The 60,948-nt window shown below is 44.1% G+C and overlaps 2 protein-coding genes and 3 pseudogenes across 2 annotated transcripts; 2 read left to right on the forward strand and 3 right to left on the reverse strand.

Moving 5' to 3' along the window:
* Window positions 1–19,140: 19,140 nt before the first annotated feature.
* On the reverse strand, window positions 19,141–26,706 carry LOC136329831 (small ribosomal subunit protein eS8 pseudogene; annotated as a pseudogene).
* A 3,734-nt stretch (window positions 26,707–30,440) lies between these two features.
* Window positions 30,441–32,076, reverse strand: LOC136329832 (methyl-CpG-binding domain protein 3-like 2B). Its single transcript, XM_066266459.1, has 3 exons — window positions 31,866–32,076; window positions 30,624–31,010; window positions 30,441–30,577 (listed from the first exon to the last, which is right to left on the reverse strand). Exons 1-3 carry the CDS (start codon window positions 32,074–32,076, stop codon window positions 30,441–30,443), a joined length of 735 nt encoding a protein of 244 aa, XP_066122556.1.
* A 985-nt stretch (window positions 32,077–33,061) lies between these two features.
* LOC136329833 (translation machinery-associated protein 7-like) lies at window positions 33,062–33,292 on the forward strand (annotated as a pseudogene).
* Window positions 33,293–41,557: 8,265 nt separating this feature from the next.
* On the forward strand, window positions 41,558–60,503 carry EPCAM (epithelial cell adhesion molecule). The gene is made up of 9 exons (XM_066267071.1): window positions 41,558–41,818; window positions 46,668–46,775; window positions 47,054–47,294; window positions 48,130–48,195; window positions 49,862–49,925; window positions 51,741–51,842; window positions 54,618–54,818; window positions 58,050–58,094; window positions 60,035–60,503. The coding sequence occupies exons 1-9, from the start codon at window positions 41,743–41,745 to the stop codon at window positions 60,065–60,067; spliced, it is 936 nt and encodes a 311-aa protein (XP_066123168.1). The 5' UTR covers window positions 41,558–41,742; the 3' UTR covers window positions 60,068–60,503.
* Window positions 44,654–45,985, reverse strand: LOC136328678 (large ribosomal subunit protein uL30m-like; annotated as a pseudogene).
* Window positions 60,504–60,948: the final 445 nt, after the last annotated feature.

Here is a 60,948-nt window from a genome sequence, read left to right on the forward strand (position 1 = left end):
TGCTTCCAGAAAAAAAAAGGGGGGTTCGATATCAGCAGAAAAACATCTTTTTCTTTTTTTTTTACAGAGAGAGAGAGAGAGTCAGAGAGAGGGATAAAGGGATATATAGGGACAGACAGATGGGAATGGAGAGAGATGAGAAGCATCAGTCATCAGTTTTTTGTTGTGACACCTTAGTTGTTCATTGATTGCTTTCTCATATGTGCCTTGACCATGGTCCTTCAGCAGACCGAGTAACTCCTTGCTGGAGCCAGTGACCTAGAGAGGGATAGATAGGGACAGAGAGGAATGGAGATGAGAAGCATCAATCATCAGTTTTTTTTGCCTGACCAGGCGGTGGCGCAGTGGATAAAGCATCAGACTGGGATGCAGAGGACTCAGGTTTGAGACCCCAAGGTCGCCAGCTTGAGCGCGGGCTCATCTGGTTTGAGCAGAAGCCCACCAGCTTGAACCCAAGGTCACTGGCTCCAGCAAGGGGCTGCTCGGTCTGCTGAAGGCTTGCGGTCAGGGCACATATGAGAAAGCAATCATTGAACAACTAAGGTGTCACAACGCGCAATGAAAAACTAGTGATTGATGCTTCTCATCTCTCTCTGTTCCTGTCTGTCTGTCCTTGTCTATCTCCCTCTCTGACTCACTCTCTGTCTCTGTAAAAAATAAAAAATTAAAAAAAAATAAATAGAAATCATCAATTTTTTGTTGCAACACCTTAGTTTTGCAACACCTTAGTTATTCATCGATTGCTTTCTCATACGTGCCTTGACCGCGGGCCTTCAGCAGACCGAGTAACCCCTTGCTCGAGCCAGCTACCTTGGGTCCAAGCTGGTGAGTTTTTTTTTGTTGTTCAAGCCAGATGAGCCCGTGCTCAAGCTGGCGACCTCGGGTCTCGAACCTGGGTTCTCTGCATCCCAGTCCGATGCTCTATCCACTGCACCAACACCTGGTCAGGCAAGCTGGTGAGCTTTGCTCAAATCAGATGAGCCTGCGCTCAATCTGGCAACCTCGGGGTCTTGAACCTGGGTCCTCCGCATCTCAGTCCGACGCTCTATCTACTGCGCCTCCACCTGGTCAGGCCAGAAAAACATCTTGATGATGAACTTGGAACTGTACTCTCTGCCTCAACAAATGGACTTGGGGCTTAGCAAATGGCCATGCCAAACTCCCCCAAGACCAATCAGTCCTGAACTTCCATCTCCTTCCCTTGTACAACTTTCCCACCCACCACCCCCACCAACCCCATGTCATTAGTCTTCACAGGGTCAGCTCTCCATTCAGTGAAATTTTCAATGCTTAAACTCATTGAGTTTCTTTACAACTGAATACCGGGGCTCACAGTGACTGCTTTATTTTTTTCAGGCTACACTCCTCAGGACACAGACAGAATTTGGACTTATCTGTATGGGCAACTGAGCAACCAGTACCATCTCTCCAGAGCAGCCAGGTTCTGGGAGGGATGCTTTGGGCAACATTTTACCAAATATTTCTGGCCCTCCTCCAGAGCAGCAAGCGGTGGTCAGGGTGTTCTACACACCAAACTCCCTCAACCCCTCCCCCAGGTTCATGACAACTTTTTTTTTTTTTTATAAATGTCTGGGTTCTTACACTCCAGGCTGTGACATCAGCCTTCTTTTATTTATTTATTTATTTTTCAAATTCATTTTAGAGAAGAGAGAGCGAAAGAGAGAGAAAGAGAAAGAGAAAGAGAGGAGGAGCAGGAAGCATCAACTCCCATATGTGCCTTGACCAGGCAAGCCCAGGGTTTTGAACTGGCGACATCAGCATCCCAGGTCGATGCTTTATCCACTGCGCTACCACAGGTCAGGCCATGACAACTTTTTAAGCTGAGCAATCACTTAATTCTTCTAAATATAGGACAACCAGTAGTTGTGCCCACTCTGAGCCTGTGAGTGAGAAGAGCTATTTACTGGTATTTACCCAGACTGACTCCAAGATTTAACATCTCAGTCAGGAAAGGGAGAAAAGTGTTAATGAAATATTTATTATTCAATTACCCAAAGTAAAAACAATGTCCCAGGAAATAATTCCTTATACTTCAATTATTTGGGGGGTATGTGAAGGATCCTTTAAGAAGGTGCTATCCTCAGAAAAAGGGAAGGGAAGGATTCTGAGTGACTGGTTGTTTTTAAAAGCCAGGTGGGAGGGGGCTGAGGGGAGCAGGTGAAAAAGGTGAAGGGATTAAGAAATACAGATTGGTAGTTACAGAACAGTCACAGGGATGTAAAGTACAGCACACAGAGTATAGTCAGTAGTATCTTAACAGCCTGACTGGTGGTGGTGAAGTGGATAAAGCATTGACTCAGATACTGAGGTTGCTGGTTCAAAACCCCAAGGTTGCTGGCTCTGAGTGTGGGCTTGTCAGCGCAAGGTCACTGGCTTGAGGGGCTAGGGTGGAGGGGGTTGTCCACACAATCCCAAAGCTCACCCAAGGTCACTGGCTTGAGCAAGGGGACACTGGCCTGGCTTTGGTGAAGGCACATATGAGAAGCAATCAATGCACAACTAAAGTGAAAGCAACTACAAGTTGATGCTTCTCACCCTCTCTCTCTCTTCCTGTCTCTCTCTCTCAAAAAATGTTTTTTTATTCTAACTTAAAAAATAATGTTGTCGCCTGACCAGGTGGTGGCGCAGTGGATAGAACATCGGACTGGGATGCGGAAGGACCCAGGTTCAAGACCCCAGGGTCGCCAGCTTGAGTGCGGGCTCATCTGGCTTGAGCAAAGAGCTCACCAGCTTGGACCCAAGGTCGCTGGCTCCAGCAGGGGGTTACTTGGTCTGCTGAAGGCCCACGGTCAAGGCACATGTGAGAAAGCAATCAATGAACAACTAAGAAGTCGCAACGCGCAACGAGAAACTGATGATTGATGCTTCTCATCTCTCTCCATTCCTGTCTGTCTGTCCCTGTCTATCTCTGCCTCTGTAAAAAAAAAAAAAAAAATAATAATAATAATAATAATGTTGTAATAACTATGTATGGTTTAAGATGGGTATTAGGTTTATCGGGGTGATCCCTTAGTTACATAATGTCTAATCACTGCATTGTATTGTGGTAAAGTGTTGAAGAATTGCAAAAATTAATAATATTTTGGAAGGAAGAGTCAGGTTTCTTGTCCCCCCCTTTCTGTGGAAAATGGAGGGAGAAGAATGTGGGAGCTTCCAGGCTTACAAGGACATACTATGTACTGAGATAAGAAACCCCTTTTTACTAAGAGGCTTAAAAGGCATTTTATGATTTAGGCCAAGCATTCAGAGAGATTTTGTAAATATGATTTTTATACCTGTGTGTGATTTACACCAGCTCAAGATGGCTGATCACATTCATGCTTAGGAGGGGCTATTATATTGTATTTTGTTTTTGTTTTTGTCTTTTTTGTATTTTTCTGAAGCTGGAAACAGGGAGAGACAGTCAGACAGACTCCCGCATGCGCCTGACAGGGATCCACCCGGCACGCCCACCAGGGGCAACGCTCTGCCCACCAGGGGGCGATGCTCTGCCCCTCCGGGGCATCGCTCTGCCACAACCAGAGCCACTCTAGCACCTGGGGCAGAGGCCAAGGAGCCATCCCCAGCGCCCAGGCCATCTTTGCTCCAATGGAGCCTTGGCTGTGGGAGGGGAAGAGAGAGACAGAGAGGAAGGAGGGGGGGTGTGGAGAAGCAAATGGGCGCTTCTCCTACATGCCCTGGCCGGGAATCGAACCCGGGTCCCCCGCACACCAGGCCGACGCTCTACCGCTGAGCCAACCGGCCAGGGCCTTTTTTTTTTTTTTTAATATTTTATTTATTGATTTTTTTGTGAGAGAGAGGAGTGTGAGAGAGAGACAGAGAGAGAGAGAGAGAAGGGGAAGGAGCAGGAAGCATCAACTCCCATATGTGCCTTGACCAGGCAAGCCCAAGGTTTCGAACCGGCGACCTCAGTGTTCCAGGTCGACGCTTTATCCCACTGCGCCACCTCAGGTCAGGCCTATATTGTAAATAGAGAGGTTTTCGTACTAGGTTTTGAATGGAAAGAGACTTGGACTCCCTCTCTTCCCACACCTGTGAGGAAGAAGGTAAACAACTAGCCAGGAATGTGGGAGAGGGAAGAAAGATTTAAGTAGCCCTTTCCTCTCCCCTTTCTTTCTCCTTAATGGGCTTATCCTCTGACATCAGGTAAGCCCCCTCCCATCCTGAAATCCTGTGATTGATGTATATACCTCGACAAAGGAGTCACAAGACCACTCCCTTTCCCCCCAACCTGTATGTGATTAACTGTATATAACTAGCCTCAAAGCTATATTTGAGACTACACAACTTGAGTCAACTATACCCCGTGTAAGTCATATGCAGCTGGCTTATTAATAAATCTCCTCTTGCCTGACCAAGCAGTGGCGCAGTGGATAGAGCGTCAAACTGGGATGCTGAGGACCCAGGTTCAAGACCCCGAGGTCACCAGTTTGAGCACGGGCTCATCTGGTTTGAGCAAAAAGCTCACCAGCTTGAGCCCAAGGTCGCTGGCTCAAGCAAGGGGTTACTCGGTCTGCTGAAGGCCCGTGGTCAAAGCACATATGAGAAAGCAATCAATGAACAACTAAGGTGTTGCAACGCGCAATGAAAAACTAATGATTGATGCTTCTCATCTCTCTCTGTTCCTGTCTGTCTGTCGCTGTCTATCCCTCTCTCTGACTCACTTTCTGTCTCTGTAAAAAAAAACAAAAAAAACTCCTCTTAAAGATTCTTTTGTATCCTGTCTTGGTGTCTCTACATAACCCATGGAATTAAGGTATGCTACTTTACAACAGTATGCATGAAACTAATATATTGTATGTCAACTATAATGGAAAAATAAATTATTTAAAGTAAAAAAAAATTGTATCTTTCAAGATCTGAGAAGCACTAGTGAGCATCAATTTTAGAAAAAAATAGACTAGCCTGACCAGGCAGTGGCGCAGTGGATAGAGCATCAGACTAGGATGCAGAGGACCCAGGTTTGAGACCCCAAGGTCGCCAGCTTGAGCACAGGATCATCTGGTCTGAGCAAGGTTCACCAGCTTGGACCCAAGGTCGCTGGCTCGAGTAAGGGGTTACTCGGTCTGCTGAAGACCCACTGTCAAGGCACATGAGAAAGCAATCAATGAACTAAAGTGTCACAACAAAAAACTAATGATTGATGCTTCGCATCTCTCTCCGTTCCTGTCTGTCTGTCCCTATCTATCCCTCTCTCTGACTCTCTCTCTGTCTCTGTAAAAAGAAAAAAAAAAAAAAAAAGACTAAAGCTTGCTTACTGCAGTAAGAGTATATTAGCTTAGCCCTGGACAGGTAGTTTAGTTGGTTAGTGTCAGCCAGATAGGCCAATGTAGTGGGTTCCATCCCCAGTCAGGGCACATACAAGATTCAACCAATGAATGCATAAAAAAAGTGAAACGACAAATTGATAGGGTTTTTTTTCCTCTCTCTCTTCCTCTCCCCCTCTCCTCTATCCCCTCCCTTCTCTCTTTAAAATCAATTTTTAAATATATTGAACACTAAGAAAATGGATTCTAAAGTTTGATGTTGGGAGAATCCTAGGGTTTTGGACACAGAGCCACTTTCACAACAAAACAAAGGGGGAAGGAAAAATGGGGCAGCTGCCTGAAATACTGGGAACCCAGGGGCAGAGCCCAGGGGACTGCCAGAGCACAGCCCCATTGGTGCCACGTGATCATTCGCTCAGCTTTCCCTGGGACCTGGAGACAAAGGAGAGGGGAGGAGACTTGGGGACAAAGAACGAGAGCTTTAGAAATTAGCCCTGGGGTGAGGATGCACTGTTACTGGTTCTGAGTTTCCGCCTTTGTTTTTTATTTCACCCCAGGGAAGTTAAAAATTAACCCGAGCTTGTAAAAGGACTCCTAAGTAATGGGACCTGTGAGGACCTTTAAGGGAACCTGTTCGTCCAGTCTTCTTGCCATAGTGAGACCAGAGAGCAGAGGAAAAGGCTTTTGTTACAGGTACAAGGTTCATGTACACGATGTTTTAAAAGAAAGGCCAATACTCAATAGATCAGAGTTTTGAAATAAGGAACTGTTTACTGATTGAGAAGGCCTGGCTCGAGAAAATGGGAGAACTATTTCTCAAATCCATCTTAAGAGAGCTAAAAATTCAGGAATCTTATGTATAATATATAAAGGGAAGGGAGGATGAGCCAAAGAGGTGGGTGGGGACTGTAGATGGCCAAATGACAGAAAAGGGGTCCAAGTGACAGAAAGGGGTCCAAGGAGTAGTGCGAAATTGATTCTTGGTCACCCCCATGGACCTGGGTCGGGTTCTGGAGTTCTTGCTTTGTGTGTATCTCCCACCTCTTCACTGACAAAGGGGCATTTCTAGCCTCTAGCAGGATTCCTCTGGTTAATTACATATAGAGCAAGAGCTGTTAGCCTGAAGGCCACCAGAGTACGGAGGCATTTCACTGTGTGACACTTTCACCACAAGCCCCTCGAGCCTCCAGCCCCTCCTTTCAGGTCTCCTTCCTCTCAGGGTCTCTACCCCACCGCTCCCCAACCCCGGAGATCAGGTCCCTGCACAACCGTGGAATCCATTTCCTCTGAATGCAATGAAACTCTGTTCTCTAGCTTCACATTTGTGCTAATTTCCATTATTTGAAATGCTTGTGAGTCTGTGTATGTGTGTGTGAGAGAGAATGAACACTGGATGCAGTTTAGAAATCAAATGTGTTGAACAGGCTGAATTTAAATTTCAGAAGAAAGGAATAATAATCCTTTTTTTTTTTTTTCCTGAAGCTGGAAACGGGGAGAGACAGTCAGACAGACTCCCGCATGCGCCTGACAGGGATCCACCCGGCACGCCCACCAGGGGCGAGGCTCTGCCCACCAGGGGGTGATGCTCTGCCCCTCTGGGGCATCGCTCTGCCGCGACCAGAGCCACTCCAGCGCCTGGGGCAGAGGCCAAGAAGCCATCCCCAGCGCCGGGGCCATCTTTGCTCCAATGGAGCCTTGGCTGCGGGAGGGGAAGAGAGAGACAGAGAGGGAGGAGGGGGGGGGAGGGGGGAGAAGCAAATGGACGCTTCTCCTATGTGCCCTGGCCGGGAATCGAACCCGGGTCCCCCGCACGCCAGGCCGACGCTCTACCGCTGAGCCAACCGGCCAGGGCCTAATAATCCCTTTTGTAGTATAGTTCAACCTTGAGTTCATCTGCCCAGTCTTTTTATTAGTCGTTTTTTTGTTTGTTTGTTTTCTTTTTAGCAAGAGGACAGAGACTGACAGGGACAAACAGGAAGGGAGAGAGATGAGAAGCATCAACTTGTTGTGACCCTTTAGTTGTTCATCAATTGCTTTCTCATAAGTGGCTTGATGGGGGAGGAGAGGATGTTCCTCCAGCTGAGCCAGCGACCTTGGGCTTCAAGCCAGCAACCTCTGGGCTCATGTCTGTCTATCCTTCTCTCTCTCTGACTCTGTAAAAAAATAAAATAAAATAAAATAAATAAACATTAAAAAAAAAAGTGGTGGCCCTGTAGGCAGATATAAGGAAACACATAGTATGTGTTTCTTTTTTTTTTTTTTAAGGAGGCAGAGATAGACAGGGACAGAGAGAGATGAGAAGCATCAATCATTAGTTTTTCGTTGCGCGTTGCGACTTCTTAGTTGTTCATTGATTGCTTTCTCATACGGGGCCTTCAGCAGACCGAGCAACCCCTTGCTGGAGCCAGCGACCTTGGATCCAAGCTGGTGAGCTTTTTGCTCAACCAGATGAGCCTGTGCTCAAGCTTGAGAGCTCAGGGTCTCCAACCTGGGTCCTTCCGCATCCCAGTCTGACACTCCATCCACTGCACCACCGCCTGGTCAGGCTAGTATGTGTTTCTTGATTGTTCATTAGTCTGTCATTAGCTCTCAGGGCACCATTTCCCTTCCTTCTTTCTTTTTTTTAATTGCAAAGTCATATGACAAAAAAAAAATCTGATAAAAGGGTCCAAATCTGCTATTTATTAGGGGGGGAAAAAAAAGACTCAGAAAGAACCTTTGACCTTCTCCCCTTTCCTGCCCAAGAGATTCAGACAGAGAAACCTGCTTTAGGAAGGGGATTTTAGGATATTTCCCTGAGCCTAATTTTTTTTTTTAATTTTATTTATTCATTTTAGAAAGAAGAGAGAGAGGGAGGGAGAGAGAGAGAGAGAGAGAGAGAGAGAGAGGAGAGAGACAGAGAGAGAAGGGGTGGAGGAGCAGGAAGCATCAACTCCCATATGTGCCTTGACCAGGCAAGCCCAGGGTTTCGAACCGGCTACCTCAGCATTTCCAGGTCGACGTTTTATCTACTGCGCCACCACAGGTCAGGCCCTCCCTGAGCCTAATTTGAATTAAGTATGCTAAATAAGAGGGCTTCAGGCCGGGCCCTGTTGGCAAGATACCCACTGTGCCCCATTGTTTCTGAGTCACCTAGCAAGCGTTTGCCTGTCTTGTGTGTTCAGCTTTTCCTCAACTACCTAAACACGCCCATTTGCACTTCGGAAATCTAATACCCCATTTCCCTCTTTTCTCCTTTGTCCAAAATGTCTAATATACCCAATGTTGCCTGGGCATATTTGTAATTTTTATGAATTAATTGTTTGTATTAATTCCTCGTGCAGATGTATTAAACTTTGATTTTTTTTTTTTTTTTTGCATTTTTCTGAAGCTGGAAACAGGGAGAGACAGTCAGACAGACTCCCGCATGCGCCCGACCGGGATCCACCCGGCACGCCCACCAGGGGTGAAGCTCTGCCCACCAGGGGGCGATGCTCTGCCCATCCTGGGCGTCGCCATGTTGCGACCAGAGCCACTCTAGCGCCTGAGGCAGAGGCCACAGAGCCATCCCCAGCGCCCGGGCCATCTTTGCTCCAATGGAGCCTTGGCTGCGGGAGGGGAAGAGAGAGACAGAGAGGAAGGCGCGGCGGAGGGGTGGAGAAGCAAATGGGCGCTTCTCCTGTGTGCCCTGGCCGGGAATCGAACCCAGGTCCTCCGCACGCTAGGCCGACGCTCTACCGCTGAGCCAACCGGCCAGGGCCTGATTTTTGTTTTTAATTTTTTTTCTTTGTTTATTGATTTTAGAGAGGGAGGAAGAAAGTGAGAGGCAGGACCATAGACCTGTTCTTTTATGTGCCTTGACTGGGAATCAAACTGGCAACCTCTGCGCTTGAGGATGATGTTCTAACCAACTGAGCTGTCTGACCAGAGCTAAACTTTGATTTTTCTCCAGTTAATCTGTCTGTGAATTTCATTTTTAGCCCAGCCAGAAGACTTAGATGTGCTGTTGGTGGTGAGAATGAAAACACCACCAGATGTTAGACCGGTGGGGTCAAACCAGACCTTGATTCGGCAACCTTTTTATACTTGAGTTCTGGCTAGGAAAGAATTCAGAGCCAAGACTCAAAATAGTAAAGAAAGTTTATTTACAAAGTCACAGAGGTAGCCTGACCAGGCAGTGGCACAATGGAAAGGGTGTTGGACTGGGACACAGAGAACCCACTTTTGAAACCCCAAGGTCTCTGGCTTGAGCCCAAGGTCACTGGCTTGAGCAAGGGGTCACTCACTTTGCTGTAGTCCCCGGGTCAAGGCACATATGAGAAAGCAATCAATAAACAACTAAGGTGCTGCAGTGAAGAATTGATGCTTCTCATCTCACTCCCTTCCTGTCTGTCTGTCCCTATCTGTTCTTCTCTCTGTCTCTGTCATACACACACACAAAAAGTCACAGAGAAGAAGAAATAGGCTTTAGGAAACAAGTTACACAGGCAAAAGTAGGAGAGTTTAAGGGAGCTTAGGCAAGAGAAGGGCACCTGGGGGAGGGAGACAGGGGAGGACAAAAGTGCAGGCATGCTCCCTGGAGGGAGAGAGCACCCTATTATTTATTTATTTATTTATTTATAGCAAAAGAGAGAGAGAGAGGTTGAAAGACAGGAAGGTAGAGAGAGATGAGAAGCATCAACTCATCATTGTGGCACTTTAGTTGTTTATTAATTGCTTTCTCATATGTGCCTTGATCAGGGGGCTCCAGCCAAGCCAGTGACCCTTTGCTCAAGCCAGCAACCTTTGGGCTCAAGCCAGTGACCTTGGGCTTCAAGCAAGCGACTATGAGTCATGTCTATAATCCCATGTTCAAGCCGGTGACCCCGCACTCAAACCAGATGGGCCTATACTCAAGCTGGTGACCTCAGGGTTTTAAGCCTGGCTCCTCAGAGTCGCAGGCCAATGTTCTTTCCACTGCGCCACCACCTGGTCAGGCTTTACTTTTTTTTTAATGAGATATAATTTATATACAATAAAATTTATAGATCTTAAGCGTAAAATTCAGAGGGTTTTGTTTTGTTTTGTTTTTGTATTTAACTTAAGTTGGAAATGGGGAGGCAGTCAGACAGACTCCCGCATGCGCCCGACCGGGATCCACCCGGCACGCCCACCAGGGGGTGATGCTCTGCCCATCTTGGGGCGTCGCTCTGCCGCAATCAGAGCCATTCTAGCGCCTGAGGCAGAGGCCACAGAGCCATCCTCAGCGCCCGGGCAAACTTTGCTCCAATGGAGCTTCAGCTGCGGGAGGGGAAGAGAGAGAGAGAGGAAGAAGAGGGGGAGGGGTGGAGAAGCAGGCGCTTCTCCTGTGTGCCCTGGCCAGGAATCGAACCCGGGACTCCTGCACGCCAGGCCGACGCTCTACCACTGAGCCAACCAGCCAGGGTCAAAAATTCAGAGTTTTGACAAAAGCGTGTACTTATGTAACTCATCTCTATCAAAATAAAGGCCACTTCCATTACAGCTCCCTTCCTCAATTTTCTTATATCTTTTCCCAGTCACCCTACCCCCAACCCCATCCTTGTCCCAGGCAACTTTGTTCTGATTTTTATCCCTTTAGCCTAGCTTTGCCTGTTCTAGAATTTCAAATCCTAAAACAGGAGTTCTAGAACAGGCAAAGCTTTTCATCTGCCTTTTATTGCTGAGCATAATGTTCATGAGATTCATCTGGGTCCTTGCAGGAATCCATGGTTCGTTTTAAGGGTACTTTTGATAACAAAACCCCACAATTATTTTTTTTTTTTTGTATTTTTCTGAAATGATAAGTGGGAAGACAGACAGACTCCCGCATGCGCCCAACTAGGATCCACCCGGCATACCCACAGAGGGTGATGCTCTGCCCATCTGGGGCGTTGCTCCACTGCAACTGGAGCCATTGTAGCGCCTGAGGCGGAGGCCATAAAGCGCCTGGCAAACCCTGCTCCAATGGAGCCTTGGTTGCGGGAGGGGAACAGAGAGATAGAGAGAAAGGAGAGGGGGAAGGGTAAAGAAGCAAATGGGTGCTTCTCCTGTGTGCTCTGGCTGGGAATCAAACCCAGGACTTCTACACAGTGGGACAGTGCTCCACCACTGAGCCAATCAGCCAGGGCCTGAAACCCCATAATTTATTGGGTACTGTGCTTGGTGTTGAGTGCTTGTGGTAGCTTTGTTCTGGATCAGCTTAGTTGAGCTGGATCTATGTTTCCCAAAATTCCTTTCCCTGTATATTTCAGGTAAGTGTTGACTCCAAGGGAAATTTGTGTGCCATTTGGAAGCTGTAAGTGGAGCAGCAGCATTGATTTTCATGCTCTGGAGGTAGGTGTAGAGCACCAGGCACTGAGACAGCTCAGTACTCTGCTAGTTCACGGGCTGAGGCAGCACAGACCTGCAGATCTTCTGGCCCCCACTGGAACTCCTTCAGCTTCTCCAGTCTGGGTCAAGAGCATGTGGCTCCACGTAAAGGGTGCCAGCACCTCCTGCAGGGCACCCATAACATCAAGGATGTTAGTGGTGAGAATCAGACCTGGGTTTTAGTTTGTCCTTACAAGTTCCGTTTGTCCTCCCTCTCATCCAAGCCCAGCTTTCTTTTCTGATTGTCAGTATGGAGGCCTCTGGTGATTGAAGTTTAAACACTAGATACAGAGGCAACAGCCTTGCTGCCTCCTATCAGGTCCCACAATTGTGTAATTCTATATAATTCCTGTGATAAATCCTTTATTCTATGTTCTTCATAAAATTCTGCTTCTCTGTTCAAATCCTGACTAAGTCAGGAAGGACTAGAAGTCAAAAATCCATGTGGAAAATACACCCCACGTGAAGCCAAGCCTCCTAGCTCCTTAGATTTGGAACCCGACAGGTCTCTTCTGTGTAACTGTGGCTGCACCCTGGACTCGGAGCATGGCTGAAACGCTCCTCCTCTACCTCCCAGCGCCAATTCTTGTTCTTCAGATATTCTTACTCCCTTCCTCTCACTACAGCTGCTCCTGGACCACATCAAACTGCCTGCCCTTGATGCTCCCTTTTATCTTAGTTCATCAGTTCTCTGACTTCCTTTATCTCTTCACCAGTCTGCACCTCCTAGAGTATCACTTGCTAGCAGTTTCAGTGCTGTTAAGAAAAGTTATCCAAACTTGAAAACAAAGCAGGAGAATAAATTCCTGTCAGTTCAATGTTTAACATGGTTTAAGAGGCTCACTAAAGATTATTTCCTTATCTAGAAGAAGGAATTCAAGTTTGACTTTGCTATTTACTATTGATTATAGCCCAGATATTCTGTTAGCTTCCAGATTTTGTCCAATAGGGATGCAAATGATTTCTATCCACTGGGAAAGATAACTTTTGGTTTTGTTGCCCTATAGAACATCATCCAGTTTTGTATCTAATTTAATAAATATATTCTAACACTCATTTTTTTAAAATAATTATCTAGTTTCTTGATGCTCTTAGAACAAGCTTTACCATCTTACTGGTACACTTATTAATTGATGAATTGATGAATCTTTTACACATGTTCATTTTACATTTGTATCAGAATAATTTTTATATTTTTGAAAATTATACTTGGATAATACCTTCACTTCCCAGTCCATTTGGAGCATCAGCTCTACAAACCATCAACCCTTTATGCATCTAGGCATTTGCAACAAACTGTTATGTGATGCCGTTTTCCTCCAACAGTATCCAGCAGGGCCAGAAATGGAGAAGACTAGTTATGTTTGCTCTACAGAAGTTTAATCCACCATCTCTCTTTCCTATATCCTCATCTTCTTCCTTGACTCCTTCCCCTCAACCACCAAGTATGATCAAATTTTGTCCACCTTGAAAATATATCACTTTTGACCTGAGAATATCCGAGCATAGGGGCAAACGATGTGATTGTTGTTTGGGTTATCACACTCTTGAGTCGCTGTCCATTACTCATTGGAGTAGAAAGAACCAAGATTTAGGTAAGAAATTAGGGGAGCCTGACCAGGCAGTGGCACAGTGGATAAAGCATTGGACTGGGATGCCGAGGACCCAGGTTCAAGACCCCGAGGTCGCCAGCTTGAGTGCAGGCTCATCTGGTTTGAGCAAAAGCTCACCAGCTTGGACCCAAGGTCGCTGGCTCCAGCAAGGGGTTACTCAGTCTGCTGAAGGCCTACAGTCACAGCACATATGAGAAAGCAATCAATGAACGACTAAGGTGTCACAATGAAAAACTGATGATTGATGCTTCTCAACTCTCTCCATTCCTGTCTGTCTGTCCCTGCCTATCCCTCTCTCTGACTCTCTCTCTGTCTCTGTAAAAAAAAAAAAAAAAAAAAAAAAAAAGAAAGAAATTAGGAGAGAAGAGGGAAAGGCAGGTTCTTGATTTTAGGTCACCCCTACTCCAAGCAAAAGTAATTCTTCATATTTTCTGTCTTTGCTTACTGTGTCCTCCTAGAACCTGAGTTTTGAGGCCAAAGCCTCATTTATAACATTATATTTCTTTGCTAGCTATATACCTCTGTTTGGTATTTCTTTTTAAGGTTTTATTTATTGATTTTGGAGAGAGGTGAAAAAGAGAAAGGCAGGAAGGAGGGAGGAGCGGGAAGTATCAACTCACAGTTGCTTCTCATTTGTGCCTTGACCGGGCAAGCCCGGGATCTGGAACTGGCAACTTCAGCATTCCGGGGCTGCCATGAACCAGTGTGGCTAGTAATTCCAGGTCCTGAGTGGGAACAGCTTGGAATGAAGAAAATAGACTTAAAAAGAGAAAAGGATGGGGTCAGGAGGACTGCCTGCAACACAAAAGATAGCTTGCAAAAAACGAGTCTCCACCCCCCCACCTGCTTTATTTATTAGGGCAAAGTGAGGTTATTAGCAAATTAAAGAGATCATTAAAACAAAGTCACATTTCCAAGGCAACCCAAGAATTCTTCCAAGTGCAGAAAACCCCCATCATACATAACATCTTAACTTCACAGAACAAAGGATAAAAAGGAAACTGCCTCCAGTCTATCCGAGGGACATGGAGGACAGGACAAGTACAAACAATCCAGCACCACAGCTAACATGGAGGTGTGGAGAAAAACAGCCTTTAGAAACTTCACTAAGCAAGTGAGGTGGGGTTTGGGCAGACTGTCAGCTTATTGCCAGTTCCCCACACCTCTGTCCCCCCAAAATCTAAACCGCACAGACCCTGTCGGCTTGTGGTCCCTAACACAAGGCGATGCTTTACTCACTGTACCACCACAGGTCAGGCTGTTATGTATTTTTTATCATGGCCTTCATTCATTCCATCATTTATTCATGCATAATGTATTTATTGTCTCATAAATAATGCATTGTGCCTGATCAGGCAGTGATGCAGTGGGTAGAGTGTTGGACTGGGACACGGAGAACCCAGGTTTGAAAACCCGAGGTCCCTGGCTTGAGTGCAGGCTCACCAGCTTGAGTGTGGTGTCACTGGTTTGAGCGTGGGATCATAGACATGACCCCATGGTCACTGTCTTGAGCCCAAGGTCGCTGGCTTGAGCAAGGTGTCACTTACTCTGCTGTAGCCACCTGATCAAGGCACATATGAGAAAGCAGTCAATGAACAACTAAGGTGCCGCAACGAAGAACTGATGCTTGTCATTTCTTTCCCTTTCTGTCTGTCTGTCCCTATCTCTCTCTCTCTCTGTTAACAAACAAACAAACAATACATTGCATTGCATTAATTGCTAAAGATAAAATAGATAGCAAAGACCTGTTCCCTGCTTCACAGAACTCAAAGTCTGGTGTGAGAGAAAGACATTCAAAGAATCCCCAAATACAGAATTACGTATGTAAAAAGTACCACAAGGCCCTGGCCGGTTGGCTCAGCGGTAGAGCGTCGGCCTGGCGTGCGGGGGACCCGGGTTCGATTCCCGGCCAGGGCACATAGGAGAAGCGCCCATTTGCTTCTCCCTCCCCCACCCCCTCCTTCCTCTCTGTCTCTCTCTTCCCCTCCCGCAGCCAAGGCTCCATTGGAGCAAAGATGGCCCGGGCACTGGGGATGGCTCCTTGGCCTCTGCCCCAGGCGCTAGAGTGGCTCTGGTCGTGGCAGAGCGACGCCCCGGAGGGGCCGAGCATCGCCTCCTGGTGAGCAGAGCGTAGCCCCTGGTGGGCGTGCCGGGTGGATCCCGGTCGGGCGCATGCGAGAGTCTGTCTGACTGTCTCTCCCCATTTCCAGCTTCAGAAAAATACAAAAAAAAAAAAAAAGTACCACAAGGCCCTGGCTGGTTGGCTCAGCGGTAGAGCGTCGGCCTGGCGTGCAGGAGTCCCGGGTTCGATTTCCAACCAGGGCACACAGGAAAGGCGCCCATTTGCTTCTCCACCCCTCCCCCTCTCCTTCCTCTCTGTCTCTCTCTTCCCTTCCCGCAGCAAGGCTCCATTGGAGCAAGGATGGCCCGGGCGCTGGGGATGGCTCTGTGGCCTCTGCCTCAGGTGCTGGAATGGCTCTGGACGCAACAGAGTGACGCCCCAGAGGGGCAAAGCATCGCCCCCTGGTGGGCATCCCTGGTGGATCCTGGTCGGGCGCATGCGGGAGTCTGTCTGACTGCCTCCCTGTTTCCAGCTTCGGAAAAATGAAAATAAATAAATAAATAAATAATAAATAAAAAGTACCACAAAAGAGAACTATTTGGGGCTCTGGGAAGATCTGACCCACCTAGTAGGGACAATAAAAGGTTTCTTTGAAGAAACAATGATCATGCTGAGGTTTGAAGGATGAGAGGGCTCTAATTAGACAAAACTGAGGCCCTGACTAGGCGGTGGCGCAGTGGATAGAACATCGAACTGGGATGCCAAGGACCCAGGTTCGAGACCCTGAGGTTGCCAGTTTGAGCGCGGGCTCATCTGGTTTGAGCAAAGCTCACCAGCTTAGACCCAAGGTCGCTGGCTTGAGCAAGGGGTTACTCCGTCTGCTGAAGGCCCACGGTCAACGCACATAACGAGAAAGCAATCAATGAACAACTAAGGTGTCACAAAGAAAAACTGATGATTGATGCTTCTCATCTCTCTTTGTTCCTACCTGTCTGTCCCTATCTGTCCCTCTCTCTGACTCTCTCGCTGTCTCTGTAAAAAAACAAAAAAACAAAACTGAGGGGGCAGAACATTACAGACAGGAGGCAGAGCTTGGGCACAGTTCTGCAGGGATGGGGAGGGGTGAGGGAGTGCACCATGTGCTGGAGGAGGAGAAAGAACACTAGAGTGGCAAGGTCTTGATGAAGCTCTCTGGGCTTCAGGGACCACACCAGGCAGAGCCTTGAGGGTGTTAGGTAGTGGGCAGTTCATCCTTAGGAAGAAGGGAAGCCATTGGAATGGGACTTGGGTAATAAGATTTGCGTTTTGGAAGATTCCTCTGGCTGTTGTGCAAAGAATGAGTAGGGAGGGGGTACATGTGTGGATGTAGAAAGGGGTGGCCACTTGAGACCAGGATTCAGGTGTTTCTGGGTGCCCTGATTAAATTCATCTTCATCTCACATCACTTGTTCCCATACACCTTTGTCCTTTTTTCTGTTCTTCCTTGATGGCCTCAAAATACCTGCTTTTGCCTGACCTGTGGGGATGCAGTAGATAAAGTGTTGACCTGGATGCCTGTGTGAATCCCTGGGCTTGCCTGGTCAAGGCACATACAGGAAGCAACTACTCTCAGTAGATGCTTCCTGCTTCTCTTCCCTCTTTCTCCCTCTCAGAGGTGGATTAAGGTCGGTGGAGGACCTGGGCGCAGAAGAAAATATTAGGCCCCTTAAAAAGAGAGAGAGAGCCCTGGCCGGTTGGCTCAGCGGTAGAGCGTCGGCCTAGCGTGCGGAGGACCCGGGTTCGATTCCCGGCCAGGGCACACAGGAGAAGCGCCCATTTGCTTCTCCACCCCTCCGCCGCGCTTTCCTCTCTGTCTCTCTCTTCCCCTCCCGCAGCCAAGGCTCCATTGGAGCAAAGATGGCCCGGGCGCTGGGGATGGCTCTGTGGCCTCTGCCCCAGGCGCTAGAGTAGCTCTGGTCGCAACATGGCGACGCCCAGGATGGGCAGAGCATCGCCCCCTGGTGGGCAGAGCGCCGCCCCATGGTGGGCGTGCCGGGTGGATCCCGGTCGGGCGCATGCGGGAGTCTGTCTGACTGTCTTTCCCTGTTTCCAGCTTCAGAAAAATGAAAAAAAAAAAAAAAGAAAGAGAGAGAGAAGGAAAATAAAAATACATGTTGAGCCTGACCTGTGGTGGCGCAGTGGATAAAGTGTCAACCTGGAAACACTGAGGTTGCCGGTTCAAAACCCTGGGCTTGCCTGGTCAAGGCACATATGGGGAGTTGATGCTTCCTGCTCCTCCCCCCTTCTCTCTCTCTCTCCCCTCTCTATAATAAATAAATAAAATCTTAAAAAAAAAAAAAGAAAAGAAAAAATATTGAACAATTTAAAAAAAAATACATGTTGACTATATTTTTAAATAAATAAAAAATATTATGTACTGTTAATGTGAAAATTGCACATATGAAACCAAACTTGGTGTCATTAGAAAAAAGTGTCAGGTTGGGATTTTGCAGGGCCTTTCAGAACTTAGGGCCCAGGGCGCATGCCCAGTGCGCCTGCCATTAAAATCGCCTCTGCTAACTCTCCCTCTCTTTCTCTCTCTCTCCTCTCTCCCATCTCTCCAAAAAATCAATCAATAAATTTTTTTAAAGATTTTATTTATTCATTATAGAGAAGGGAGAGAGAGAGAGAGAGAGAGAGAGAGAGAGAGAAGGGGAGGAGCAGAAAGCATCAACTCCCGTATGTGCCTTGACCAGGCAAGCCCAAGGTTTCAAACCAGCAACCTTAGTCTTCCAGGTCAACACTTTATTCACTGCGCCACCATAGGTCAGGCCACTCCTTGTCTCTGTACATGGTGTGCAACCATTTACCCTGTCATGCCCAGAAAACTAGAGTCTTCCCAAATTGTTCCCTTTTCTTACCTCCTATATCCTGTTGACTCTACCTCCTAGGTCCTCTCCTCCAGAACCTTCTCCCCACCAATATCAGTCCAGGCTCTTGTTGCTCTCTCCTTTCACATGGTCTCCCTACCTCAGTCCTCTGCCCCTTCAGTCGGTCCTTGGTACCACTAACAAAGGAAATTTTCCACACACCTGACCACATCAGTCCCTGGATTAGTCATCGCTTAGATAAAATTCAAACACCCTTATCCTCTGCCCTTTACCCTAAGCCTCATCTTTCTTTCTTTTTTTTTTTTTTTTTTGTATTTTTCTGAAGCTGGAAACGGGGAGAGACAGTCAGACAGACTCCCGCATGCGCCCGGGATCCACCCGGCACGCCACCAGGGGCCATGCTCTGCCCACCAGGGGGTGATGCTCTGCCCCTCCAGGGCATTGCTCTGCCGCAACCAGAGCCACTCTAGCGCCTGGGGCAGAGGCCAAGGAGCCATCCCCAGCGCCTGAGCCATCTTTGCTCCAATGAAGGCTTGGCTGAGGGAGGGGAAGAGAAAGATAGAGAGGAAGGAGGGGTGGGGGTGGAGAAGCAAATGGGCACTTCTCCTATGTGCCCTGTCCGGGAATCGAACCCGGGTTTCCCACACGCCAGGCCGACACTCTACCGCTGAGCCAACCGGCCAGGGCAAGCCTCATCTTTCATCATCTCCCCATATGTACCCTATAATCTCACTATATTTAATTACTTTTTTTATATATCCAACTACTTTTAGTTTTCCGAACTTAACTTACCATGATTTCTCCTTCTCCTCCTTCCTCTCCTTCTCTTCTTCCTTCTCCTCTTCCTCCTCCTCTTCTTCTTCTCCTCCTTCTTTTTTTAAGAACAAGAAACACCTTTGTTACAGGAGCAAAGATAACAGGGAAGAGGACTTGTTTACCTTTCCAGGCCTTGATTTTCCTCAGCTAAAACTCCAGCCATCTGCTTAGCCACACTGGCCTGCCCCTGAAGTGATATGTACAGGAAGCTGGCCCTGCTGGGACCACTCCTCGAGAAGACTGCTGATTGTGTCATTCTTTTTCCTTCCATCGTATTGCTTCTGAATTTTCTTTGATTGTCTTTTGTTTAAATCTCTTCCTCCTCAGGAGTCAGCTTGGCCCCCTTCTTGGGGTCCAGGGGCAGTGCCTAGTGGGACTCATACCACTGTTGGAAGGGTGTGCTGCCAATGAGCATGATGCAATTGTCTAGTACGGTCAAGGTACGAACCAGCTCTTCATGCGTGTATTGCTAACATCAATAATCCTCATTCTGAATGTACAATGTTCTGATCCCCAGGAGAACTTGACCACGTCTAGCCTCAAGGCTCGGTTCTTCTTGTTACCTCCTTGCATGTGGACTGTGTGTATGCAGTGTGTGCCAATCTTAGTATTGGCAGCAGGGCATCCCAGCTCGTATTTTCACATGTTGTGGTAGGACTTTCTCTTGCCCCTAGTCTTGTGGTGCTTATGCCAATTGTCCTGAGAGATGTCTATGGCTTGGTGCTGGCTGGAAAGACCTCCCCATCTTTAGGCCTTTGTATAAGCTGTTCTCTGGCCTGACCTGTGGTGGCATAGTGGAACACTGAGGTCTCCAGTTCAAAACCCCGGGCTTGTTCAAGGCACATATGGGAGTTGATGCTTCCTGCTCCTCCCCCCTTCTCTCTCTTTCCCATCTCTAAAAAACAAACAAACAAAAAACCCTGTTCTTTCTGCTCTAAATGCTCTTCCCCTACTCCATTGACCTGATAAATTCCTTTGTCTCAGGACAATTTGGGTAGTCTTTCCTCTGCAAAGCCTTCTCTCTGCTCTCCTAGCACCTTGACCATACCATGTGTCTTCTTCTGTAGTCATCTCACCTGCCTGAGTCCTGGACTGGGAATCCCTTGATCAGATTGATTCTGTCTTGTTTATCTACAGAATATCAACAGTATAATAAAACAACGTTATTTGAGGACCTGATGTACAAGCTTCTTTTGAAATGAAATCCGAAGTTGGTAAGTGCCAGAGTTACCTGATACACAAATAAATATTTCAGTTTTCAGACTCAGATGTAATCTTCACGGTTGACAACAGCATTCAATGAGTTAAGGCTAGCCTGACCTGCGGTGGCGCAGTGGGTAAAAGCGTCGACCTGGAACACTGAGGTCGCTGGTTCGAAATCCCGGGCTTCCCTGGTCAAGGCACATATGGGAGTTGATGCTTTCTGCTCCTCCCTCCCTTCTCTCTCTCTCTCTCTCTCTCTCTCTCTCTCTCTCTCTCTCCCTGTTTCCTCTCTAAAATGAATAAATAAAATCTTTAAAAAAATGAGTTGGCCTGACCTGTGGTGGCGCAGTGGATAAAGCGTCGACCTGGAAATGCTGAGGTCGCCGGTTCGAAACTCTGGGCTTACCTGGTCAAGGCACATATGGGAGTTGATGCTTCCTGCTCCTCTTCCACTTCTCTCTCTTTCTCTTTCTCTCTCTCTCTCTCTCTCCCCCTCTCTCTCTCCTTTCTAAAATGAATAAATAAATAAAAAAAAAAATAAAAAATAAAATAAAATAAAAAAATGAGTTAAGGCTAACTATGATGTCACAAACTATTTAAATGTTGTAGCTTGAGGTCCAAATTGTTACAACTTGTTAAAACTGTACTTACATGAAAATATAATAATGATGATGCTTATTTATTAGCCAAAGTGCTCTCTCTTAGCTGAAATGCTTATTTGTTGGTCTACCACGAATGTGTTCAAATAATAATCACTCTCTTCGGTGTTTAGGAGTTCAGTAGCCACATTGAACTTTGGAGCCCTGAAAGAAAAGCAATTAAGTTCCCTTGAAAGATCCTCCTGGAGATTAGTTTATAGACTCCTCAGACTTCAGTCTCATCATGGATTTGGGTACCATGATGTATTTCTCTTCTAAAAAGCTCAGTGTTATACCCTAGTATTATTGTTATTATTAATATGTAGCTCTTATTTATTTATTTATTTATTTACGTATAGCTCTTTAATTTTTAACTTCATGTGTATGTCTGATTTCTTCCAACTAGGCTGGAGGTTCTTGAGGTCTGATGTCTTTTACTTCCTGGCCACCATTAATGCTTAGTACAGAGTTGTATAACTTAAATTAAGTAATGTAAAGTGCTTAGTAAACATGTGTTAAGTAAACATTGCACACATTAATCCCATGCCAGCCCTGGGCTTCAGTGAAATGATTTGACCCTACTGCCTCAAACACCTCCCTCAGTGACATGCGCCTGTGCCTAAAATTCCCATCATTCTTGGCTCTTTTGGAGAAAACATTATCTCCAAAAGGCCTACATTAAAATATAAATTGCTAATCTGGGAGGTATCACTAGCAAATGGTCTTTAATAGCTTCCTAGTAGAGAGCTTGAGCCTAGAATTGTATCCAGGTAAGAGCCAGAGAACCTAGAGTCCCACTTTGGGGTGTGGATTAGGTGGAGCATCCAATTGTAGCTGTGACAGATGAAGGGTGGAGCATGGAGCATGAGTCCACTGGGCTGGACACCTGGGGGGTAGGGCAGGGGAATGCCTACCTGGGTTAGCTTGCATCTCAGTACAACCAGAATTGGTTTGTGGCAATAGAGCCCTCACAAACTAACCCAGTGCTGTTGGGTATGAACCAAGTGTTCAAGTTAATGAATTCCCATCTGACCAAGGCTACACTCAGAGCATTGTCTGAATGGTGACTAGGAGCTAGTCCAGTTCTCTTTGCTGTCTGTCCTACATTCAGAAATATCTGCTAATCTCATTGCAATTGCAATGAGGACCAAAGCAGGGAATAGAGAGAAACAATTTTGGGATTAAGCAGAAGGCTTTATTCAGTCACATTCTCATCTGGAATTGTCCCCCAAAATCATGAGGGGATGGGTTGATGTGGTGTGGCCCTTGCCCCACAACCAATATAGCTTCTGAATTCTGAGTGATCTGTACATAAACATAGCTATGCCCACATGTGACATACCTATGTTTAAGTGCCTCTATATGTATAATTCCAAGACTTGTTTCTATAAATTGCTCGCTAGTGTGGCGGGCAAGAATCAGAAATCAGCAGCACCCCAAAATGAATGGGGCGTTCACGGCACCAGGCATGGTTCTCTTTCCTCTACCAACTCCAGCAGGAAGCAAGCAGGGAAGATTCCTGTGATTACAAGGGCTTGGCTGCTTTATTACTTTCATTCATATGGGCGTTTTTTACAAGAAGCAAGCAAACTACAAAATATTTTATAACCTTTCAGGTAGAAACTATGACACCACATTTCAAAGAATAAAGGCCTCCTGTAAAGATCCGCACCTCACTAAGTTGTACTTTGGGAATCATTGGGAAGTTATTAAGTGCCAGAGATGATCTGATACACAAATAAACATTTCTCTAAGTTTTGACTATTAAGACATCAATTTTAGACATGATAACTCCACAGCTACGTGGGGTGGAGGAAAAGATTAGGATTTGGAGTTGCACATACTTACTACCTAACCAGTTTTCTCATTTGTAAAATGGAAATAAGGGATACAGTTTCTGTAGAGATTGAATAAGATAATGGGAAGAAAGCACATTATGAGTGCTTGCCACATGTTCATTTTGCCTTTTTCCTTTCTAAGTGATTGGCTTTATTAACTAACTACAAAGGAAGATTTCAGACCAGTAGCCAAATAAGGCTCTGAAACCCCTCAAGAGTAAGAAGACTCTAAAAATTAAGCTGCAAAAAAAAAAAAAAAAAAAATCAGTCTGTTTCATTAATATTTAGAATGATCTAGAACTGGATGGTAGCCAGACCAATCCTGATTCTATTGATTCTATGAACTGAAGTCACCTGTGTGGGTATCTGTCTCACTACTGAAGCTAGAAACTCCTCAAATGTATGGGGACTGAGAACCTTAAGAACCCTATCTTTTTTTTTTTTTTAAGATTTTATTCATTTTATTTATTTTTTTATTTTTTTAAAAGATTTTATTTATTCATTATAGAGAGGGGGGAGAGAGAGAGAGAGACAGAAGGGGGTGGAGCTGGAAGCATCAACTCCCATATGTGCCTTGACCAGGCAAGCCCAGGGTTTTGAACCGGCAACCTCAGCATTTCCAGGTTGACGCTTTATCCACTGCGCCACCACAGGTCAGGCAATTTTATTCATTTTAGAGAGGAGAGAGAACAAGGCACATATGGGAGTTGATGCTTCCTGCTCCTCCTCCCTCCTCTCCCTTCTCTCTTTTTCTCTCTCTCCTCTCTAAAATGAATAATTAAAATCTTTTTTTTTTTTTTAGAGAGGAGAGAGAGAGAGACAGAGAGAGAGAGAGAAGGGGGGAGGAGCTGGAAGCATCAACTCCCATATGTGCCTTGACCAGGGAAGCCTAGGGTTTTGAACCGGCGACCTCAGCATTTCCAGGTCAACACTTTATCCACTGCGCCACCACAGGTCAGGCTAAAATCTTTTTAAAAACTATTTAAGGCCTGACCAGGCGGTGGCGCAGTGGATGGAGCGTCAGACTGGGAGGGAGAGGACCCAGGTTCGAGACCCGGAGGTCGCCAGCTTGAGCGCGGGCTCATCTGGTTTGAGGAAAAGCCCACCAGCTTGAACCCAAGGTTGCTGGCTCCAGCAAGGGGTTACTTGATCTGCTGAAGGCCCGCGGTCAAGGCACATGTGAGAGAGCAATCAATGAACAACTAAGGTGTTGCAATGCGCAATGAAAAACTAATAATTGATGCTTCTCATCTCTCTCCGTTCTTGTCTGTCTGTCCCTGTCTATCCCTCTCTCTGACTCTCTCTGTCTCTGTAAAAATAAATAAATAAATAAATAAATAGTAAAAAAAAAATTATTAAAAAAAAAAAAAACTATTTAAGCCTGACCAGGCGGTGGCGCAGTGGATAGAGCGTCGAACTGGGATGCAGAGGACCCAGGTTCGAGACCCCAAGGTCGCCAGTTTGAGCGCAGGCTTATCTGGTTTGAGCAAAAGCCCACCAGCTTGGACCCAAGGTCACTGGCTCCAGCAAGGGGTTACTCGGTCTGCTGAAGGCCCGTGGTCAAGGCACATATGAGAAAGCAATCAATGAACAACTAAGGTGTTGCAACATGCAATGGAAAACTAATGATTGATGCTTCTCATCTCTCTCCGTTCCTCTCTGTCTGTCCCTGTCTATCCCTCTCTCTGACTCACTCCCTGTCTCTGTAAAAAAAAACAAAAAAAAAACTATTTAAAAAATACTGAATTCAAGTGTAATAGAAAAATAAAATAAAATAAATTTATGAGCAGACTGTTTTCCACAGGAGTGAGCCAGTTTGGGTGACAAGCCAAGTTATGTCTGTGTCTTAATCTATACTTGCATAATTTTACTGGTTAGCAATGTCCATTCAACAGACCTTCTGTTTTTTCCTACAAAGCCTTTTGTACCTAAGGATAGAAGCAAAATGTGATGTCCTTATGTCAAGAGGGCTCACCAATCCTTCACCAATCTGAGATATTCTTTGAGCAATTTGTAGCATTTAGACCCAGATGCTATTTTTCCTGGGCTTTTTGACCAAAGTCAAGATAGAAACTTGGTCTCTAACAGTGCTCCAACTGTTTAAGTGACTCAACTCACCACGCATTATCTGCTAGCTATGTTCCAGCAAGTTCTGTCAGCTACAGATAATGGGGTGAAATGTGAACAGTAGATTTGCTTTCTGTAGCGCTTCATAGCATTATCATCATCACCACCATCGCCACTCCCCCACTATTATAACCCGCTGCTAGTTCACCTAATAAATCCTGCCCAGAAATGGAAATGTGGTCATTATCAATTCACAAGACTTCCCTACAGACTCCCAGAAGTTCCCCTTCTTTTTTCATGAACAGGGAACCAACATAGACGTGACATATTCTCCCTCCTTTCCTCAGTCCACATTCTTTATTTCCTTTTTCTTTCAGTTCCTTTGTAAAGCCAGCAGGCAGGGCCAGGGCCACTATCACAGCAGCCTTCTGGCCTATGCAGGTTCGCATTGGATTTGGACAGTCGGTAAAGAAACCATGGAGCCAAAAACTGGTGGGCCATAGTCTTTAATCTAGCTTGCACCCGACGGGCAAGTAAAAATACACACTGGACTCCAAAACCCAGTCACATTCAGTGCTCACAAAGCTACTGATTTATCCGAGTTTCCTAGAATCAAAGGTTTCTAGCTCAACAGCCTTATTCTCCTCAGTTCCCCATTTCCTTCCTTATCCCAGATACAAACTCTGTACAAACTGGCATCTCACTCAGTACTCCGCCATCTTGGCTGCTTTTCCTGGCCTTCTCCACGTGGCCTCCTCCCGCTGCTGGCTCTATTCTCTCTGCTCTCTCATGCTAACCTCAGGAACCAAGAGCCCAAGGTCCCACTTCGTCCCCATTTTATAGTGTAGCAATCCAAACTCTTAATCCAATATACAAAACAGGGAAGTCTCTAATACAAAGTCACTTCTCTGAGGCATGATTGGATTGTACCGCCCTACATCAAAAAGGGTAGGAAAGGCTTAATCCCAAAACCAAGCCCCACGCTACAAGGATTCCGCCTGCCTTTAGCCCACCCCAACACACATTAATATCACCTGGGCAATGGCCTCTTTAACAAAGTGAGCATAATACATTTTATCTGCCCAACAATCCACCCCTATGCTCACTTTTTTTTTTTTTTTTTTTTACAGAGGCAGAGATAGACGGACAGACAGACAGGAACGGAGAGAGATGAGAAGCATTAATCATCAGTTTCTCGTTGTGCGCGTTGCCACTTCTTAGTTGTTCATTGATTGCTTTCTCACATGTGCCTTGACCGTGGGCCTTCAGCAGAAGGAGTAACCCCCTGCTGGAGCCAGGGACCCTGGGTCCAAGCTGGTGAGCTCTTTGCTCAAGCCAGATGAGCCCGCGCTCAAGCTGGCGACCTTGGGGTCTCGAACCTGGGTCCTTCCGCATCCCAGTCCGACGCTCTATCCACTGCGCCACCACCTGGTCAGGCCCCCTATGCTCACTTTACTACCCACAATCTATACCACCAGCATCCCTGTGCAAGGAAATTAGAACATTACACAAATTACAACAGCAAAAATAATACAGTTTCAACAATTACAAAGGTACACTTCACCAGTCTCTGAGCACTTTGCCGAAAGCGCAAAATGTCCTGGGCCTTCTTTCTAGCCATGGGAAAAACTTCCCGGGGCAGGGGAGTGCTTCCAACAAAGCCACCCCCCACCCCCATCAGGGTATTTCACATTGTCCAAAATCCGTAATCCGTAAGTCCATCCAACAAAGGAGCCAATGCCCACTCCGGTCGTAGTCCAGGAAATCAGTCCACACACGTGGGGCATCAGCCACCCCCCTCATTCCTGCCATCCTGGCAGGTCTTACACTGTCCCAAAGAGGGGCACGTGGCAATGGCAGTCAGCATTTCCATCTCTGCTCCGGAAAGCATGTTCAGCCCCATGTCCCCAAATCGCAGACCTACCGGGGCCGCAGTAGGTGCTCCTTCCAGCTGGGCTCTCATCTTATGGAGACTGCGGATTACAACTCCAGCCCGATTCTCCTCATCCTCCAAAGTGGGACTGAAAACACCAGCTCCGGCTGCCGGGCTCGAGCCTCCGTCCACTGCCACCTTCTGCTCCTCAGACCTTGCAGCTCCGGACTTGGCTTCAGCCTCAGCCTCAGCCCCGGCCCCAGCTTCATCCTCAGCCTCAGCCCCGGCCTCCCGCTGCTGCTGGCTCTCCACAACGTCCAGGGCAATCGGCAACTCACGAACCTGTGAATCCTCCTCCAGCAGCTGCTCCATTTCCAGGTGAATCTCGCAAACCTGGTCGGCCTCCTCCAGCGCTTCCTCCAGCTCCAGGGTCAGCATCGGTTTCTCCTGCGTTTGCTCCAACTCCTTCCACTGCTCGGTTTGCAGGTCCCAGGCAGCCTCTTCCACAGAGCTCTCAGTTTCCTCACACATGGCTGTAAAAGTCAGCCAGCCTACAATCCCCAAAAGGACAGCCATGGGGAACCCTAACACTAGCCAGTCCTCTACTCCACCGCTCAAAGGCTCCTTGCCGATCTGTATCGAATCCTGCCGACTACGCCAAATGTAAAGCCAGCAGGCAGGGCCAGGGCCACTATCACAGCAGCCTTCTGGCCTATGCAGGTTCGCATTGGATTTGGACAGTAGGTAAAGAAACCATGGAGCCAAAAACTGGTGGGCCATAGTCTTTAATCTAGCTTGCACCCGACGGGCAAGTAAAAATACACACTGGGCTCCAAAACCCAGTCACATTCAGTGCTCACAAAGCTACTGATTTATCCGAGTTTCCTAGAATCAAAGGTTTCTAGCTCACCAGCCTTATTCTCCTCAGTTCCCCATTTCCTTCCTTATCCCAGATACAAACTCTGTACAAACTGGCATCTCACTCAGTACTCCGCCATCTTGGCTGCTTTTCCTGGCCTTCTCCACGTGGCCTCCTCCCGCTGCTGGCTCTATTATCTCTGCTCTCTCATGCTAACCTCAGGAACCAAGAGCCCAAGGTCCCACTTCTTCCCCATTTTATAGTGTAGCAATCCAAACTCTTAATCCAATATACAAAACAGGGAAGTCTCTAATACAAAGTCACTTCTCTGAGGCATGATTGGATTGTACCGCCCTACATCAAAAAGGGTAGGAAAAGCTTAATCCCAAAACCAAGCCCCACACTACAAGGATTCCGCCTGCCTTTAGCCCACCCCAACACACATTAATATCACCTGGGCAACGGCCTCTTTAACAAAGTGAGCATAATACATTTTATCTGCCCAACATCCTTCTACCAATTTACAGCACTCACGCTCTCTCTTACTCACTCAGTCTGCAATGACTCTGATCCTTAGCAGTAAGATGGGACAACCCAGACTCCCAGAAACATTAACAAGTTGGGTATATTCTGAGTCAGTATTGTATACACTAATGTGTGTTGTGCATCATTCAGCTGGACTATAATACTTGATAGCTCACTCATTCTGACTAATAGTATCAATGACGTTAAGTTTGTGAAATTTAGTTTATTCTTATACATTCTGATTTTCTAGGGATATCTCAGGCATCCTTATTGGGACGTACAGATAATTCCTGAAAGAAGAGCAATATAAATGTTAGTTTTCCTTTGTTTTTGTTTTTTTAAATCGTGCCTTGGAAGCCACCAATGCAACAGTTCCCAACCAGAGACATAAGAACCCACAGAAACACCCCTGTTGGACTCTGTCCAGTTACCAGGAAAGGGAACTTCCTCACAGTTATGTGCATACATAATTGGTTGCTTTAGAGATGCCATTAAACAAGAACACTAAAGAAAGCTATTAGGTTGCAAACACTGTAAATGACCCATCATAAAGACCCCACCCTTATATGTTCTGATAAGGCAAGGTTAAAGTTCATCTCTGTTTGCCACATTCTATTTCCTTCTGCCCAAGCCAGAACGCAATCTCTGGAGCCAACTGGTTCCTCTCTCAGCTGGTTCTAAGAACAATATTCCTTTTACAGTGTTTAATGGTTAAGTCGTACACAAAGTAGGCACCCAATAAATACTTTAAAAAGTTTATTTTATTTTATTTATGTTGGGCAGATAAAATGTATTATGCTCACTTTGTTAAAGATGGTGCTGCCCACGTGAGGCCATCGCCCAGGTGATATTAATGTGTGTTGGGGATCATTGTAGCCTGGGGCTTGGTTTTGGGATTAAGCCTTTCCCACCCTTTTTGATGTGGGGCGGTACAATCCAATCATGCCTCAGAGAAGTGACTTTGTATTAGAGACTTCCCTATTTTGTATATTGGATTAAAGGTTTGGATTTCTACACTATAAAATAGGGGCAGAACAGGAGCTTGCTCTCTTGATTCCTGGGATGATCAGCATGAGAGAGCAGAGGGAGCAGAGCAGAGAGCAGCTGAAAGAGGCCATGTGGCCAGGAGAAACAGCCAAGATGGCGGAGTGCTGAGTGAGATGACAGTTTGTGTAGAGTTTGTATAGAGAGAAGGAAGGAGATGGGGAACTGAGGAGAATAAGGCTGGTGAGCTAGAAACCTTTGATTCTAGGAAACTCGGATAAGTCAGTGGCTTTGTGAGCACTGAATGTGAGTGGGTTTTGGAGCCCAGTGTGTGTTTTTTACTTGCCCGCCGGGTGCAAGCTAGAATTAAAGAAAATGGACTATCAGTTTTTGGCTCCGTTGTTTCTTTACCGAATGTCCGAATCCAATGCGAACCTGTGTAAAGCCAGAAGCCAGGGCCAGGGCCACCATCACAGCCACCGCCCATGCAGGTTCGCATTGGATTCGGACAGTCGGTGAAGAAACCATGGAGCCAAAAACTGATAGGCCATTTTCTTTAATTCTAGCTTGCACCCAGCGGGCAAGTAAAAATACACACTGGGCTCCAAAACCCACTCACATTCAGTGCTCACAAAGCCACTGACTTATCCGAGTTTCCTAGAATCAAAGGTTTCTAGCTCACCAGCCTTATTCTCCTCAGTTTCCCATCTCCTTCCTTCTCCAGTGTCAAACTGCACAAACTGGCATCTCACTCAGCACTCCGCCATCTTGGCTGCTTCTCCTGGCCACATGGCCTCTTTCAGCTGCTCTCTGCTCTGCTCCCTCTGCTCTCTCATGCTAATCATCCCAGGAACCAAGAGCGCAAGCTCCCGTTCCGTCCCCATTTTATAGTGTAGAAATCCAAACCCTTAATCCAATATACAAAATAGGGAAATCTCTAATACAAAGTCACTTCTCTGAGGCATGATTGGATTGTACCACCCCACATCAAAAAGGGTGGGAAAGGCTTAATCTCAAAACCAAGCCCCAGGCTACAAGGATTCTCAACACACATTAATATCACCTGGGCAACGCCATCTTTAACAAAGTGAGCATAATATATTTTATCTGCCCAACAACCTGCATGGGCTGGGCGGCTGTGATAGTGGCCCTGGCCGTGGCTTCTGGCTTTACAATTTATTATTGATTTTATTTTTTAGAAAAGAAGGGAAAGAGAAAGAAAAACATTGATTTGTTCTACTTATTTATGTATTCACTGGTTGATCCTTTTTTTTTGCCTCTCAAAAGAATTTAATAACTACAATTTTAACGTAACAAAGCATCACAGTCCATAGCAAGAAAGAGGATTGACATTAGGAAGAGAGATATACCAAGGATGGTCTCCCAGTGACCACTTCCCGAAAGCCACACCACTGGATGTTTTCAGCACAACCTTCTCCTAATTTTCATCCAGATTTCACAACATTCTTTTTGGCTCCTGGCTCTCTGCCTCCCTGGCCAGCCTGTCTGCCCTCAAGGCCACAGCCAGTCTTTCTCTTGCCTTTTTCACTTTCAGAGTCTGTCTCCGGATATCCCCAGGGGTAACCTGCTGTCGGCACAGAGACCGGTGCCTGGGATCATCTCTGCCCAATGGGACAAGCATGCAAGGGTGGCTTTGGGCTGTTGCACAGACACCCAGGACCAGCACGGCCTGGGTTTCCACCTGCATTTCGCAGTGCAATTATATCTATGGTATTTGCAACATCCAAAGTACTGAAAAGTTCTTCCTCAGTGCTGCGGGCCTGAAGCCCCTGCAGCCTCCTGTATGCACACACTTGCTGGGGCTGCCCCCAGGTCTCCTCTCGTTGCCTGCACCTGACCTCATTGCCAGGATGGGAAGTTATCCTGGTGACTGGCCTCTTGAAAATGCAGCTGGTCAGCCTCATAGGAAGTGCAGACCTTTCACGACGTCTCTGCTTGGTCTTGGATAAAAGGAGTTGTCTCTTCTTCTCTATAGTCTGGGGCATCATAGTTCCTTTGAGATTTCCTAGAAAAGGCTGGTGCAAAACTCAGCTTGATGCGAGCTCCCCCGTGGCGGCAGAGGCCTTCTGCTGCCCCACTCCTGAGATGCAGGCAGCCTGTGGCTTGCTGGAAAATGCCGATCCTTTTTTTTTTTTTAAAGATTTTATTTATTTATTTTAGAGAACAGAGAGAAAAAGAGAGAGAGAGCCTGACCTGTGGTGGCACAGTGGATAGAGTGTTGACTTGAAATGCTAAGGTCATAAGTTCAAAACCCTTTCTCTCTCTCTCTCTCTCTCTCTCTCTCTCTCCCCTCTCTAAAATGAATAAATAAAAATCCAAAAAAAACAAGAGAGAGAGAGAAGGAGGAGGAGCAGGAAGCATCAACTCCCATATGTGCCTTGACCAGGCAAGCCCAGGGTTTTGAACCAGTGACCTCAGTGTTCCAGGTCAGATGCTTTATCCACTTCAGGTCAGGCTCATCGGTTGATTTTTGTATGTGACCTGACAGGGGATCAAACCTGCAACCTTGGTGTACTGAATGATGTCTAACCAACTGAGCAACCTGGCCAGGGCCCAAGAAATGCTTATTAATGATCATGACTCAACCATTCAGGTAGTCATTACTATGATTGGTCACCTATAGCCCCTACTTTACCATATCTTCTCTCAGAGAGCACTTCCGTCTCTTTCTACAAAGTCTGTCACCACCACTACACCTGCAGGGGAGGGCAGTCATCCTACATCTCCTTGACCTTCCTGCTAACTATTCAAAGTCCACACATCTCAGGCTCATTTTCCATCTCTCTCCAAGAGCCTGTCAGGCTAACCCTAATGTGCCTCATACTCAGTCACTGCCAGAAGAACAAGACATCTAAGTTACCTGACATCAACATCAGGTACTCATCCCAGTACCCCCGAGTTCCTAATCTCGTCTGAGTTAATCCCTCCTCCCCACCACCAAACTCTTCCACTGTCTCCTTTGCAACTCCAGATCTGTCACCATCAACGGTCCTGGTAGCCTCCTCTTGTCCTCTGAACATTCTCCCCACCTTCTGGAAGTCAATGAGCCTCGTTGCTCCTGATTGCCACATCGTTTGATCAGTCCTCTCAGGTAGAAACTGGTTTTACTTTTTTCCTCATATCCCATACACCTCAGGGCCAGAAGGTATAGTAAATGTTCAAATGTTCTGCTTGCCATTTCCAAACTATATCTTTACTTTCCTCCTAAACATCCAGCTCCTTTGAAGCCCTCAAGCCCTTCTCGTTTCAATCACCAAAGTCTAGTCCCACTGACTGCCTTTCTGTTCTTCTAGCACACTTTGTGTATAGTCTACATTTTTCTTTCCTATCTATAGTAGTAGTAGGTCAAATATGTTGCTGAAATCAAGGTACAGTATGCTATTATTTAAGGCAGTGACTCTTTTTTTTTTTTTTTTTTTTTTTTTTTCATTTTTCTGAAGCTGGAAACAGGGAGAGACAGTCAGACAGACTCCCGCATGCGCCCGACCGGGATCCACCCGGCACGCCCACCAGGGGCGATGCTCTGCCCACCAGGGGGCGATGCTCTGCCCATCCTGGGCGTCGCCATGTTGCGACCAGAGCCACTCTAGCGCCTGAGGCAGAGGCCACAGAGCCATCCCCAGCGCCCGGGCCATCTTTGCTCCAATGGAGCCTTGGCTGCGGGAGGGGAAGGGAGAGACAGAGAGGAAAGCACGGCGGAGGGGTGGAGAAGCAAATGAGCGCTTCTCCTGTGTGCCCTGGCCGGGAATCGAACCCAGGTCCTCCGCACGCTAGGCCGACGCTCTACCGCTGAGCCAACCGGCCAGGGCAAGGCAGTGACTCTTAATCAGAAATGGAACAGCTTTACCCATATGGCTGAAACTGTACAGAGGATTTTTGGAGTTTTCCAAATAACTGAGGGAATTGAGTGGGTAGAGGTAATTTCCTTGAAATAGTTGGAAGAATATCCTATTCAAAGTTCCAGTAGTGCCCCATGTTGAAACACCTAGTCTAAGACATTCTTGTGTCTACAAAAAGGCTTGTACAAGAATGTATATAGCGGACAGGGTCTGGGGAAGGGGCGGCAGGCGCCATGTCTGGCCTTGAAGGTGGCAAGAAGAAGCCTCTGAAGCAGCCCAAGAAACAGGCCAAGGAGATGGACGAGGAAGATAAGGCATTCAAGCAGAAGCAAAAGAGGAGCAGAAGAAACTTGAGGAGCTAAAAGCGAAGGCCGCGGGGAAAGGCCCCCTAGCATCGGGTGGAATTAAGAAATCTGGCAAGCCTGACCTGTGGTGGCGCAGTGGATAAAGCGTCGACCTGGAAATGCTGAGGTTGCCGGTTCGAAACCCTGGGCTTGCCTGGTCAAGGCACATATGGGAGTTGATGCTTCCTGCTCCTCCCCCACTTCTCTCTCTCTGTCTCTCCTCTCTCTCTCTCTCTCTCTCCCTCTCCACTCTAAAATGAATAAATAAAAAAATAAAAATTTAAAAAAAAAAAAAAAAAAGAAATCTGGCAAAAAGTGAGCTGTTCCTTGAGCCTGGGGCAATGGTGATGATCCTTAATTCCATTCCTGTTTTAACATCTGGATTCCCTGTCATAACATCTCTTGCCACGTATAGCTAGAATGAAGTGTTGTCTTGAAACCTATTGTATATTTAAGAATAAACTTTTATAAAAAAATGATAATAGCCTGAACTGTGGTGGCGCAGTGGGTAAAGTGTCGACCTAGAAATGTTGAGGTCGCCGGTTCGAAACCCTGGGCTTGCCTGGTCAAGGCACATATGGGAGTTGATGCTTCCAGCTCCTCCCCCCTTCTCTCTCTCTCTCTCTCTCTCTCTCTCTCCCCCCCTCTAAAAAATGAATAAATAAATAAATAAAATTTAAATCAGAAGCGTATGAGATACTTTCTCTGGGGTCTTCAGTTATAAAAAAAAAAAAAAAAAATGATAATAAGCACCATGTAGTGGCTCACTCATCTCTTTAGTTCTCACTCTGCTCACCCCCACCCCCCTTTCTCTCTCTCTCTAAAAATCAATAAATACAATATTTAAAATATATATATTAAAACATATATATTATATTTTAAATATTGTATTGATATTTAAAATATATATATATTTAAATATATATATTTATATATATTGCCTGACCGGGTGGTGGCACAGCGGATAGAGTGTTGGACTGGGATGCCGAGGACCCAGGTTCAAGACCTCGAGGTCGCCAGTTTGAGCGCGGGCTTATCTGGTTTGAGCAAAAGCTCAGCATCTTGGACCCAAGGTTGCTGGCTCTAGCATGGGGTTACTCAGTCAGCTGAAGGCCCGCAGTCAAGGCACATATGAGAAAGCAATCAATGAACAACTAAGGTGTCGCAATGCGCAACGAAAAACTAATGATTGATGCTTCTCATCTCTCTGCCCCTGTCTATCCCTCTCTCTGAGTCTGTCTCTGTAAAAAAATTAAAAATTAAAAAATTAAAAAATATATATATATCTGGGTCTAAACTGTGGTGGCACAATGGATAAAGTGTTGACATGGAACGCTGAGATTGCTGGTTCAAAACCCTGGGCTTGGCCCTGGCCGGTTGGCTCAGCGGTAGAGCGTCGGCCTAGCGTGCGGAGGACCCGGGTTCGATTTCTGGCCAGGGCACACAGGAGAAGCGCCCATTTGCTTCTCCACCCCTCCGCCGTGCTTTCCTCTCTGTCTTTCTCTTCCCCTCCCGCAGCCGAGGCTCCATTGGAGCAAAGATGGCCCGGGCGCTGGGGATGGCTCTGTGGCCTCTGCCTCAGGCGCTGGAGTGGCTCTGGTCGCAACATGGCGATGCCCAGGATGGGCAGAGCATCGCCCCCTGGTGGGCAGAGCGTGGCCCCTGGTGGGCGTGCTGGGTGGATCCCGGTCGGGCGCATGCGGGAGTCTGTCTGTCTCTCCCTGTTTCCAGCTTCAGAAAAATGAAAAAAAAAAAAAAAAAAAAAAACCCTGGGCTTGCCTGGTCAAGGCAATATGGGAGTTGATGCTTCCTGCTCCTCCCCCTTCTCTCTCTCTCTTTCCCCTCTCTCTCCTCTCTAAAATGAATAAAGTTATTTAAAAAATATATCTGGAAAATCCCTAAATATTTAAGAATTAAACAGTACACTGTTAATAACCTATGAGTCAATGAAAATCATAAGGGAACCTAGAAATTATTACTATAATTTTTTTTGAGAGAAAGGAGAGAGATGAGAAACATAAACTCATAGTTGCGTCACCTTAGTTGTTCATTGACTGCTTTTCATATGTGCCTTGATGGAGGTTCTCAAGCCAAGCCAGTGACCCCTTGTTCAAGCCAGTGACTGTTGGCCTCAAGCCAGTGCAGTGACCTTGGTATCATGTTGATGATCCCACACTCAAGCCAGTGACCCCATACTCAAGTTAGCACATGCGCGCTCAAACCAGTGACCTTGAGGTTTCTAACTGGGATCGTCAGCGTTTCAGGTCAACATTTTATACATTGCACCACTACAAGTCAAGTTGTCATTTTTTGGACAATCTTTTTTTTCTTTAATTATTTTTTAAATTTTATTTATTTATTTATTTGTATTTCTCTGAAGCTGGAAACGGGGAGAGACAATCAGACAGACTCCCGCATGCACCCGACCGGGATCCAACCGGCACGCCCACAGGGGGTGACGCTCTGCCCACCAGGGGGCGATGCTCTGCCCTTCTGGGGCATCGCTCTGTTGCGACCAGAGCCACTCTAGCGCCTGGGGCAAAGGCCAAGGAGCCATCCCCAGCGCCCGGGCCATCTTTGCTCCAATGGAGCCTCGGCTGCGGGAGGGGAAGAGAGAGACAGAGAGGAAGGAGAGGGGGAGGGGTGGAGAAGCAGATGGGCGCCTCTCATGTGTGCCCTAGCCGGGAATCGAACCCGGGACTTCTGCATGCCAGGCTGACGCTCTACCACTGAGCAAACCGGCCAGGGCTCTTTTTTAAAATTTTTATTTATTCATTTTAGAGAGGAGAGAGAAAAGAGAGAGAGGAGAGAGAGACAAAGAGAGAAGGTGGGGAGGAGCTGGAAGCATCAACTCCCATATGTGCCTTGACCAGGCAAGCCCAGGGTTTCGAACGGGTAACCTCAGCATTTCCAGGTCGACGTTTTATCCACTGCGCCAACACAGGTCAGGCTTCTTTAATTTTTTTTTTTTTTTTTTTTTTAAGATTTTTTTTTTTTAATTGATTTTTTAATTGATTTTTAGAGAGAGGGGAGAGAGAGAGAAGGGGGAGGAGCAGGAAGCATCAACTCCCATATGTGCCTTGACCAGGCAAGCCCAGGGTTTCGAACCGGCAACCTCAGTGTTCCAGGTCGACGCTTTATCCCACTGCGCCACCACAGGTCAGGCCTTCTTTAATTATTTTTTAATGTTTAGCCTGACCAGGCAGTGGCGCAGTGGATAGAGCATTGGACTAGGATGCGGAGGACCCAGGTTTGAGACCCCGAGGTTGCCAGCTTGAGTTCGGGCTCATCTGGTTTGAGCAAAGCTCACCAGCTTGGACCCAAGGTCGCTGGCTTGAGCAAGGGGTTACTCGGTCTGCTGAAGACCCCCGGTCAAGGCACACATGAGAAAGCAATCAATGAACAACTAAGGTGTCGCAACGAAAAACTGATGATTGATGCTTCTCATCTCTCTCCGTTCCTGTCTGTCTATCCCTATCTATCCCTCTCTCTGAATCTCTCTTTGTCTCTATAAAAAAAAAAAAATCTGGTTCTTAATTATTTTAGTGATTTGAGAGAGAGAGAGAGAGAGAGAAACAGGAACATCAAAATGCTCCTGTATGTGCACTGACTGGGCATCAAACTGGCAACCTCTGTGCTTCGGGACAATGCTCTAACTAGCTGAGCTATCCAGCCAGGGCTGTTTGACAATCTGAGGGAAGAAGAGGTCAGTGTCTCTGACTAAATATTCAGGCATGGAATGTTTTAAAAATTCTTGCAGCAATCAAAACTGCAATGAGATACCACCTCACACCTGTTAGATTAGCTATTATCAACAAGACAGGTAATAGCAAATGTTGGAGAGGCTGTGGAGAAAAAGGAACCCTCATACACTGTTGGTGGGAATGTAAAGTAGTACAACCATTATGGAAGAAAGTATGGTGGTTCCTCAAAAAACTGAAAATAGAACTACCTTATGACCCAGCAATCCCTCTACTGGGTATATACCCCCGAAACTCAGAAACATTGATATGTAAAGACACATGCAGCCCCATGTTCATTGCAGCCTTGTTCACAGTGGCCAGGACATGGAAACAACCAAAAAGCCCGTCAATAGATGACTGGATAAAGAAGATGTGGCACATATACACTATGGAATACTACTCAGCCATAAGAAATGATGACATCGGATCATTTACAGCAAAATGGGATCTTGATAACATGATAAGAAGTGAAATAAGTAAATCAGAAAAAACCAGGAACTGCATTATTCCATACGTAGGTGGGACATAAAAGTGAAACTAAGAGACATTGATAAGAGTGTGGTGGTTAGGGGGGGGGGAGGGAAATGGGGAGGGGGAGGGGCACAAAGAAAACTAGATAGAAGGTGACAGAATCTGACTTTGGGTGATGGGTATGCAACATAATTGAACGACAAGATAACCTGGACTTGTTATCTTTGAATATATGTATCCTGATTTATTGATGTCGCCCCATTAAAAAAATAAAATTTTTAAAAATCAATTAAAAAAAAAATTCTTGCAGCAAACCAGTTGAAAATTGCTGACCTAAAAGGTATTGGGCTGAGTGAAGTAAGTCAAACAGGGAAAGACAAATGCCATATGATTTCACTTATATGTGAAATCTAAAAAACAAAATAAATGAACAAACAGTACAGAAACAGACTAACAAATACAGAGAACATTTTGACAGTTGCCAGATGGGAGGGGGAGTTGGGGAATGGGTGAAAATATGAAGGTATTAAGTACAAATTGGTAGTTACAGAATTGTCATGGGGATGTAAAGTACAACATAGGAAATATAGTTAATAATATTGTAATAACTATGTATGGTGTCAGATGAGTACTAGATTTATTGGGGTGATCAGTTCATAAGTTATATAAATGTCTAACCACTGATCTGTACACCTGAAACTAATATATTTATACTATTTTATAACTATAATTAAAAAATTAAAAATTAAAAATTTTTGAAATATTTATAGCTTTTAATCTTGTCATATTTCTTTCTTAGTCAAATATTATCTATCAAGCTATTTTTTTTAAATTTTATTTATTCATTTCTTAGAGAGGAGAGAGAGAGAGACAGAGAGGGAGAGAGAGGAGAGAGAGGAGAGAGAGACAGAGAGAGAGAAAAGGGGGAAGGAGCAGGAAGCATCAACTCCCATATGTACCTTGACCAGGGAAGCCCAGGGTTTTGAACCGGCAACCTCAGCATTTCCAGGTCGACGCTTTATCCACTGAGCCACCACAGGTCAGGCTCAAGCTGACTATTTTAAAAATTTTTAAGCACCCTAACCTGTGGTAAGCACTGACCTGGAATGCTGAGGTTGCGGAATCGAAACCCCGGGCTTCCCGGTCAAGGCTCTTTTGAGAAACAACTATAAATTGATGCTTCCTGCTCCTTCCCATGCTCTCTCTCTCTCTCTCACCCCTCTCTCTAAAAATCAATAGATAAAATATTTTTTATTTTTATTTATTTATTCATTTTAGAGGAGAGAGAGAGAGAAAGAGAGAGAGAGAGAGAGAGAGAGAGAGAGAGAAGGGGGAAGGAGCAGGAAGCTTCAACTCCCATATGTGCCATGACCGGGCAAGCCCAGGGTTTTGAACCGGCGACCTCAGCATTTCTAGGTCAATGCTTTATCCACTGCGCCACCACAGGTCAGGCGATAAAATATTTTTTTAAAAAGCAATATCTGTAAAATTGAATAATTTTGGGAATATACTTGGGTAAAATTCTTACAAAGTATTACAAAATATTCTTAAATATAGCACTGAAACTACAGAAGACTCACAATCATAGCATAAAATGAGAGTAATTTTGAGCAGTGAATGACAAATTGAGGTATTAAAGAGCTACAAAAATACATATTTTAGATGTATACTCAGATATTATGAGTCAGAAGTTAGTGTGGTATTTTGTCATTTAATAACCATGTTTACTCAATTCACTTTATTGCAATGAACAATTTAATAAACAGCTGTCAAGTTTATAAGAAGATGAGGTGCTTCTAGATTAGGTAACAGATTAAGACCTGGCAATGGAACATTTTACAAGTAAAGCCACAATAACCAGTTAGATTATTCTTGTTAAAAGTACATGTAGTTTGTAGTCTGGCTGTGTGCAACAGCCTGAAAGAATCCAAAATGCAGAAGACAGCAAAAGTCTGGTTAACTTGTTCCTGACTTGATAGTCCTATTCTTTTCACTTTAAATTGTTGAATAGATTACAAAGTTCCAAAACTAGGTCTAACAACTGAGATTTATAGATTTAAAATAATGATAGGAGCCCTGGCTGGATGGGTCAGTAGGTTCAAGCATAGTCCTGAAGCAGAGAGGTTGCTAGTTTGATCCCTTGTCAGGGCACATACAGGAACAGATCTATGTATCTGTCTCTCTCTCTCCCTCCCTCCTCTCTCGCTAAAATCAATGAATGAAAAATCAATCAATCAATAAAACAGCGCTAGGATTTCCATAAAACTTCAATAACCAAGAAGGTAGCTTATTTAATGTCCAAGTAAAATTCAAATTATACATCTATTTACTATAACAATGCAACTATTTACATTAATCAACTTGCAATAGGAGAGTACAATACACTTAAATTATTGTTCAATAAAAGCATGTTTTGATTGCATACTTATACAAATTTAGTTGAATTGTAAAATTGCTTTTTCACCTTTCCTTTTTTGAACTCTTACTCTTATGGTTTTTAAGCAGGAAAAAAGAAACAGATTATAAATCCTAGCCAGTTAGCTCTGTCGGTTAGAGTGTAGTCCAGAAACTCCAAGGCTGAGGGTTTGATCCCTGGTCAGGGCACATACAGGAAGCAACCAATGAATGCACAACTAAGTGGAACAACAAATGAATGCTCCCCCCCCCCTCAAATCAACCAATAAAAATGTTTAAAAAGAATAGGGAAGCTCTGGCCAGATAGCTCAGTTAGTTAAAGCATCCTCTGTATACACCAAGGTTGTGGGTTTGATCTTGGGACAGGGCACATATACTGCATAAGAATCAATGAATACATAAATAAATGGAACAACAAATTAATATTTCTCTGTCTCAAGTCAATAATAATAAATAATAACAATAATAGATTAGGGAGCATTTGGAGTATTTGAGATCTTGCTTCCCGATAACTTGTCAGTTTTGGCTCAAATGAACTCAGAAAGATTGAAAACAGCCCTGGCCAGATAGCTTGGTTGGTTTGGAGCTTGTCCCCAGGAGCAGATGTTGCTGGTTCTATTTCCAATCTAGGCACATACAGGACTGACTGGATGTTCCTGTCTCTCTCTCTCTCTCTCTCTCTCTCTCTCTCTCTTCTTCTTCTTCTTCTTCTTTTACTGAAATCAATAAAAATAAAGAGGTTCAAAAATTTTTGAAAAAATATTCAAATTAAATAAAAACAGGTTATAATGATATTACAGCTAATAACATTAAAGACACTTTTAAGTTACTGAATGCTTGGAGTTACTATAATTATTTAAGACAGCAATAACAGCAGGTAGTAATTTAATTCATTTGCACTGAAATAAATCATTGTTCCTCGTTTCTACTCCCATATATTTTCTTTTTTATTAATTTTAATGGGGTGATATTGATAAATCAGGGTACATATGTTCAGAGAAAACATCTCCAGGTTATTTTCCCCTATATTTTCAAAGGACTTATCAATATTGTTCTCTAATATTTATTAAAACCTGCTTGATCTTAGTTTCCAGCATTTGGTTCAATGGAAACAAATTTTCTTATATCTCCAAGGGCTAAAAAGGGAAAAAGAATTATTTAGAAAAATTATAAAGCACGAATTTGTCATTCCCCCACAAGCCAGGAAGATTTTTTTTTTCTAGTTTTAAAGGACTACAAGTAAACTGCTAGGTAAAGCTCAAAGGCTTTTTTTCTTTAAACTTTTTTTATTGTGGTCCCATGGTTCTCCGCTTCTCTTTGTATTCCACTTTAGCTTCCAGGTTCCTCTTCCTAGCTGCTTTGCTCTCTCCTCCATGCCCCATTTCTTCAACGTTTCAAAGCAGTGCTCTCTCTGATAAAAGCAAGCCGCAGTATTTTTCAAACCTTCTCTGTGGCCACTAATGTCCCTAGCCGCAGCCCATTACCTTCCCTGTTCCCACGGGCCACCGAGGGAGAAAGCACCTGGTGGCCCTGCCGGGGAGGATGCACACCTGGAGAGGAGTGGCGCCCCCACTACTGCGCAGAGGGTGGGGGAGGGGAGCCTGCCCCCCCTCCGCGCCCCCGCCCCGCCCCCGCCCTCGGGTGACTCATGGCGGAGAACCCGCGGGCTGAGGTGAACAGCCCGGACTGGCGCCGGGAGGCGGGGCCGCCAGGTCCGGCAGGTCCGCTGCGCCCCGCCCCGCGCCCAGATTGCGCAGTCCCTCAGTGAGCGCGCGTCGTCTACTCCACCCGGAGCATCTTGCTGCGATCTTTTCCACGCTCGCGCGCCCCACGCCTCGCGCCTCCCGGCCTGCCGGCAAGCTCCTCTCGCCCACTCCTTAAGCTCGTCCACCGGGGAGCCCCGGCCGCCTCGCCGCGCGCGCAGCATGGCGCTCCCCCAGGTCCTCTCGTTCGGGCTACTGCTCGCGGTGGCGACGGCGGCGGTGGCCGCGGCTCAGGGAGGTAGGGACCGGCATTACTGGGCTCGGGGTGGGGGAGCATTGGCCCCGGCACCTGAGACGGAGACTGTGGGGAAGGGGGGGGCTGCCTTGCGTTCCTGTCCGGAGACCGGACGGCGGGGCGGAAGCGGCGGGAAGGCGCCCACTCGCGCGGGCCGGAGGGAGCATCCTCGCTTGCCGGCTTTGCAGTCCTCTCTAGGGAAGTGGCCCCTGGCAGGGAACGGAGTGGCCATGTCCGGGGATTCTTCAGACTCTGTGTGTGCGACTAGGGCTGGGGCGCACTTGGGGTTATGCAGTGGCCGAAACCAGCTCGGGCCGGGAGGGGTGTCTGCGACGGAGACCTACGGGTCCACCCCTCCCGGACCACCTGTGGCGGGTTCCGGCTGTCGGTCTCGGGAGGACACAGGTGGCTGCGGGGAGGCCGGTGGGGCCGCTCCCAGCCTGCGCGCGGGAGAAAGTCCGCCTGGATCTTGACTATGAGATGTGTGTGTAGATGTTTTCCTTTTTCTAAGGGTCATATGAGTAATGCCAAGTTTATTGTAGGGAATCCGGAAATATCGATAACTCTAAAGGGTAAAAAACTCGTAATCCCGCCACCTCAAGAGAATCCCATAATTAATAATTGGGTGTGTTTTTCTTTGCTCTAAACTTTGCCCTAAATCTAAATACATAGTTTTATATCTTGATTTCCCCGCCTCCACATCACATCCAGAGTTTTCCATTTTCTTTATTCTTGAAAACACGATTAAAATGGTGACAGATCACTCTGTATTGTGGAAGGTCACACCATTATCTAAATGTCGGACTTGTAGATTGATTTTAGTTTTTCTTACTCTGGGTTAAAAACATCTTGGCTGCTATCATTTGTAATATGGTGGACAGAGTTGACATGGCAATTGGCCATAGTTTTCTGGGAAGGTTTTTATACCGTCACCATCAGGACATAGCCTAATTGATTACACTTTCAAAATAATGCAGTTTAATCAACTCATATTCTAGATTCTTTCCGGGGTTAAATATTTAAATCTTAAATCACTTTAAAGTGCTGATAGCTGCTATTGGTCTGTTCAGAAAGTATGTGTTTTAAATTTGACGTTACTTGGACATAAAAAATGTGCTTTACGCAGGTATAAGGTTGTATAAGATTTTAACTCCTTGAGGACAGCCACTGTACTTTCTCCATTTGTGATCCTAATATTAAGATTAGTGTTTAGCCTGACCTGTGGTGGTGCAGTGGATAAAGCGTCGACCTGGAAATGCTGAGGTCGCCGGTTCGAAACCCTGGGCTTGCCTGGTTAAGGCACATATGGGAGTTGATGCTTCCAGCTCCTCCTCCCCTTCTTTCTCTCTGTCTCTCCTCTCCTCTCTCTCTGTCTCTCCTCTCCTCTCTCTCTGTCTCTCCCTCTCCTCTCTAAAATGAATAAATTAATTAATTAAAAAAAAGATTAGTGTTTAGTGCTGGTCAGATTATATAGGTGGCTAGTATTGATTATAATTTAAACAGCAAAAAAATTGCCTGGCCTATGGTTGTGCAGTGGATAGAGCTTCCACCTGGAATGAATGCTGAGGTCCTTGTTTCAAAACCTGGGGCTTGCCAGGTCCAGGCACATAAAATAAGCAATCAGTGGACAACTAAAGAGAAGCAGATATAAATTGATACTTCTCATTGCTCCCCCCCTAAAATCAATACATCTTAATTAAAGCCAACTTGGGACATGAAGAGTCGATATTAAAAGTCTTTGGTTTGTCATGTTATTTTATTGTTTTTAATGATTTCACTCTCTTAGCCAGACAAATTAGGTGGGTTTACCAATTTCAAGTTAAAATTTTGTAACTTGACTTATGATAATCAGGGCTATAGCTTTTAAACCGATACCAATACTCGGGATGGGTAGGTACCAGGGTTTAATTTAGTGAGGAAACCTGCATACTGAGATGCTCCCAAATTCAATTGAAAATATAATTTTCCCTTACACTTGCACAGGTCCTCCCCCAGCCAGCCGGGCCAAGATTTGGTAGCTGGTGCTAAAAGAAAAATCTTTTTTATTAAGTCAGAGGCAGGGAAGCAGACAGACAGACTCTCGCATGCGCCCCGACCCAGATCCACCCAGCAAGACCCCCTACACTGCCATACTCTGCCCATCTGGGGCCATTGCTCAGCAACAGCTATTTTAGTGTCTGAGGCTAGGCCATGGAGCCATCCTCAGTGCCCAGGGCCATCTTGCTCCAACCACCCTAGCCATGGCAGGAGGAGGAGAGAGAGTAATAGAAGGGGGAGGGGTGGAGAAGCAGATAGTCGCTTCTGTGTGCTCTGACCAGGAATCGAACCTAGGACTTCCACATGCTGACTGACACTCTACTGCTGAGCCAACTGACTAAGGCCAAAGAAAATCCTTGATTACATCCTTGCACTGAGACTGTGCCAGTGGCAGCTGTCCCTCAACAGACTGTTCTGTGGCATCTTTTTACTTACTTTATTTTTAAAAATTACTAGCATTTAAAATACATTTTAAAGGCCTGGCCTGTGGTGGCGCAGTGGATCAAGCGTCGACCTGGAATGCTGAGGTTGCCGGTTCAAAACCCTGGGCTTGCCCAGTTAAGGCACAGATTGGAGTTGATGCTTCCTGCTCCTTCCTCCTTTCTTTCTATCTCTCTTCTTTAAAATGAATAAATAAAAATAATTAAAATGATCGGTCATTTATAAAGAAAAAGATGGGGGAAGAACCCCCCAAAAGATAAAATACATTTTAATGAGACACTTTCTCACCATCTTGAAATAAAAATGATTTGCACTTTTTTTTTTTGATTTGCACTTTTTAATCTGAAACAGCTCTGGTAATTAAGACTTAATTGCTTTCTGATCCATGGGGCTCAGATGCCACCTCACTACCAACTACCCCATGCTCTTGAGGCAGGTGTGAGCCATGTCCTGTTGGAAGTCTTCGTAACCTCAGGGGCTTGATTCTTATCAAATTTTGAACCACTTTCAGTTTTATATTCACTGAAAGGTTGTCCTTGTGAACTTGCAGAGTGTGCACTTTTTCTTTCTTTCTTTCCTAATGAGAGGAGGGAGATAGACTCGCATGACTCCCGCATGTGCCCCAACCAGGATCAACCCATCAGTCCCTGTCTGAGGCCCATGCTCTGCCCTTCTAGGCCATACTTGCAACTGTGCTACCTGCTCACAAAAAATTAGGGGATCAGGGAAGGAATGTGCAGATACTCCAGTACTTTCAGTCTTTTGTATTAATATAATGCATTTTTACCAATGAAGTAAAAGTTGGTTTTGCATTTCATTTGATAATTGAACTTTTTATGACTTGTCTGCTTTTCTTTTTTTTTTTTAATTTTTATTTATTCATTTTAGAGAGGAGAGAGAGTTAGAATGAGAGAGAGAGTTAGAATGAGAGAGAGAGAGAGAGAGAGAGAGAGAGAAAGGGGGGAAGAGCAGGAAGCATCGACTCCCATATATGCCTTGACCAGGCAAGCCCAGGGTTTTGAACCGGTGACCTCAGTGTTCCAGGTCAACGTGCTTTATCCACTGTGCCACCACAGGTCAGGCTTGTCTGCTTTTCTGATGTTCTCATTTAATAAAATAAAATGAAGTGCTTTTTTTTTTTTATCACTTCATGTTCATTTTGAAATATCCCCTAATTTTTGTGAGCAGTATTTTTTAGTACCTGAGGAGGAGGCTTCACAGAGCCATTCTGAGTGCCCAGGGCGTATGTGCTCAAAGCACAGCTCCATGGCTGCTGGAGAAGGGAGGGATGTTGGAGAAGCAGGTGGTTGTTTCTCTTGTGTGCCCTGACTGGGAATTGAACCCAGGACCCAGGACATCCATAGGCCAGGCCGATGCTCTACCACTGAGCCAACTGCCAGGGCGTGCTTTTTCTAATCCAAGCATTTTTATTACATCTTTTCCCCAATATGGATGCCTTTTTGGACTTTTTATTCTGGTATCAGTATGTGGTTTATCAGGAAGCTGTGGATCCCACCATATTTTTCATGATCTTCAGGTGAAGGCTGAAACCCTTTGTGTGGAATTCTTGTCTTGGTAAATTTATCATGAATCCAATTTGTACAAATGAGGGACTCCACCTTTTGTCACAGAATGTATTTCTTTCTGTCTGCCTGGGGGCTTCTGAACTATTGAGCGCCAAATCCTTGCCATGAGTGTGGTTGCTGTCTTCTGAAGAGGCCCCCCAACAGGAAGCAGAACAGAGTGTTCTGTGGCATCTTAATCAGAATCGTGTCTTCTCCTGTTGCTCTAACCTTAGGCCCTCTTCCTTTTCATCCATTGACATACAAGTAAAATGCCCGTTCTTTAAAAAAAAAAGGAAGGACAATTTTTCTAAGATATAATGGAGTCCAAGAGCTGAGTATGTTCCCATTAAGCCCTAAAGCAAGCATCTCTTAATAAGAAAATCAATAGGGGTGGGAAGAAGGGAATGTGATTTATTTACAAATCCTATGATTGGAATTGTTGATTTTTGATTTTTGGAAGAAGAGTCAGTAACTTGACAGGCAAGGGTTTGTTTATCTTAGCAGGACAGGAAGGAGGGAAGGAGCTAACACTGGGAGTATCAGAAAGGCTACGGTAGATATGTTTGGAGTACTGTGTTCTCAATTTTAAAAAGTCAAAACTGGAATGCATGCAAATTAGACTGTCTATATAACATATACAAATTATGTTAGCCACTTTGATTATAGCTGAAAAATAGAACATGCAGGACCACTTTTTAAGGCTTTGTCCCTGTAATTTGGGCACTATCGTCAGAACATAATTTAGTTGGGCCACCAGAATTGATGGTTGAATTCACATTTTAAAATAGATTTATTTATTTATTTTCTAGAATGTAATTGTGAAAATTACAAACTGACCACAAACTGCTCATTGAACTCGAATGGTCAATGCCAGTGTACTTCAGTTGGTACACAAAATACTGTCATTTGCTCAAAACGTGAGTAGACTATCTGCATTACCTTTAAACTTTATTTTGTCTTGTATTTCTTTAATAGGTGTGTTTTGAGTTGGGAAACCCTTTATTGGCAGAAATCTAAATCATGTTATTTTATCAATATCTCATATTTGAAAGCTTATTTTTTAGAAAGAGTGTGGAACATCATGTAAGTCTACAGTAATCTTTGGTCCTGGTAATTTGAAGTTAAATTAAAATTTCTTTTCCTTAAGCATAAAACTGCAGTTATTTTTCAGTGTGACATTAAGCATTTTTTGTAGTGGCTGCCAAATGTTTGGTGATGAAGGCAGAAATGACTCACTCAAAGACTGGGAGAAGATCGAAACCTGAAGATGCTATTCAGAATAATGATGGGCTCTATGATCCTGACTGTGATGAGAATGGACACTTTAAAGCTAAACAGTGCAATGGCACCACCGTGTGCTGGTGTGTGAACACTGCTGGGGTCAGAAGAACAGATAAGGACACTGAAAAAACCTGCTCTGAACGAGTGAGGACCTAGTGAGTTGGGCTGCCTATGTTACTTATTTCCATGATTTTCAGATTTGTTTAATTAAACTTATTTTTGAATATGTAATACGATCTGATGATTAAGAATTGAAAAAATAGAAAAAGGTTTAGAGCGAAAAGTCTCCATCCTGTCCCAGTCCCTCAGTTACCCAGTTTACCCCCATAGAACTGAAGTCACCAGTTTATTCTGTAACCTTCCAGAGATATTTTTTTAATATACTAGCAATATAGTTTTACTTTTTAGTTTTTTTTCTTATGGTAGCATAATAAACAATTTCCTTTTATATTTTTACTTAACACTGTTTAGTATTTTAAAGTTGGATTAGCATTAAATGTGTATGAATTATTTAAGCTATTTATACATTTGCTCATTTATACTGTAAGCTTTGACTTCACATGACCTTGTGTGTTGTGGCCAGAGGTCAGAGGGTCAATGTTACAAAGAGTGTTCCCTCCTGGATAAGTTCTTTATAAAAGATATGTGGGGGCCAAGGAAGAAATTAAAGGCACATCTATTGCATAGATCAGTGGTTCTCAACCTTTCTAATGCTGTGACCCCGCAATACAGTTCCTCATGTTGTGGTAACCCCAATCCAAAAAATAATTTTGTTGGCTACTTCATAACTGTAATTTTGCTACAGTTATGATTCGGAATGTAAATACCTGATATGCATTATGTATTTTCCGATGGCTTTAGGCGACCCCGGTCGCGACCCACAGGTTGAGAACTGCTGGCATAGATCCTTTTTCTGTTACTTCTAGCTTATTAAGAAAATAATATAGAAGTCTGAGTTGTTATAGTTAATACTATCTTTCTACTTTACAGCTGGATCATCATTGAACTAAAACACAAAATGAGAGAAAAACCTTATGATGTTCAAAGTTTGCAGACGTAAGTGCTATTATTAAATGCACTGTATTTGCACCAATGGTATTTAAATCTTCCATCCTACATTAGAAAAATTAAAACAAGTCAATACTTTTTCATATTTCTTTTTTTTTTTTGACAGAGACAGAGAGAGGGACAGATAGGAAAGACAGGAAGGAAGAGAGATGAGAAGCATCAATTCTTCATTGCGGCACCATAGTTATTTAATGATTGCTTTCTCATATGTGCCTTGACCAGGGGGCTACAGCAGAGCGAGTACTCCTTGCTCAAGCCAGCAACCATGGGATCATGTCTGTGAACCTGCACTCAAGCTGGATGAGCCTGCGCTCAAGCTGGCAACCTTGGGGTTTCAAACCTGGGTCCTCTACGTCTCAGTCCGATGCTCTATCCACTATGCCACCTGGTCAGGCCATATTTCTTAAAAAGTAAAATACTGTACATTATATTTTTAACCTTATTGTGAAAGAGTTGTAAGAAGAGTACAGATTTTTGTAGTATCTTTTATTTATATTCACCAGTAAACATTTGCCACATTTTTTTTTAATTAAGTGAGAGATGGGAGGCAGGGAGGCAGAGACAAACTCTTACATGTGCCCCAACCAGGATCCACCTGACAAGCCCCATTCAGGGCCATGCTCTGCCCATCTAGGGCTGCTGCTTCGTTGCTTGGCAGCTGAGCTATTTCAGTTCCTGAGGCAAGGCCATGGAGCCATCCTCAGTGCCTGGGGCCAACTTGCTTAAACCATTGGAGCCATGGGTGCATGAGGAGAAATGAGAGAGGGAAGTGGGGAAGGGTGGAGAAGCTTCTGTGTGCCCTGACGTGGAATCGAACCTGGGACTTCCACACAGCAGGCCGTCACTCTACTGCTAAGCAAACCAGTCAGGGCCACATTCTTCTTTATGTGTACTTTATTTATCTAAGCATCTATATTTTTTCCAGAACCATGTGAGAGCAAACTGTCAATGTGATGTCCCTTGACCCCTGAATACTTGAGTGTATTTTTTCTTAAAAACAAAATGCATTCTCTTACATAACCACTTACAGTTACCAAATTCAAAAGTTTAACATTATCTATATTGTGGTAGTTTTTCTAATGTCCTTTGTAACAATTTTTTATTCTCTTAGGACCAAATCTAAGATCATACATTGCATTTAGTTGTCAACACTGTTTTGGCCTTTCTTTATTTTTATGACCTTGAACTTGATACTTTTGAAGTGTATAGCAAGTTGTTTTACAGAATGTCCCCCAAATTTTGTTTGTCTGATGACAGAAAAAACACTTAAGTGATATTATGTATTCCAAAATATTTCACATTAGGAAGGAGATAATATCATCTTGTCCCTGTAGTGATGATGTGAATTCTGGTTAAGGTAATGTCACCAGGTTTCTCCACTGTAGAGTAACATTTTCTTTTTGATTAATAAATATAATCATTGGACAGATACTTAATACCCTGTTTCTAATCAAAGTGGAATTCACCAGTTTAGCATTAATGGGTGATTCTAGCCTGAGTCAATTATTATAATTGCAAAATGGCATAAAATTTTCAACAAGTTTGGTTAATGACAATTTCAGACCTTAGCTATCTGCTTAGTTCAAAAGTGTGCTTCTTAATGGTATGTCATACCATCATTAAAACAAAACCCATAATTTTTAATTATTCACAGTGCACTCAAGGAGGTAATCACAACTCGTTATCAGCTGGATTCAAAATATATTGCAAATATTCTGGTAAGATTATTATTTTATTTTAGTTTTTTAGTAAATGAGCTTTAGAAGCAAGTTGGTAAAGCAGTATGGTTTGGGTCTGATTTTTGGTGGTGATAAAATTGCATTTGAGAGAAATGCAGATTGGTACAGCTACTGTGGAAAGCAGTATGGAGTTAACCTCAAAAAAATTAAAGCTTGAACTGCATTTTGACCCAGCAATTCCACTTCTTGGAATATACCCCCAAAAATCCGAAACATTAAATCTAAAGAATATGTGGACCCCTATGTTCACTGCAGCAGTATTTATAATAGACAAGATTTGGAAGCAACCCAAGTGCCCATCAGTAGATGAATGGTACATTTATTCAGCAGAATACTACTCAGCTGTAAAAGGAAGGAAATCTTACCTTTTGTGATAGCGTGGATGGACCTGGAGATTATTGTGCTCGGTGAAATAAGCCTGTAAGAGAAAGACAAGTACCATGATTTCACTCATGTGGAATCTAATGAACAAAATAACTAAGAAACAATAGAAACAGATTCATAGATAAGAAAAACAGAATAACATCTGTCAGAGGGAATGGAGGTTATGGAGCTGGGTGAAAAAGGTGAAGGGATTAAGAAAAGAACAGATACTTAGAGACACAGATAACAGCTTGGGGACTGCAGATAGGAAAGAGGATGGGGGGAGACGGAGAAGGGTGGAGGGCAGGGTAGATGGTAGTGGAGGTCGAGTTGATTCGGTTTGATGAACACAATGCAGCGTACAAATGATGTATTATAGAATTGTGCACCTGAAACCTATATAATTTTATTAACCAACGTCACCCCAATAAATTCAATAAAAAAGAAAATCATTAATGCTTTGAACAATCTCTAAATAAATGGCTTTTTGATGGAAGCATTTTTTTTTTTTTTTTTAATTTTTTGGAAGCATTTTTTTTTTTTAATGCATTTGAGGAAAAAAAAATAAAATAAAATAAAAATGCATTTGAGTAATAGTTTCAGCCCTGGACACTTTATCAAGAAAATTCTATTTGGTTTTTCTTCCATAGCCTTTGAAAACCTGTTTACCCTTCAAAAAAAATGTATCTCTTGGCCCCTTGAGTGTGGCTCTTCCACAAAATACCATGTACGGGCGCTACCTCAATAAGGAATGTACCTACCTATATAGTTTAAGTTTAAAAAATTTGGCTCTCAAAAGAAATTTCAGTCGTAGTACTGTTGATATTTGGCTCTGTTGACTAATAAGTTTGCTGACCACTGGTTAGCCCTTCCTTAACTTTTGTCAACTCTGCTTGAAAAATACTTGAATAGTGTGATGGAACTCTTTCAAAGCAATGTGAATTTACTCTTAAATTCCTCTAGATTAAAACAGTTATCATTTTACAAAAGACTTTTTGGAAAGAATATACTTTCGCTTCCTAAAAGCAGAACCTGGTAAATGCATACTGCATTTTGAATTGCATCTCGTTAGCATTCTAGTTTAAAGTAGTTCTAACCAAATATACAGTACTTTAATATTTTCTTCTGAAATCTAGTCAGAAGAAGAAAATTCTCTTTTGAAAAGAAAACATGCATTGTAATTATCTTTGTTTGCATTGCTATCTGGATAGATTTAAAGACCTCCCAAAGATTTTTAAATTAAAATTTTCCTCCCAAAGATTTTAAAATTATTATTGATAAACTCAAGTATCTACTACTGGAAAGTAACATTGACACATGTAGTTTATAGAAAATCAAGCAATGAATGTTCTGATTATTGAACAATGATATTTTCATGATTTTGGTTATACTAATATTTATATTAATTTGTTTTTTTCAATTTGCCCCCAGTATGAGAATGATGTTATCACTATTGATCTGGTACAGAATTCTTCTCAGAAAACTCAGAATGAAGTGGACATAGCTGATGTGGCATATTACTTTGAAAAAGATGTGAGTATAATTTTTCTCGTTTTATTTGTGTGTTCAGAAATGAATATTTTTTGTCGTGCCTCAGTGGATTCAAGATCTTTCATCATTTAGTTCTCCACATACAGATCAACCATATCTCTTAACTATTCTCCAAGTGGCTCTTATGCTGCAATTAATGTTGTCTTTCCTGGCCCTGGCCGGTTTGCTCAGTGGTAGAGCGTCGGCCTGGCGTGCGGAAGTCCCGGGTTCGATTCCCAGCCAGGGCACACAGGAGAAGCGCCCATCTGCTTCTCCACCCCTCCCCCTCTCCTTCCTCTCTGTCTCTCTCTTCCCCTCCCGCAGCTGAGGCTCCATTGGAGCAAAAGATGGCCCGGGCGCTGGGGATGGCTCCTTGGCCTCTGCCCCAGGTGCTAGAGTGGCTCTGGTCGCAACAGAGCGACGTCCCGGATGGGCAGAGCATTGCCTCTTGGTGGGCGTGGCGGGTGGATCTCGGTCGGGCGCATGCGGGAGTCTGTCTGACTGCCTCCCCATTTCCAGCTTCAGAAAAATACAAAAAAAAAAATGTTGTCTTTGCTGTTACTCTGATGCACCTTCCTTGTTTGTATATTTATGCCTTTTGTTTGTAGATTTTTTTTACTATTATTGGTTTGACAGGGGGGTGCTGATGAGAAGTAGTTGCTTGACTCTAGTTGTTCATTGGTTGCTTGTTGTATGTGTCTTGACCAGTAAGCCCAAGGTTTCGAACCGGTGACCTCAGAGTTCCAGGTCAACGCTTTATCCACTGCACCACCACAGTCAGGGTCTCCAAACTTTTTACACAGGGGGCCAGTTCACTGTCCCTCAGACCATTGGAGGGCTGCCAAATACAGTGGTCCTCTCACTGACCACCAATGAAAGAGGTGCCCCTTCCAGAAGTGCAGTGGGGGCTGGCTAAATGGCCTCAGGGGGCCGCATTGCGGCCCACGGGCTGTAGTTTAGGGACGCCTGGTAGGCTGTATATTTACTGCCTTTTAATCAAATTGTTCTGTCTAGAATATCTTCACATAATTCTTTTTCTTTTTCTTTTTTTACAGAGAGAGAGTCAGAGAGAGGGATAAGGGACAGAGAGACAGACAGGAATGGAGAGATGAGAAACATCAGTCATTAGTTTTTCGTTGCGCATTGCAACACCTTAATTTTCATTGATTGCTTTCTCATACGTGCCTTGACCGCAGGCCTTCAGCAGACCGAGTAACCCCTTGCTCGAGCCAGTGACCTTGGGCTCAAGCTGGTGAGCTTTTACTCAAACCAGATGAGCCCGCGGTCAAGCTGGTGACCTTGGGATCTCGAACCCGGGTCTTCCACATCCCAGTTCGACACTCTATCTACTGTGCCACTGCACGGTCAGGCCACATAACTCTTATCTATTACTTTCTCATTAGTGGTTACTTAGTTTGTGTACATAGCCCTTCCCTATTATTTTCTTAAGAATTATGTGAGAAATACTGTGTAACTGGTGTGATAAAATAGTTTGCTTAAGCTTTAATATATTAAGTAAGCTATTTTCTAATGAAGTCTGGGATTTGCTTCAAAATCATCTGGCCTGGGGAAGGCTGGGTAGTGATAGGACAGAGAGAATAGAATGAGGGTAGGATTGGCCATGTGTTTATATTGTTGAATCTGGTGATAGGTACATGGGACTGCATATAGTATTCTTTTTTTTTTTTTTTTTTTTTGAAAGCGATAAGGACTGACAGGAAGGAAGAGTGATGAGAGGTATCAACTTGTAGTTGCGACATTTTAGTTGTTCATTGATGTCTTTCTCATATGTGCCTTGAGTGGGGAGCTCCAGCTGAGCCAGTGACCCCTTGCTCAAGCTAGCGACCTTGGGGTCATGTCTTTGATGCCATGCTTAAACCAGTGACCTTAGAGTCTCAAACCTAGATTCTTAGTGACCCAGGCCGACGCTCTATCCACTGTGCCACTACCTGGTCAGGCCATTATACTATTCTTTCTACTTTTGTATATGTTTGAAATTTTCCCACAATTCCCTGGCCAGTTAGCTCAGTCAGTTAGAGCATTGTCCTAAAATGCCACGGTTGTGGGTTTGATCCCTGGTCAGGGCACATACAGGACGCAACCCATAAAAGCACAGCTAAGTGGAACAATAAATGAATGCTTCTCTCTCTCTCTCCACGCCCCCCCCCCCCCCCCCCCGCCGCCGTTCTCTGTCTCTCTAAAAGCAATCACTAAAAGAAAAGAGAGTAGGACCGCCCTGGCCGGTTGGCTCACCAGTGGAGTGTCGGCCTGGCGTGCAGGAGTCCCGGGTTCGATTACCGGCCAGGGCACACAGGAGAAGCGCCCCTCTGCTTCTCCACCCCTCCCCCTCTCCTTCCTCTCTGTCTCTCTCTTCCCCTCCCATAGCCGAGGCTCCATTGGAGCAAAGATGGCCCGGGCACTGAGGATGGCTCTGTGGCCTCTGCCTCAGGCGCTAGAATGGCTCTGGACGCAACAGAGTGACGCCCCAGAGGGGCAAAGCATTGCACCCTGGTGGGCATGCCGGGTGGATCCCGGTCGGGCGCATGCGGGAGTCTGTCTGACTGCCTCCCTGTTTCCAGCTTCGGAAAAATGGGGAAAAAAAAAGAAAATTTCTCATAATTAAAGTGTTTTGTTTTTTTTAAGTTCAGTGTATAAGATTGTTGTCACTGAAGCCATAAAGATTCTTGGCAGCTGTTCTTATGATTTATAATTGCATGTAATACCATGTGGCCAGGTTTTCTTAAACATTTAAAATTGTTTTGCTCCTTCTCAATATAGGTTAAAGATGAATCCTTGTTTCTTGGAAAGAAAATGGACTTGAGAGTAGATGGGGAACAACTGGATCTGGATCCTGGTCGAACTGCTATTTACTATGTTGATGAGAAACCACCTGAATTTTCAATGCAGGGTCTAAAAGCTGGTATTATTGCTGTCATTGTGGTTGTGACAATAGCAGTTATTGCCGGAATTGTTGTTCTGGTGAGTATAGAACAAGTAAAGTTTCACCTCAGTATATTCTTTCAAGGAAAGAAGACAATATCAAAAGGCTACATCCATGTTCCAAAATAATATAAATGAAACAAAACTCATTTTATAAATCTCTGTAGTGAATGACTCTTGCATTTCTGATCCCCTTTTATAAAGTCACCTTGTGAAGCAAGGAAGGATACTAATCTGAGAAAAGCTTGTAGGTGTGCACCTCACAGGTCAGAGTTACATTGACATCAAGCAGCAAAGGTCTTTCAGTTCAACACTCCTGCCAGGATTAGTGCAAAATACCTGAACTCCCAAACCAGTCAAATTAAGGTTGACATTGGAAGACGTTAAAAGGGATAAATACGAAACAATAATTCTACATAAAAGATTAGCAAATTAATTAAGCCCTGGCTGGATAGCTCGGTTGGAGCGTCGTCCCGGAGCACAGAGGTGGAGCAGCTCGATGCTTCTGTCTCTCCTTGCCTCAAAAAAAGGAAAAAAAAAAGATTAGCAAATTAAATTTAGCAATGCTTCAGAAGAAGACTGTATCAAGTGAACAAACAAGGTTTATTTTGGAAATGTAACGATGCTTCAGCATCAGGAAATCTTACCAACATAAAGAATTCAGAAGTAGATTTGAGGGTTCTGTGAGAATTTACATTTTCAATTCAGTGGAATTATCACGCTTGGCTATCCAACTGAAAGAAAACAAATGTTGAATTCCCGTTTCATTCCACCATATTGTCCAACTGTATGAATGGCAGAGCACAAGTGAAAGGAGTCAGGCAGTGCACCCTTGTTGAAATACACAAATTCCAAATGGATTATCATTGAAAATGTTTAAAAATAAAACATCAAAGTTAATTTAGAAAGTGTTTATATAACCTTGTGGTCTTGAAACCAAGCAAAGCAAGAAATCTGGAATCTGAAATAAAAAAATATCTATTTGACTTCATTGAAATTAGCATTTTGGCCTGATCAGGCCGTGGTGCAGTCAGTGGATAGAGCATCAGGCTGAGATGCAGAGGACCCAGGTTTGAAACCCTGAGGTCACTGGCTTGAGTGTGATCTCATTTGACTTGAGTGCGGGGGTCCTGGCTAGAGAGTGGGATTATAGACATGACCCCGTGGTTGCTGGCTTGAGTAAGGGGTCACTTGCTCTATTGTAGCCCCTGGTCAAGGCACATAGGAGAGAGCAATAATAACTAAGGAGCAGCAATGAAGAATTGATGCATCTCATCTCTCTCTCCATCTGTCCCTATCTGTCTCTCTCTGTCCCTCTCTCTGTCACACATAAAAAAGAAATTAGCATTTTGTATGGCAAAGATACTGTACAAAGAAAATATCAACAGGCTGTGGGAAAACACGTAAAACAAAAATGGGTATTATAAATAATGTATAAGTAGTTTTTACAAATTGATGAGGAAACTAAAAAAAGAATGGCAACAGGTATGGATAGATAATTTACAAAAGAGGTATTCTAGATGGCAAAAATAAACACATGAGCCCAGCCAGATAGCTCTGTTGGTTAGAGTGTTCTGATATGCCAAGGTTGCAGGTTCGATTCCTGGTCAGGCCACATATTAGAATCAACCAGTTAATGCATAAAATAAGTGGAAAAATAAATTGGTATTTCTCTCTCTTCCCCCATCTCAAATCCATAAGTAAATTTAAAAAATATATATCATTAGGTCAATTTAGATAACCCATAAAATAAATAATTTTAATAATGTTATTTTTTAACCCAATATGTCTAATACATTCTCATTTCAACTCAATATTTTATTTTTTTGTGTGACAGAGAAGGACAGATAGGAACAAACAGACAGGAAGGGAGAGAGATGAGAAATATCCATCATGGCACCTTAGTTGTTCATTGATTGCTTTCTCATATGTACCTTGACCGGGGGGCTAGAGCAGACCGAGTGACCCCTTGCTTGAGCCAGCGACCTTGGGCTCAAGCTGGTGAATCTTTCTCAAACCAGATGAGCCTGCGCTCAAGCCGGTGACCTCAGGGTTTCAAACCTGGGTCCTCCATATCTCAGTCTGATGCTCTATCCACTGTGCCACCACCTGGTCAGGTTCAACTCAATATTTTAAATATATTCTTTCATAGTACTTGAAATTATTGTGTATTTTACACTTACAGAACATTTTATTTATTGATTTTACAGAGAGGAGTGAGAGCGAGAAGTTATCAACTTATAGTTGCTCACTTTTAGTTCATTAATTGGTTGTCATAGGTGCATTGACAGGGCAAGCCCAGGGTTTTGAACTGGCAACCTCAACATTCCAGGTTGATGCTTTATCCACTGCACCACCACAAGGCAGGCAGAACATTTTAAATCAAACACGAAACATTGTGTTGGTTGTTGTCATTTTTTATTTTGAAGACCTAAGACGGTCCAGGAGCCTATGGCTCACGAGCTAGATGTGGCTCTTTTGATGGCTGCATCTGGCTCGCAGACATATCTTTTTTTTTTTTTTTTTTAATTGTATTTATTTATTTTTTACAGAGACAGAGAATGAGTCGGAGAGAGGGATAGACAGGGACAGACAGACAGGAACGGAGAGAGATGAGAAGCATCAATCATTAGTTTTTCATTGCGCATTGCAACACCTTAGTTGTTCATTGATTGCTTTCTCACATGTGCCTTGACTGCGGGCCTTCAGCAGACCGAGCAACCCCTTGCTGGAGCCAGCGACCTTGGGTCCAAGCTGGTGAGCCTCGCTCAAACCAGATGAGCCCGCACTCAAGCTGGCGACCTCGGGGTCTCGAACCTGGGTCCTTCCGCATCCCAATCCGAAGCTCTATCTACTGCGCCACCACCAGGTCAGGCGACAATTCTTTAATAAAAAACAATAACGTTAAAAATGTAAAACATTCTCATGTATTACAAGCCATTCATTTCCTACCGCTCATATTCATGATTGCGGGCAGCTGGAGCCAATCACAGCTGTCCTCCGGGACAACAAATTTTTATTGGATAATGTGTAATATACACGGATCATTGTATGGCTCTCATGGAATTACATTTTAAAATATGTGGCGTTCATGGCTCTCAGTCAAAAAGGTTCCCGACCCCTGATCTAAGAGAAAAGAGGTCAGTGCTCCTGACTGAACATTGCGTGTTTTAAAAATTCTTACAGCACACCAGTTGAAAATCACTGATTAAGACTAACTTTTTGTTTGGCTAACAGTCCTAAAATAGTAATCATTTTTCTTCCATTCAGGTTATTTCCAGAAAGAAAAGAACAGCAAAATATGCGAAGGCTGAGGTAAATAAATTACGTAATAAAAAAGCCCTTGTTTAATCTTTTACTCATAATCATCAATTGCTATGTCTTCCTAGACACTGACAGATCTCAATTATACTGGAGTCCTTTTGTAATATTGGCTATAGGGTCTTAGGGGACAGTCTTACAGTGCTCCCTTAACTAAATTTTCTTGCTCGAATTTCATGGTAAACCAGCTTATAATGAATTCTCCCTCACAGAATAATGTGTTAGGCAACCGATTAATTTTATTTTACAAAGTGTTAACATTTAATGAAGTCTTTTAGAAGCGACCTCTAGTGGATTCACATTAGAGAAACTCAGTATGAGTAATCACCAGATTTATTGTTCCTCTCCGAGTGAAATAATAATCGTTAAAAATGAATTTATGTCCTAGTAAACCCATTGGGATACCAGCTTGTCATAAACAGTAGTGTGAAATCTAAATGTGAGATCTGTTAATATGTTTCAGTCCCTTGGAATTAGATATGAACACACTTGTCCTTGAACTCATCAATAACATTTTCAGTATACCTACCAATTTTTGTATATGTATTTTTGTAATTGTATATGTGCTTTTTAAACAAATAACACAAATTTAAAAGAATATTGAAAAAAGTCTAATTGAACTAGAAGGTTCTAACATTTTTTCCCCATATAGTAATCAGTTGTCTGGCTTAGCTGATTTGGTGACCACAGATCTAGGGGACTACCCTAAACTGAATCATAACAGAAAGTCAGAATGACAGTGTGCCTTGTGGTTAAGAACAATATAGGCACTCCCTTCTCTCTGTCCCCCTCCGGTGCATTACTTCTGCCTTTTTCTCTCCTAACCTCCAAGAGCCCTTCTTCTGCCTCTGTATATTGTTTCCTGAGCCTACACAGCCCAACTGGCTTATTTATTCTACATCTGTAGCTTTGAAATAAACTTTTTTAAAAAACAAAACAGGCTCTGGCTGTTTGGCTCAGTGGTAGAGCGTTGGCCTGGCGTGCAGGAATCTTGGGTTTGATTCCCAGCCAGGGCACTCAGGAGAAGCGCCCATCTGCTTCTCCACCCCTCCCCCTCTCCTTCCTCTCTGTCTCTCTCTCTTCCCCTCCTGCAGCCAAGGCACCATTGGAGCAAAGTTGGCCTGGGCGCTGAGGATGGCTCCATGGCCTCTGCCTCAGGCACTAGAATGGCCCTGGTTGCAACAGAGCGACGCCCCAGATGGGCAGAGCATCACCCCCTGGTGGGCTTGCCAGGTGGATCCCGGTTGGGCGCATGCGGGAGTTTGTCTGACTGCCTCCCCGTTTCCAACTTCAGAAAAATACAAAAAAAACAACCCAAAAAACAAAACAGTATAGACCTGGGATAGATCACTTGTTATCAGGAAGAGTTATTTAACTTCTTGAAGCCTCTATATTTACTTACTTGTTAAATGAGGATACTGTACAGCTCCGGTGTGAGGATTAAACAAAGTAATCTGTGTAAAGTGTTGGTCCCATGCTTGCCACAGAGCAAAATGTTTGACAAGTGTGATAGTTGTTACCATGTCTCAGTTCTGCCAGTACTAATTGTGTGATCTGGGATTAGTCACTTAATTCTGAACTTCAGTTTCCTCACCCATAAAATAAAAGATTGATAATAAGAAATGAATTGGTTCTTCCTAGATGTAAAAATGCTATATGTTCAATAAAAATCTTACCCATTTTTAAAGATCTAGCTTACAAAAAAAAAAAATCTAATCTGCCACTTTCTGCTGTCACTCTGGCCATCTTAGTTCTTTAAACAGCGGTTAGAATTATGCAGCCAGTGTAGTCAGTCTTATAATTGGAAGAGAATCATCTCATAAATATGGAACAGAATCATCTTGCTTTCCTTTTTTTTTTTTTTTAAGTTTTCAGAAAGAAAAAAAGGTTGGATAATTATTTGAAATTTTTTTCTCTGTTTTCCTCTATTTCAGATAAAGGAGATGGGTGAGATGCACAGTGGATAACTGCTGTAATCTGAAGAGTATCTACAGAGGATAGAAGAAGGGAAATTAGCCGATGGACCCAGATCACAAAAATATGACCATGGGACAGAGAAATCTTTGAAGACTTATTTTGTTAGTTAAAATATTTGTAATAGTAAATAAAACCTATACTCAAAATATAGGCAACTTGAAATTGTCTACCAATCTTAAAATTGGACCACAAGTGTCAAATATATGTGAATCTGATATCCCAAAATCTGATAGTTCCAGAACTTGGACTGCATAGTTAAAATTATTTATATATAACATTGAAGAATGTGCATTAAATATGCTTCCACAGTAGTTTGAATGACTACTGTCTCATCCATTTGTGGCTAAAAGCTGCCTTCCTATTTACTTTTGAGTCTTGTACATAACCTTTTTTATGAACTATGAAATAAAACGTTTTAAAACAGAATTTCCTAACTTTGATTATATTGAATCCAATTTCATAGTATACACATATGATGATAATAGGTTAAGAAATGCTCTGAATGTTAACTACAAATTAGAACTTAGCATGAGTACTTCTCATGGATATTAAATATAAATGTATAGTCTATAATATATAACTTCTACACAGAAAAATCAGTTTTATTCAGAATGAATTTAAAGATTTTGTTTTAGACAAACTGGCTCTTGGGCAAACATTATACCTTGAGACAGAATTGATAAGAGAATGTGAACTGTGAATTCTTTGGTGGGTCAAGTTAGAAGTACCAGGTTTTTTTGTTTTTTTGTTTTTTTTTTTTACAGAGGCAGAGATAGACAGGGACAGACAGACAGGAACGGAGAGAGATGAGAAGCATCAATCATCAGTTTCTCGTTGCGCGTTGCGACTTCTTAGTTGTTCATTGATTGCT

Source organism: Saccopteryx bilineata, chromosome 3, assembly GCF_036850765.1.
Source record: "Saccopteryx bilineata isolate mSacBil1 chromosome 3, mSacBil1_pri_phased_curated, whole genome shotgun sequence".
NCBI classification, from domain to species: Eukaryota; Metazoa; Chordata; class Mammalia; order Chiroptera; family Emballonuridae; genus Saccopteryx; species Saccopteryx bilineata.

What these genes read in the sequence shown, in the direction of transcription:
- EPCAM (XM_066267071.1), top strand. Translation starts at nt 41,743, where the DNA reads ATGGCGCTCCCCCAGGTCCTCTCGTTCGGGCTACTGCTCGCGGTGGCG. An exon ending in TACTGTCATTTGCTCAAAAC is followed by an intron (nt 46,776 to 47,053) that starts GTGAGTAGACTA and finishes CATTTTTTGTAG; the next exon opens with TGGCTGCCAAATGTTTGGTG. An exon ending in CATATTACTTTGAAAAAGAT is followed by an intron (nt 51,843 to 54,617) that starts GTGAGTATAATT and finishes TTCTCAATATAG; the next exon opens with GTTAAAGATGAATCCTTGTT.
- LOC136329832 (XM_066266459.1), bottom strand. Translation starts at nt 32,076, where the DNA reads ATGTGGCAATCAGGAGCAACGAGGCTCATTGACTTCCAGAAGGTGGGG. An exon ending in GTACCTGATGTTGATGTCAG is followed by an intron (nt 31,011 to 31,865) that starts GTAACTTAGATG and finishes AGCCTTTTCTAG; the next exon opens with GAAATCTCAAAGGAACTATG. An exon ending in CCCAAAGCCACCCTTGCATG is followed by an intron (nt 30,578 to 30,623) that starts CTTGTCCCATTG and finishes GGTCTCTGTGCC; the next exon opens with GACAGCAGGTTACCCCTGGG.